The sequence below is a fragment of the Elephas maximus genome, chromosome 19 (genome assembly GCF_024166365.1).
Source record: "Elephas maximus indicus isolate mEleMax1 chromosome 19, mEleMax1 primary haplotype, whole genome shotgun sequence".
Taxonomy (NCBI): domain Eukaryota; kingdom Metazoa; phylum Chordata; class Mammalia; order Proboscidea; family Elephantidae; genus Elephas; species Elephas maximus.
In genome coordinates, this window is record NC_064837.1 from 50,708,231 (window position 1) to 50,775,491 (window position 67,261).

The 67,261-nt window shown below is 52.4% G+C and overlaps 4 protein-coding genes and 1 long non-coding RNA gene across 16 annotated transcripts in view; 2 read left to right on the plus strand and 3 right to left on the minus strand.

Moving 5' to 3' along the window:
* Window positions 1-5,553: 5,553 nt before the first annotated feature.
* On the plus strand, window positions 5,554-9,828 carry TMUB2 (transmembrane and ubiquitin like domain containing 2). Of its 2 annotated transcripts, XM_049859522.1 has the most exons (4): window positions 5,554-5,707; window positions 6,212-6,336; window positions 7,560-8,126; window positions 8,380-9,828. In XM_049859522.1, exons 2-4 carry the CDS (start codon window positions 6,302-6,304, stop codon window positions 8,744-8,746), a joined length of 969 nt encoding a protein of 322 aa, XP_049715479.1. In that variant the 5' UTR covers window positions 5,554-5,707; window positions 6,212-6,301; the 3' UTR covers window positions 8,747-9,828. The 2 variants fall into 2 exon arrangements, with proteins under 2 accessions (XP_049715479.1, XP_049715480.1); XM_049859523.1 differs by lacking the exon at window positions 6,212-6,336.
* Window positions 9,829-9,882: 54 nt separating this feature from the next.
* Window positions 9,883-17,262, minus strand: ATXN7L3 (ataxin 7 like 3). Of its 6 annotated transcripts, none has more exons than XM_049859519.1 (13): window positions 17,040-17,262; window positions 15,590-15,700; window positions 15,157-15,289; window positions 14,790-14,961; window positions 14,510-14,607; window positions 14,299-14,321; window positions 13,929-13,995; window positions 13,693-13,778; window positions 13,292-13,360; window positions 12,977-13,020; window positions 12,639-12,710; window positions 12,391-12,548; window positions 9,883-12,287 (listed from the first exon to the last, which is right to left on the minus strand). In XM_049859519.1, the coding sequence occupies exons 2-13, from the start codon at window positions 15,638-15,640 to the stop codon at window positions 12,139-12,141; spliced, it is 1,122 nt and encodes a 373-aa protein (XP_049715476.1). In that variant the 5' UTR covers window positions 15,641-15,700; window positions 17,040-17,262; the 3' UTR covers window positions 9,883-12,138. The 6 variants fall into 6 exon arrangements, with proteins under 6 accessions (XP_049715476.1, XP_049715478.1, XP_049715472.1 ...); XM_049859521.1 differs by lacking the exon at window positions 17,040-17,262 and adding an exon at window positions 16,125-17,010; XM_049859515.1 differs by lacking the exon at window positions 17,040-17,262 and having other exon boundaries at window positions 15,590-17,010.
* A 7,226-nt stretch (window positions 17,263-24,488) lies between these two features.
* Window positions 24,489-38,876, minus strand: UBTF (upstream binding transcription factor). 6 transcript variants are annotated; one of them, XM_049859511.1, is made up of 21 exons: window positions 38,468-38,876; window positions 35,462-35,586; window positions 33,779-33,954; window positions 33,165-33,248; window positions 32,919-33,074; window positions 30,382-30,446; window positions 29,973-30,093; window positions 29,509-29,619; window positions 29,045-29,178; window positions 28,750-28,891; window positions 28,221-28,262; window positions 27,979-28,092; window positions 27,731-27,886; window positions 27,228-27,383; window positions 27,011-27,121; window positions 26,531-26,619; window positions 26,233-26,422; window positions 25,276-25,323; window positions 25,118-25,189; window positions 24,873-25,016; window positions 24,489-24,771 (listed from the first exon to the last, which is right to left on the minus strand). In XM_049859511.1, exons 2-21 carry the CDS (start codon window positions 35,517-35,519, stop codon window positions 24,646-24,648), a joined length of 2,295 nt encoding a protein of 764 aa, XP_049715468.1. In that variant the 5' UTR covers window positions 35,520-35,586; window positions 38,468-38,876; the 3' UTR covers window positions 24,489-24,645. The 6 variants fall into 6 exon arrangements, with proteins under 6 accessions (XP_049715468.1, XP_049715467.1, XP_049715470.1 ...); XM_049859510.1 differs by lacking the exon at window positions 38,468-38,876 and adding an exon at window positions 38,012-38,101; XM_049859513.1 differs by lacking the exon at window positions 38,468-38,876 and adding an exon at window positions 37,635-37,724.
* Window positions 38,877-41,447: 2,571 nt separating this feature from the next.
* Window positions 41,448-48,153, plus strand: LOC126062234 (uncharacterized). The gene is made up of 4 exons (XR_007513999.1): window positions 41,448-43,730; window positions 45,716-45,870; window positions 46,279-46,404; window positions 47,519-48,153. It is a non-coding gene; the product is annotated as an uncharacterized LOC126062234 (long non-coding RNA).
* Window positions 48,154-56,738: 8,585 nt separating this feature from the next.
* Window positions 56,739-67,261, minus strand: part of SLC4A1 (solute carrier family 4 member 1 (Diego blood group)) — a 15,565-nt gene continuing 5,042 nt past the window's right edge. The window contains exons 4-20 of the mRNA XM_049859630.1: window positions 66,950-67,011; window positions 65,931-66,111; window positions 65,696-65,831; window positions 65,155-65,278; window positions 64,926-65,010; window positions 64,602-64,783; window positions 63,848-64,058; window positions 63,405-63,617; window positions 63,088-63,236; window positions 62,796-62,990; window positions 61,718-61,885; window positions 61,245-61,334; window positions 60,581-60,747; window positions 59,832-60,085; window positions 58,664-58,833; window positions 58,408-58,581; window positions 56,739-57,720 (exon numbers count right to left, since the gene is read on the minus strand). Coding sequence (XP_049715587.1) covers window positions 57,640-57,720; window positions 58,408-58,581; window positions 58,664-58,833; window positions 59,832-60,085; window positions 60,581-60,747; window positions 61,245-61,334; window positions 61,718-61,885; window positions 62,796-62,990; window positions 63,088-63,236; window positions 63,405-63,617; window positions 63,848-64,058; window positions 64,602-64,783; window positions 64,926-65,010; window positions 65,155-65,278; window positions 65,696-65,831; window positions 65,931-66,111; window positions 66,950-67,011 — 2,642 coding nt within the window. The 3' untranslated portion in view covers window positions 56,739-57,639. The remainder of the gene's footprint in view (window positions 57,721-58,407; window positions 58,582-58,663; window positions 58,834-59,831; window positions 60,086-60,580; window positions 60,748-61,244; window positions 61,335-61,717; window positions 61,886-62,795; window positions 62,991-63,087; window positions 63,237-63,404; window positions 63,618-63,847; window positions 64,059-64,601; window positions 64,784-64,925; window positions 65,011-65,154; window positions 65,279-65,695; window positions 65,832-65,930; window positions 66,112-66,949; window positions 67,012-67,261) is intronic.

The window sequence follows — 67,261 nt, forward strand, 5'->3', positions numbered from 1 at the left end:
GTCCCCAAAGTGATGCATGGTCTTTTAAAAAGTGGTCACCAGGCTCATGGTCCCTGAGAGCCCATAACAGGTGGACCAGACACTAGCCGTACCCTCTTTCTCTCACTTGCTTCTCTGGTTCCAGAGTTAAAAATACCACCATTCATCTTTAAAAAAAAAAAAAAAAATCTTTAGGAAGAAGCAAATAAATGATATGTGCACAGAACCAAGGTGTGGATGTTGTTGGATTTAAATGTGATGGAGACACCTACCACCCCATGGTTGTTTTTCTCCCTTTGTGCTCTTGCAAGTTCTCTGCACTGAGCAACTCTTAACTCTGGTAATAGGAAAAAGATTATAGGAACAACACAGATCCCTCACAGACCCAGAGCTGACAGTACCTACCGCAGGAGAGAACTGGGAAGGGGCTCCCAGCAGCCTCCTCTCCTGTCCTTTTGCTGGAGGACCCTGAGCTCTCACAAGGCGGAGATGATCAGGAGACCTGGGGTTTACCTCCTGCAGCCATTGCCCTGTCCTTTCTCTGTGGAGTCTCTATGGAGATTTCCTTTTACCTGTTTGTTTGTTTTTTGCACAAAGGCAGTCTTTTACGTTGTCTTGCAAGGCAGCAACTTCTCCTTTCTGGATAGGGTATTTGATTTAATTTCACAGAGCCAGGGGGCCTGAAAAAAGAAAGGAACTTCCCCAAATCCTAGGCCCTGGCTGGAAGCTTCCTGTGAAAGGAGGATGCCAGCTGTCCACACCTTGACAGCAGGCAGGCCCCAGCCAGCTGGGCCTTTTCCTTTGTATTTATGACTACAACAAGATACCTGTTTTAAAAAAACAAAAGTCACGTGTGATTATGTATATTATTTTAGGATAGGAGATCTTCCAGGGTAAAAGCATAAAAGAAAAAAGACTGGTGGATCCGGCTATAGAAGAAGTGTGAATTTGGTTATTAAAAAAAAAAATAAACACAAGTAAAAAAGGCAAAATGTTAGAAAAACCATGCGCAGCTAAAAGACTTCATTTCCTCCATCTGTGAGGACAGGATAGCCATCACACCTTCACACAAAGGTATAAAAATACCTAAGTTTAATAGTTTAGGAAAAATAAACATCGCATAAACTATATCATGAAAAATGTCCAGGGAGTTATGACCCATTAAAATACACTGTGTTGTTTGTTTTTAGTTATTATTATTACATTTAAATGAGACCAGAGTTGGGCAGTGATATAGTCCCTTTTCTCTTGTAATCTCTCCACCCTCAAAACTCACTCCTGAAAGCTTTTCAAAACGCCTTCGTTCACCATTGTGTTCACCATCGTGCCCCGTAGAGTGCCTCACAGAGTGTGGACTCTCAAATATTTGTCAAATCAATGAATGATGGCACCCAAACTCACCAGCCATGAGGAAAATGCAAACTAAAACAACAATCAGATATTATTCACCCACTAGATTGGAAAAACATTGAAAGATTGTTAATATTCAGTGCCAGATTGATAATATTCAGTGCCTGTAAGATATGGAGAAATAAGTACTTACAATTCCTGTTAGTGGGAAAGGAATTGCCTGTTTGGCAGGCAATCTGGCAGTCTCTTTAAAAATTGCTCACCAATTCACAACATGGGCGTTTTCATCACAGCATTGCTTGCAACAGTAGAAAACTGAGAACAACCCAAAATGTGGGAGGTGGTTAAACAAATCCACACTCACGGAATACAATTCAGCCCTTACAAAGGGCAGTACCCACAGCAGGAGAGAACTGAGGAAGGACTCCAAGTGGCCAGCACGTGTATTGACTTGAAAAGATCTCCAAGACTGTTGTCAAGGAGAAAAAAATAGGTTGGAATACAATACGTACAGCAACCAAAACTACATGAGTACAGATGAATAGAAAAAGGCCTGGAAGGCTGGTTTCCAAAAATTCCCCTCGGGGAAGGGGAGAAGGACTGGGCCTATAGAGCTGTATTTGAATATTTTTACAGAAGGGTTTCTGCGGATTCTTGTGAAATTAAAAAAAAAAAAAATTCTCAGGGAAGAAAGGGCAAAGGGCACATGAAAGTAATTTACAAAATGGTCAATGAAACATGAAAAATGTGTGAACTGAACTTACTAGTAATCAAACAAATGCAAATTAAAAGAACAATGACACCCTTGTGCCTGTCAAATCTGCAAACATCCTTTTGCCTATCAAATCTGCAAACGCAAAATGAAGAAAATCTAGTGGTTAGGAAAGAGGCACTTTTTAAATTTTATTTTACCAAATGGATTTACTATAGACATATTTAGTTAAGGCAGCATCTGAGATTTAGAAATGTATTCATTCACCATTCTGTAGCCATCACACCCTCACACAAAGTTATAAAAATACCTAAGTTCAATAGTTTAGGAAAAATAAACATCGCATAAACTATATCATGAAAAATGTCCAGGGAGTTACGATCCATTAAAATACACTGGGTTGTCTGGTTTTAGTTATTATTATTACCTTTAAATGAGACCAGAGTTGGGTAGTGATATAGTCCCTTTTCTCTTGTAATCCCTCCACCCTCAAAACTCACTCCTGAAAGCCGCTCTTTCAAAACGCCTTGAACTCCACTGCATCTTGTCCTTTTACTGGACACACTCAGCAAAGCTGCAGCCCTTGTCAGACTCCACATCCACCTTCTCCAACCCTTCATCCCAGCTGCTGAGCATTCCAAATCCATCTCCAACCCTAGCCAAGCCTTCCTTGTTCCCTTCAATCCATTTCACGAGTCTGTCATGACTATTTTAAAACCAGCAGATAAGAGAACTCTCAACCCCCTCCCCCCCAACAACTTATCTGAATCCATCCAACATTTCTTCAATAAATCTTTATCAAGTACCTGCTGCATGCATGCACTGGGATAGATTTAGGGGATACAGGAATAAAGTTTCAGCTCTCAAGGAATTCACTAAGACAGCAAAATGACAATGTAGTAAGATAAATATTAAAGCAGAAGTCAGTTTATGCAGCTTAAGGAACACAAAGCGTGTGTACCTAACCCTAAATGGGTTGGTCAGATACCTGGAGTAGAGGAGAAGCAGGCTGTCTCACCTTCAGTCCTGGGCAAGCCCAGCTACCTGCTCTGCCCTTCCCATCTCCAGGGCATCCTACTCAGTCAATTATTCCTTCTCAATTTGCCTTTATCATCAAGTTGTCTCTTCTCTGCTTCTTTCTTTTGGCATATAAACATTTTCAGGATTCTCTCATCTCTCAAAACTTCCTCCACCTAGCCTGTTCCCATCTAGCCTCTACCTATTGTTTTGTGGAAAGGAAAACACTCTTACAGGTGACACTCACACTGCTGGTGGGAATGGAAATAGGTACAACTTTTCTGGAGGTCAATTTGGCATCATAAATCAGAAACCTTAAAAAATGTGAACATCCTTTGACCCAATATTTCCAGTTTCAGGAATTTTTCCTAGGGAAAGAATCATGGATGTATACACAACAAAAAACAGGTCTGTCTAAAAACATGTTCATCAAAGCACTGCTGAAAAACAAAGTACTGAAAACATTCTAAATGTCCATCCAAACAAGATTACACAAACAAAAAACCTAGGTACGATTTGGAAGGTAACACATACTGTTAGGTGGCTGTTTAAAACTACGTTACAATGTTATAAAAATATTCAATGACATGGGGAAAGGTTCATGGTATCTAGTTAATACATTTTTTTCAAGTAAGGGATCAAATATCATCTATTATTAGGTGCTGTCCAGTCAATTTCAACTTACACTGACCCCATGCGACACAGCAGAACTGCCCCATAGGAAGTGGTGGTGCAGTGGTTAAGCACTCAGCTGCTAACTGAAGGGTCAATGGCCTGAACCCACCAGCCACTCCTCAGGAGAAAAGACCTGGTGACCTGCTCCTGTAAAGATGACAGCCTATGAAACCCTACGGGACAGTCCCCTCTGTCCTGTAGGTTCCCTATGAGTCAGAATCGACTCGACAGGACAACTATCTGAGAGACTGCTGGGTCTCTCTCCCCACGGGGCTACTAGGTGGGTTAAAACCGTTAAAGTTTAGGTTAGCAGTTGGGTGCTTAACCGCTGGGCCACCATACGTACATACATACGCACAAAAAAGACAGATCTGGGTGACTTTAGCTATACTACTAACTGTGGAATTTAGACAGTTTCTGTACTGTAAATGGGTATAATAATAGCTACCTCATGGGGCACCATGAGATAACAGTAAGCTCGTAATACACATGGTGGCTATTATTATACAAAAACATTAACAGTGGTTCAACTCAGTGGCTTATTTATGCACTCAATAAATATTTATTGAGTCTTTGGATCTGCTGTCCTCTCTGGAACTCTGCTTGGTAAATCTCTACTCATTCTTTAAAATTCTGTTTAACTGGACTATGATGTCCTGCCCCCTTCCCATGTTCTTCAAATAAAAACACTAAACCTCAGCACTCATAACGTATGCTGGAACTAAAACAGTACCTTTCCTCTCACAAACATACTGTTAATCAAAAGAAGCCAGACCAAAGAGAATACATTGTGTGATTCCATTTATAAAAAATACAAAAAGAGAGAAAATTAATCTCTGGTGACAGAAATCAAAACAGTGGTTATTCAGCGGAGGTTACTGGCTGGCAGGGGACAGGAAGGGAGCTTCTGGGGTAATTTTCGATTTCTTAATCTGGGTGCTGGTTCCACCAGTATGTTCAATTGGTGAAAACCATGGGTTGTTCACTTACATGTTTGCCCCATCTGCATTTTTACTTAAATCAAAAGCTCACCAGAAAACAAAATCAAATCCCGGTATGTTTTCAGGAATTTTTTTAATTGCAAAAATCTGAGTAAGTTTTTGGAAGCTAAACTTTCTTTCCCTGTCTTTTTGGGGCTCCCGTTCTCCCTCTGCACTAAGTCTGTGCTGAATCTATGCCTTGCGGGACCCGAGCGGGGGCTGAGGCGTTACTGCCCTCGTCAAAACCGTTTCTTGAAATGCTTTCCCGCCTAATTATCACGGTCCTATACTACCTGGGTTTGGTTTTTTTTTTTTCAAATACTACCTGGGGCCGCACTCTTGGAGCACTGAATTTTGGCTGCACTGTCTCCTTGTTCGTCTCCTCTACTAGCCCTGTACTCAGCTCTCTGGAGGTCAGAGAAACCAGTCCCTACAGATCCTGCTAACCTGGAGCTCAGTGCGCTTTGCAGAGGAGTAATAGACACATCAGTCCGGGAGGCTGGGAGCAAGGCCGGAAGAGCAAGGCTGGGAGGAAAGAATGATTGCTCCCGCTCGGCCCCGCAGCGTCAGCGGCGCAGCCTTCCCGGAGCGAAGCCTCGCCCCTTTCCCAAACACCTACCCCAACTCACTCCTCCCCTCCTGGCCACGCCTCTCACCGCTGGGCCCCTAAGGCACCGCCCACCAGGCGTGGTCCCGCCAAGGGAGGGCCAAGATCCCGCCAACAACGACTCCGTCCCTCCTTCCGCTCAGAAACCTGTCCCTTTTAAAGAATACGTTTACGTCAACCCGCCTTACGTATCTTTGCGTCATTAGTGCACGGCGTGAAGGCGGGACTTCCTGTCTCTGGTTCTGACAGCTTCCGGGATAAGCCGGAAGACCGGACCCTGGACAGAATCGGTGATTATCAGCCCCTCCCCCGGCCCCTGTCCGGCCCCTAAGGAAAGGCGAGTCCAGGAGCCGTCCTGGCGAACTCAAAACAGTCTGGCCGTTTCAGGTGAGGACCTCCTTCCCCACCCAGGCCAGGTATCGATCTAAGCCCCTTTAATTTCCCATGACACCCCGCGTCCTCAAGCCCCGCCCCAACCCACCAGCCCCGCCCCTGAAGCTTGAGGGGTGTGAATGGTTTGTAACCCCCCTCACCTGATCCTACTATACCCCTCACTCGCTGGGAGAGCTGGCCTTGGGCTTAGTTGCTGGGACCGGACAGCACTTCGGCCCGGGTGGCCTCACGGACCCCTCTGTAACGCCGCTGGAATAGGGCCACCCAAACGCGGAGCCGTCGCCGCAGAAAAAGGCCGGGGTCCCCTCCTCACTTCGCGGTCAGGGCCGCTCACAGGCTGCGGAGAGAGCAAAGGCCTCTGAGGCGGGAGAAGTGGGGTCCTGCCCGGCCCGTCCGCCCGAAATTGTACTGTGTCTGTGCCAGTTGTTTTCGCCTCTCTTCGCAGCAGTTCCCTTTTCTAAAAATCGGGGTTAATGACACTAACCTGTTTACCATCAGGGTTTATTTGTGGGAGTGATAAGTAATTGCTACTATTTATTTATTGAACAACTGCGATGTGCCAAGCACTGTGCTAAGTATTTTGCTTCGATGATTTCACGTTATCTTCAGAATAACCTTATGAGGTAGGTACTATTTTTTAACCCCATTTTATTGATGAAGAGGCCAAGACTCTAAGAAAGTTGTTCAAGGTTACGTAGCTAGTAAGAGACAAGACTAGGAGTTTAATTAGTTTTTTCTGACTCCAGGACCGATGTGCTAAAGGGTTTGGAAACTATTCAGATGTTGATTTGTTCCACAAATATTTCTTGAGCAATTACTATGGCATTATGCTGGGCAGTATGGTACAAAGAGGAAATACATGTCATCCTTGTCTTCCAGGAATCTAGTGAAGAGAGATGGACAGGTAGATAAGTATAGTGACGTTTTGTAGGTGCTGTGAGAATAGTCTGGTAATGATAATTACTAGGCTGGATTTGCTTAGGGACAGCTGTGAGAGCAGAACACTCTCCAAGGGAAAGAGTAGGTACTCCAAGGAGCAAGCTAAGATCCTTCCTGCCTTGCTAAGAACGTGCCAAGGGAGAGCCTTCACAGTACAAGAAGGTAGATTGAGATATGGATTGTGAGAGCTTGAGTAGTTCTACTTGAGTAGTGGTTTTTGTAGTTGTGAGCCCATGGTGACCCAGGAGGGTGGCATTTCTGGTGTCCATCCTGTTTGGCTCCTCCAGGCTTGCCAGAAGAGTTTCAGAGGAGGCAGACATAATGTCTGCTGATGACCTCTACAGAGTTGTTTCTTCCAGTGGTCTGACTCTGCTTTCGGTGATAGGTTAATTTTCTTTGGCTCTGTGACCATGAATGAGATAGGGTTCAAATGAGACAACCTTGCAAGGGTGGCTGCACCGTGCCTCCAACAAGGCTGCAAAATAAAATATTCCAGCCTTTTGGGTCTTTCTGAAGCCACCGTGGAGGCTGTTCAGGGGGCCTATTTGTTTGTGCAAGTGATAGAAATCCTAGAGAAACTCAGGGCTCCAAGAAATAAATGTTTTCTCCTACTCACCAAAAAAGCAACAAACAGTAGCAGCCGCAGCAACAAGGCTGTGAGGTTTTCCTGACTGTCCATGCTTGTTGGGGGGTTGGGATGTGAGAGAGGATGGGTGTGGAATCTGAAAGCTGGCGTTTCATAATAGAGGCAAAGCGTAAGACCTTAGCTTTAGGTTGGGAGTCTCCCCTTCTACAGGACACAACTCCCGTTTTCCTTCAGGGCTGGGTCAGTTAGAATCTAAACAAACTAGAAACCTGGTTGCAACCCCATAGACCCCACTGATGTTGTCCCCCTTTGTTCCTGCAGTGTGGACCCAGTCAGCAGCCAGACCATGGAGCTCTCTGACATCACTCTCATTGAGGGTGTGGGTAATGAGGTGACGGTGGTGGCAGGTGTGGTGGTACTGATTCTAGCCTTGGTCCTAGCTTGGCTTTCTACCTATGTAGCAGACAGCAGTAACAACCAGCTCTTGGGCACTATTGTGTCAGCAGGCGACACATCTGTCCTTCGCCTGGCGCATGTGGACCACCTGATGGCAGGCCAAGGCACCCCAGAGCCAACTGAACTCCCTCATCCATCAGAGGGTAATGATGAGAAGGCTGAAGAGGCTGTTGAAGGTGGAGGAGACTCCACAGGGGAGCCTGAAGCTGGGGGTGGTGTTGAGCCCAGCCTCGAGCATCTGCTGGACATTCAAGGCCTGCCCAAAAGACAAGCGGGCCCAGAGAGCAGCAGCCCAGAGGGCCTCCTGAGATCTGAGGATAGCACCTGCCTCCCTCACAGCCCCAGCCTCATCAATGTGCGGCTCAAATTCCTTAATGACACTGAGGAGCTGGCTGTGGCCAGGCCAGAGGATACTGTGGGTGCTCTGAAGAGGTGAGTGGACTGGAAAGCAGGAAGCCGTTGGTTGTACCTTGTCCCCCAACCCTTGGTCACCTCTGACGAAGCTGGTATAGATGTAGGAGCAGCGGGGAAGTGTCAGGTCCAGCTTCTACCAAGGGTGGGTGGGGTACTGCCTTGGAAATCTACTCTTCAGTTTTCCCCCACTGCCCTGCTTTGTTGGTCCAGGCTAGTTGGCCTTCTCATTCCTCGCCCTCTGTCTTTCCTCCTCTCTCTGTCATCCTCATAGCAAATACTTCCCTGGACAAGAGAGCCAGATGAAACTGATCTACCAGGGCCGCTTGCTGCAGGACCCAGCCCGTACACTGCGTTCTCTGAACATTACCGACAACTGTGTGATTCACTGCCACCGCTCACCCCCAGGGTCAGCTGTTCCGGGCCCCTCAGCCTCCCTGGCTGCCTCCTCCACTAGTGAGCCACCCAGCCTCGGCGTCAATGTGGGCAGTCTCATGGTGCCTGTGTTTGTGGTGCTGTTGGGTGTGGTCTGGTACTTCCGTATCAATTACCGCCAGTTCTTCACAGCACCTGCCACTGTCTCCCTTGTGGGAGTCACTGTCTTCTTCAGCTTCCTAGTATTTGGGATGTATGGACGATAAGGACATAGGGAGAAAATGAAAGGCATGGTCTTCCTCCTCTATGGCCTCCCCCCTTTCCTGGCCAGAGCTGGTCCCGAGGGCCTGGGAGTGGGGGGTGGAAAGGATGTGGGTGCCCCCTCCATAGGACACAGGAGGCAGGTGTGGTGCCTCTTCATGTCCACGAGGGTACAAGTATCCCCTCTGTGCAAGCACAACTCAGGTAGAAATGAGGATGACACCTTCCCTCACTTTTTAGGATCTTAAAGCAGTTCAGAGCTGGTGGCCCAGCTCAGTGGGGAGGCTGGGCTCTGAGGATTCCCTCCCAGCTGTGGCCCTGGCTTTCCCTGGTGTCCTGCATGTCTGCTCCCCAGCCCCCAGGGCCACCTGCCAGGGCAGCTCTGCATGGCTCCAGAATACTTCTGTAGGGAGCCTGGAGTATCCTTCAATTATTTAGTGACTGTCGATCTTTTGAGACTAAAATGACACAGGCAGGAATGAAGATTGTGCCAGCTTTCCCTGTAGGCACCTAGCTACCCCCACCTTCTTCCACCCTTATAGCAGGAATAGGGTGTTCTCCATGTTCTGGACAGTTTCCAGTGTTCTCCCTTTTTCTTAAAGCATTTTGCTTGCTTTTTTTTTTTTTTTAAATAGTCCTTTAAAGAGCCCAGTCAGGAAGGGGGTTGGGGCACAGAGCCAAGCCCCCAGCATTGGGAGAGGCCAGGCCACAGCTGCTGCTACCCTAGGCCTAAGGCTGTAAGCAAGACAGCACTGGCCCTCAGCCAGTGTCCTACCCTGCCCAGCTCCAAGGACGAGCTCCATATGGAGCACTGGGCCCCAGGCCCTTGCCTCTGGGGCTCTTGGATGGAGGGTCAGTGTCTGTGGTTGAATAAAGTTCCGTTCTGTGGCTGTGGAGCCTCCGTCTGTGACAGTAAGAAAATGGCTTTGCTCTCCCCCCAGCAACATGGTAATGAGGGTGGGTAGGCCGGGCTACCAACGGGAGATGCAGTTTATTTACACCAGCAGCCATGGGGGCAGGGGGAATACACAGCGTTTACAAAGTTAGCTACCTGTACAGGATGGATTACATATGCAAAAATAAAATTCTCAAGACCACAGGACAGTGTGAGCCCCACCCCCCCTCCCCCAATGACCCCAGCATGCGGTAATGCCAGGCGGGTGGCCCCTGGGCATGCGGGGGGGAGTGATGCATGGAAGGAAAAGCCACCGGCCATGGAAATCAGTACAGAACCCCCCCACACACACTTAGACACATGATAGGATACAGGGTGGACGACACCTAGCCGGGGGGTGGGAAGGATGGGCATTGAAACCCACACAGCCTGCTGTTAAGAGGGGAGTGGGGAGCTCCTAGCCCCAGTTCAACTACATGGTAGGGGGGCGCTCTCCCCAAAAGGAAAGGGGGTTCCCTCAGGGTCCCTGCTGGACCAAGCCCATCTCTTACCCAGCCTGGGCAGGGGGCTCTGCCCTGAGGGCGGACCAAGGAACAATGGGGAAGTTGATGTGGACAAACCAGTTCCCAAACTACTTCCCACTTCTCCCTCCTCCAGCCAGAAGGGGGAAAGGGAGAGGCCAGAGGGGAAAGGGTATATTAGGGCCTGAGCTGCAGCTGCCTCTCAGAAGGGAGAGTGGCCTGTGGCCTTCCTCCCTTCACCTTCAACCTACTCCCAAGACTTCCTTTGGAAGCAGGCTGGAGGCTTGCTGAGATCCTCCTTTCCCTCTGGCTTCCCCTTAGAGGGAGAAGGTTATGAAGGGTCAAGAGCAGGGGAGCCCAGGCCCCAGGATGTACCCTAACTCCTGCTAAAATTTGCTTGGCGTTTTAAAAAATAATCACAATTCTGGGGTTAAAAACCAATTTGTAACCAGGCATCAGCCACAATCAGAACAACCCCAGGGGGGAAAATGGGGTTCCAGACAGGGTATTCGGGCCCTATCTCTGTTGTTCCCTTAACTCTCTAGTCCAACCAGTCCTGGGTACTAGAATGGCTCCTCCTGGGAGGAGGGGCAGGGGACATTTCCAGCGAGTGCCAGCGAACATGGCTCAGGGTCACTAACTCCATCCCTGTCAGTCAGCTCTGCTCCCAGCCCAGACTACTGTCCTCTAGCTCGGCTCCTGAAGTGGCAGTGCCCACTGGAGGTGGGACAGTAAATCTCAGGATGTAGACCAGGCAGGTGGGCACACTGGCATGAGAGCCCCACAGAGGAGCAATACCTAGGCATGACACCCCTTCCTCCACTAACAACCCAGAGCACAGAGAATACCCTCTCTTCCCACCCTACTCCTAAGCAAAGGGGGGAGGCACAAGGTCAGGATTTCCTCAGAGCCCCAAACCACGAGTACAGAATAAATAACTTAAAAGCGGCCAAGGGAAGGGGAAAGAGGGCAGACTTCAGAGGCAGGAGCATAGAGAGAGGAACTGAAGCTGATCAAGGTGGAAGAGGGGGTAGCAAGCAGCAGCTGGGAACTTGGGCTGCCCCAGTAGGGCAATAGGGCAGGGTAGGCAGGAGGAACATGGGGCCACCCCAGGAGGGCGAGGCTGGGCCCCTTCCTGGGGCAGGGAATGAGGTAAGAAAACATTTCAAATAAAGCAGCACCGTTCCCTCTCACCTTGGGGCCCCACTCCTCACCAGCCCTGGGGCAGGGGAGAAAGGTAGGGTGGGGAGTAATTTTGATACACAGCTCCCTCTTCCTACCCTCCCCTTTCCCATTCCTTGAAGCTGCAGAGGCACAAGGACAGCTCCGGCTGCCAAGGAGGCCCATGGGGACTGAGGGGAAAGGGCTGCCCCTGTAAGGGGCAGGGAAGGTGGCGGCAGTTCTGGACGCCTACCTCAGCAGACAGCACTCTGTGCCTGCCTACCCCTAGGAATGGGGGCATCTGATAGGATTCTGCACACAGACAGGACACGGCCCAGCCCTGCCCCTCAGCTCCAAGCACCGGACCCATTCACATTGCTGAGGGCAGCTGGGGGAAGCCCCCTCCAGGCTCAGCTTCCAACCCACAGCCTCCCGGGCAGCCACAATGCCCCTCGGCAGGGCGTAGTCCAGTTCCTGGGGTGGGGGGCAGGCAGTGCCCTGGCACAGTGCCCAAGCCAGGCCCCTGGCCTGGCTGGACATCTAGTAACTCACAGAATAAATAGGAAAGCTGTCTCCCCACCAAACTTATGTCCAAGGCATAATATGTCCAGGTCTGAGTCCTGTACGCCGAGGGTTCGTGCTCCGTTGCAGAGGACCCTGCCACCCCCCAGGGGTGCATAATTGGATCCTCTGCCTGCCTGGCCCACCAAGCTTCCCATGCCCAAACCCCCAGCAGCCGTCCATTTGCCAGGCTCTGCCACCTGGGTGGGGGTTGGGAGAGAGGGCTCTGCTCAGCCAAAGGCTATCCCTTGCACCCAAGTCAGTTGATGTCATCATAGATGCTGGGCGTTGGGGGTGCCGGTGGCTTTGGCTTCTTTTTCTTGTTCGAGCCCAGGCTGGAGGCAGTCCCTACCAGGCTCAGATGGGATTTCTTTTTCTTGGTTTTCCGTGACTCAGAGCTGTTGGTACCTGAAGATAAAAAGAAATAAGAGATGAGCGTCAGAGGACAGGGCTGTGGCAGAAAAAGGGGTGCCCCTGCCCCTTCTGTCAGAGGCCCAGCTGTCTCACATACCTAGACCCCATCCCTGATTCTCACTCGTCTTGGAGGAGCCCGAATCAGAGGGTGAGAGGTCAGAGGAGCCGTCCCACTGAAGCCGGCTGATCAGGGCCTGGCTGTCCGTCATGTCAAAGCTGTCGTTATCCAGCGAGCTCTCGACCTCTGGAAGGACGCTAAAAATGGGAGAAGCCAAAGAATGGCTTCAGAGATCCTGATCAGCCTCCAAACCCACAACCCCCAGCCCTTCTTGGAGGGTCACTTACGCTGAGGACCCGAGGAAATAAATCCGCACAGCTCTCCGCTGCTCATCTGTGTGCTGGGGACAGCGTAGGGACCTGGAGAGGAGAGAATGGTCAGACCTTGGCAAGCGGGGGAATACCTGAGGAACTCAGGTGCAGTCCTTCCCCTCGGGAGAAGCAGAAGGAATGGCTGCAGGGAAGGGATGTATGATGAGCCCCTAGATTGTGGCCTGAGACCTAACTGGAAGAGGAGGGGAGGGGGAGAGGGAGTCCCACTGCTCAAGTCCAGGGGGACTCCCAGCACATGCCCAGGGTGAGTGTGCAGAGGGCCCCCTGGCCCCCTTTCTAGGTTCTGTGCTCACCTTGTGCACATCTTCTTGGTGTGTTCAGAAATCACCCCACATTGCTGGAAGAGGAATATAAGCTGAAAGGAGGGATGAGGCGGAACCTACTCTAGAAACTAGATATTCCCTTCTGTACAAATGCTAGATTGCACAAGCAGAAATGGCCCCCAGGTGTCCAGAGCAGATGGTCCCAGACCACTATTGGCCAGGAAACCTAATTCCAAAGAGGGAACACTATGGTCCTGACTGCTGTCACCCGCCTCCTTGAGGGCCTTGACCATTATCTGGGGCTCCAGCCCACTTCCAAGGGCCTCCCCTTCCCTGGACCCTCACCGTGGTGAGCAGGCTTCGCAGCTCCTCTGGCCCCAGGGTCTCATAGCTGATCCCAGTTGAGTTGTTATACTGAGAGAGAACCACAGACGTAGGTTAGACGGGCAGACAAAATAGGGGTGGGAGTGGAGAATCAGTCTCTCTCTTTCATTCCTTTCTAAATGAGAAGTCTTTAGGACTGCCTAGAAGTTTTTCAAGTAAATCCTTCCACCCTACCTGCATATGGGTGGGGGGTGGGCCCGTGAAGAACATAAATATATAAGGCTTAAATCATCCAACTAGTGCTTCTAACTGTCAGCATTCTGATTCCCTGACAAATAGCTCGCTTCCCCAATTGCCCAAATCTCAATCAACTTCCAACAAAGAGAATGAAAGGGAGCCTAAGAGGGGCAGCCTTTACTCACCTTAAAAGGATCCGAATTGCTAAGTTCCCCTGAAGAAGAAAAAAGAAGGGGAAGGGTGTTTGATGCAGAGGTACAGACAGAGAACCCTGAAAATAACCAGAGAGGAAGTGGGGGTGACAGAAGGATCATAGGCCCTCCCTCAATACCCTTGTTCCTCCAGGCCCCCACCTCCACCCCCCAGCAATGAGTCCCAGAAGATACAGCTTGAAGCACTCCCGTTTTTCTAGCCCACTTACCATTTTTGTGTTTTAAAGACTTGGATCTTCGAGGGGAATTGGGGTTCTGGAATGGGAGATACCATAGCTTTGGGGAAAGGGTAACGATAAGGGGAAGCCGAGAACCCAGGGAAGGAAAAAAGATTTGACAAAGAAACATCCTCAAATTCTTACTCTTCCTCCCCAGTAAGACCCACCTACCCATATTCCCTTCCGCTTCCCCGAGGCCTCTGCTGCCCTCCTGCCCACTACAGACACCCTCCTCCCGAACCCAGAAAGGCCCCCAGTGACCTTAGACTTGAGTCAAGATACCCTTGAGAGGACTCCCTGCCCAAAGGGGAGGGTATCTGTCCTTCGCCCCAATTTCCCTCATGTTTGCCCCAGCTCTCACCTTGTCTGATTTTCTCTTCTTGGCTGTACAGAACAAAATGATAAAGAATACCGTTATTTTCAGCTTCCAGTCTAAGACTACATAAAGAAAAGTGCAAAATTCACTCTTCCCCCCATTATTCAAGACAAAAACTTACTGCCGCCGTATACCCAATCACTGCCTGTCCACATCCCCCTCAAAGCCCACCAAGATTCCCCACATCCCCAAACACCTTTCTTCTCCGAGCCATAGGACCAGTCGTTGTCATTGATGTCATCGTTATCCTCTTGGTCACTCTCAGACTTGTTCATATTGTTGCTATTGGCAATCCTGCCAAGAGTGGGGAAGGGAAAAGGGTCAAGGCCCCTCTGCCCTCGCTTTCAGAGGTAGAGTAGAGCACGTAGGACCGAGTACAAACCACCCTCTGTAGCCTACAAATGCTGAGAACGACATCATAGTGCAGGCTGCACAAGGGGAGCAACTGTGGTTCGAGTAGGGAAAGTGACCCTCACCGGCGGTTGGCGATGCGGCTGCTGTTCCGACCCATTCCCAGGCACTTCTCCAGATGGGGAGCAAAGCGGGAGGCAGCAATGCTGCGGCTACAATTGGGGCAAACACACTCCTTGCTCTTCCACTGGTTGAAAACCTGTCCAAAGATGTCCAATCCCGGCTGGTCCACAATCTCTGGGGACAGGAGAGGCGTAGCGATCAGGGTGGGCAGGGTACCCTCCCCTCTTATCCCCACCCGTGGCCTTAAGGCCTCTTCAAATGCCCCGCCTCAGCTCCGGGGTGTACATCTAGTGCAGCAGCATCGGGAGAAGGAAGCTCCAGCACTCCCAGGGCAAAGCTAGACTGCTCTCCTTTGACCCGGAAGCTCACCAAAATCCTTCATGCTCTCAGGGTCCGTGTCATCCAGGAAGAAGTAGCCACACTTGACAGCCCGGTGTACCTCAAAGCAGAATCCCAAACAAGAATCCTCGACCAGGTCCGCATATATCTCCTGAGCGATGGCCTGGGTCCCAGGGGAGAACATCCACGGTCACAAGAGTCACAGCCCCCTGGACTAGTCGTGACTCTCACCAACTAAATCTCCTGCCACCTCACCCTGGCCAAAAATAATCCTTTCTTTGCCATTTTCCCCATCTTGACTTTGTGTTCTTTCTTCTTCCCGGATCCTTGGGCCTTTTCGGCTGGCTATTCCCTTTAAGAAACAAAGCTGACTACCCAAATTCCTCTTTGGTGTGGATGCCAGATATAGCGACGTAGAGACATCAAGAGAAAGAACTAGAGGCACACGTGGGGGAGCCCTCACCTCTAGTTTGCTGTTATCCAGGCCAGACAAAGACATTTCCTCCATTTTCATTTGTAAACTCTTGTGGAGACGGCACTCTGACTGTTCATAGCACAGCGGGCGGCAACACGGCTGTACACATGGGGGGGTGGGCGTTGGTATGAGTCCAAGGTACCTCTGAAGACTGCCACCTCCCCTCCCACCTAAGCCCATAGCTTAATCCTGGCACCAGGGTCTCTCCTACCCCAAGGCCCAGGCTCACTAATTCTGGATGGTCCTCCAGGGCTTGGAAACCCAAAGGTGGCCTAGTCCTTCCCAGGCCTGAGCTTAGGCTCTGGACTCTTTATCTACTGCCAATCAGATCTAGCTCTATAGGAGGCAGCAGCTCACCCCAGGTCCCCAAAACTCAAACCCCTCTTTGATACCCATGGTGCAATGCAGCAGGGGGAGGAGAAGGAACTCTAAGGCCTCAAAGCAAACCCACAGGGTGTGGCAAAGAACTGCACAGACTCCTAAATACACCCCCCCCTTCCCTAAAGGCTCTCCTCAGAGTCACCTCTGCTTTCAGCCGGGATGTCCACTTGGGGGGGTACTGCTACCAGAAGTAGAAATGGTCCTAGGCCCCTACAACCTTCACCCCACTCTGCCTTCTCTTAAAATAAGCCTACCACTAAGGGAGGGGAACAGAGCCCACAGAAGCCCAGTGCTAAGGGGCATTTCTAACCACTGTGAGCAAGAGGGGGGTGGCCCGGTGGGATGGCATGCCAGGAGTGGGCACTCCCCTTACCTGTTCTTCTTTTAGATAACCACCCTCCCTCCCTCAGGACCAGCCCGGAAGTCTCTCTAAGAGCCTCAAAGTCCAGGAACCCCCACCAAAGGATTCAGAAACAACGCCCCGAGTCCGGGGCCCCTCTCAGCGGAGGGTACGAGTTTGAGGAGCTGCTGGCCTAGAGTGGGGTGGGGATTGACAAATGAGCCAGGGGCACTGGGGAGGATAGGAGGCCGGGCCTCGGCTCTTCCCCCGTCCCTGCGGCACTGCTGCTGCATCATACCGACTGGGGGGAGGAGAGCCGAGCCGCCGGAGGCCAGCGCCGGTCCGGGACAGCCCGACCCCCAGAGAGTAGGCAGAGTGGGACGCGTCCCGGCCCCTCTCCTTCCCTGCCCGCCGACAGCTCCGGCCGGCCGGGGAGGGAGTCCGGGAGGGTGTCTCTATTGTCCGGGGGGCTGGGGCCTGGCTCCCTAACAAAGGCCCCGCGCCCCCTCCCCGGCTGGCCCTGCCCCGCCCAAGGGGGACCCAGACAGGGGGAAAGCAGGGGGCCCGGGCCGGGCCGGGAAGCCGGGCGTTTCCGCGTCGGCCCGGGGGGAGGGGAAGGGGCGCTGACCCAGACCTGGGGGGAGGGGGCCCAAGCCCCGCCTCGGGCCCCGCCCCCCGCAGGCCCCTCCCCCGTCCCCGTCTCCGTCCCGTACTCACCCCGCCCGGGGGGCCGCGCCGGGGCCCGGCGGCCTCTCAGGGCCGCGTCCTCCGGCGGCGGCGGCGGCGGCGGCTGCTCCGGAGCCCCATGTCCGTCGGTCCGTCCTCGCCTCTCCCCGGGGCCCAGGGCCCGGGGCCGGGGGGTCGGGCTGCCCCCCCGCCTCGCCGCCTCACCGGGCGGCCATGGCCCCTTCCCCTCCCTTCTCGTCCCGTCGCCGCCTCCTCCTCCTCACCTCACCCCGCCCGCGCGCAGTCCGCGCGCCGTCCGCGCGCCCCTCCCCCCGCCCCCCACTCCAGCCCGCCTCTCCCGGGCGGGGGGTGCGGCGCGAGCCCGGAGCGCGCGCGCGTGCCGCGACCGGAGGATGGATGGATGGAGCGAGCGAGAACGCGAACGTGCGCGCGCGCGCCCCTCTCCCCCTCCCTCCGCGCGGGCGCGAGGCCAAGCGCGAGCGCGCTCCAACCTCCTCCTCTTCCTCCTCCCGCCCCTCCTCAACACCCCGCCCCCGCCCTCCCTTCCTCTTCCTTCTTTCGCTTTCGCGCGCCCAGCGGCTGCTCGCGCCTGCTAGAAGGGCCCGAGCGCGTGCATCTGCCCCGCGGCCGCAGCTCGGCAGCATTTGCTCCAGGGGGCGGGGACCGGGCGGGGAGGAGGGGCGCCACGCCGCCGTCCAAAGTACCGGCGGACGGGGAGGGGGGCGGGGAGAGGGGCGGGGCCTTCGCTGGCCGTCCGGCCAATCGTCATGTCGCCTCGGCCCCGGCGGCCCAATAGGATGGCAGTGGGTGGAGCGGCGTTCAAGGTGAGGTGCGCGGTGCGCTGGAGGCGGAGACGTTGTGCCGTCCCGGCCGGCTCGGGGGCGGGGGCAGCGGGTGGCGTCGAAAGAGAGCGCCGGCTCCCAGCCGAGCCTGGGACGCCTTCCGGCCCAGGATTCCCCGCCCTTTCCTCGGGGCTCCCGGCCCTTTCCCCTCGCCGGCGTTTACCCTGAAGTGTGCAGCCACTACTCTGAAGGGGCCGAAGTTAAAGTGGAACGCATTAGGGCCTCAGGGCAGGAAACCCAGGAGACTGAAGCGGGGTCGTCCGAGCCTCCGCTCTCCGTTTCTGGGCAGCTCTACCCAGGCCTGCGACTCTACAAGCAGCCGAGATTAGGGTCCTCCGCGGAGGGCGGGGGCCGAGCTGAGCCCTTCTGAGCGGAGCGCCTCCCTGCCCTCATCCTAATTTAGATCCCACACCTGCTCGCCTTTCCTGCTCCCGGAACCCACGCTGGACCCCCACCTCTCACTCGGCCTGGCACTGGCCAGACCAATCCTCCCACCCAGTGCTACTCCCCTGGGCGTGTCCAAGTCCGCTGTCCGGGCACCTCACCGTCCCCCTTTACCTCCTGGACGAAAGGGCCCTTCACAGCTGCAGTAGATGTGTAGGGTGGCGCTTCCATCTCCGTTACTCTGTGTCTGGAGCCGGTGTCTGACAGTCCTCTCTCCTGGGGAGATAAGATTAAGGGAAGAAAGTTTTAAATCACATTATTTGGGAGCACCATTGGCTCTTTAGTCTTAAGCAAACATTTATTCCCAGATAGTTAAGACCAGGAGTCAGATCTGAATTTACATCTGCCTTTAGTGTGTGGACTTGGGCAGTTCTCTTTCTGTGCCAGACCTTCCTTCTTTGTCAGAGCATGTGATAATACCTAGTACCTATCTCATTAGTTTGTTGTGAGGACTAAAGTCGTACCTGTGAAATTCCTAGGTCAGTGTAAAATCTGTTGCGGTCTAGTGGATTCCGACTCACAGCCACCCTACAGGACAGAGTGGAACTGCCCCATAGGATTTCCAAGGAGCGGCTGACCCTTTGGTTAGCAGCCAAACTCTTAACCACCGTGCCACCAGGGCTCCGGCTCAGAGTAAGTGCTCAGTAAATCTTAACTTATTATCACCGTGCACCAGGTGCTGGGATACAAAGATGAAATAAGACAGTTGTATTTCCCAAGAAGTTCACAGCCTTGTAGGTAGACCTATAAAAAAAATAATTGCAAAATGGTGTGATAAGAAGAGGGGTACACACAGGGTACAGAAGTGGCCAGAAGAGATAGTGATTTAAGAGTAGTGTTGGTCAGGGAAGGCAAGATGATTGTGCTGGGGAGATGATTGAGCTGGCTCATTGAAACGGTTAAAGGCAAGCCAAGAAGGCTCTTGGGTACTATCAAGTCATTCCAACTTACAGCGACCCTGTAGGACAGAGTAGAGCTGCCCTATAGGGTTTCCAAGGCTGTAAATCTTTACAGGTACAGACCGCCACATCTTTCCCCCTGCAGAGCAGGTGGTGGTTTTGAACTGCTGACCTTTGAATTAGCAACTGAGTGCTCCACCACTGTACTACTAGGGCTCCTAAGAAGACACTAGGCATTCCAAATAGCAAGTTTCAAAAGTATGGATCAGGTCGGGGACTGGCTGGTACATTGGAGTGGGTGGGGGAGTAGCTGGAGATGAGCAGGCCAGATCACACAAGACTTGCGGTGTGCTGAGGAGTTTGTTGGTTTCAGCCCCATGGGCATTTGACCAGATTTGCACTTTAAGTGTATCACTCTGGCTGTGGTAATGGAGAATAGCTTAGAAGCAACAGGTTTTTGTGATTGAAGTATGTGGGGTAAAGAACAGGGAGGCCCTAAAACCTCTTTTAACCAGGATGGGAAATTCCAAGGAGTAGATACTAGGGTACAGAAGGATGACAAGTTCAATTTGGGTCATGTTGGGCTTACTGTGGGACCAGCTAGTGGAGAATCTCAAAAGGTGGTTGAACTTCGGTCTGGAGCAAAGGAGTGAAGTCAGGGCTTCTGGAACCTCCACAGGGTGGCCTCAACTTACCTTTCTAGTTGTGTTTCCCATCCTCCCCTTCAGGAATTCTCTACTCCAGTGATGTTCCTCTGTTTCTTAGTCCCTACATGTGCCCCCTATGTCCTATCCTAAGGATTATGCACCTCCCCAGGAAGCTTCCCTGATTCCTGCCTGTTTACCTAAATCCTTTCTCACATCCCCACTCATGGCCATTCTCACACCGAACTTCTCTATAACTGGACTATATTATTCATTCCGCCCTTGACCTGGGCTGCTCTGTGGTAGTGACCTTTTTGGGCATGTGTCTGGTCTCCACAGTTAGCATCAGACAATAAACACTAAAGACTGAGCCACACGCTGGCTCTGGTTGAGACTTTGAGGTTACAGCATGACCAAGAGAGACACATAGATCTCATCCTTGTGGAGCTTACGGCTCAGCAAAGCCTAACATGGAACAAACAAGCCTGAGTGTGAAGGCACCCGGGCTGCTAAGGAAACATGACATGGAGAACTTTTTAGTCAAGGGGATCAGGGAAGGTCCCACTGAAGTTGTTGTTTTGGTTCGGTGCTGTTGAGTCAGCAGCTACGTACCCTATGTACAATAGAACGAAACACTACCTGGTCCTGCACCATCCTCACGATCATTGCTGTGGTTAAGCCCATTCACTGTGTCAGTCCATCTCATTAAGAGTCTCTTTTTTGCTGACGCTCTACCAAGCGTGATGTCCTTCTCCAGGGACTGACCCTTCCTGATAACATGTGAAGAAGTAGAGCCCTGAATTAATCAGGCAGAGAGGTGATGAAGAATATTCCAGGCAAAGGGAACAGCATGTATGCTGGCTGTGGAAGAGAGTGTGTTGGGTCTGAGGCATGGAAGGCTGATATGGCTGGAGTTGGGGTAGAGAGGTCACTAGGGGCAGCAGATCTTCCAGGGACTTGTGGGCCATATTTATCCACTCCTTCAACAAATATTTCTTGGGTGACTACTGTATGCCAATTTTAGATGCTGGAATTACTGTTAACAAACAAGCTGATAAGGGAGATAGCCAATAAACAAATACATAAGCATTGAGATGTAGAAGGAGGTCGCTAGAGAAAGTTGTCAGGTAAGGCCTGTCTATACTGGTGACCTTTGAGCTGAGGCAAGGATGAGAAAACCAGCTATGTAGAGAGTCAGGAAAATGGCATTATGGGCAGAGATCAAGTGCAAAGGCCCTGTGGTAGGCATGTTTGAGGAACAGAAAAGTTATCACGCAGCTGGATCACTTGAGTGATAGGGAATATTGGAGTGGGAGAAAGGAGCAGGGGCCTGGCCTTGTAGGGTCATGGTAAGACTTTCTGATTTTTATTCTAAGTATAATGGGAATGGTTTGAAGAACAGCAGTAAAATAATCAAATTTGTTTTTTCAAAACTACTTTGGCTGCTGTATACAGAATGAACTGTAGGGGGCAAGTATGCAAGCAGGAATACCAGTTTTAGGAGACCTTTGCTGAAGATGAGCAATGCTGGTGACCTTGAATAGGGTGGGGATGGTAGCAGTGGAAAAGGATGGATAGATTTGAGAAAGATTTAGGAAGTAGAATGGATAAGTATAGGTGATTGGTTAAACGTGGAGGTGAGGGAGAGAGAGGAATCAAGGCTGACACCCTGGTTTTTAGATTGAATGACTAGATGGCTGGTGATCAGCTGAGGTCTTGGAATGCAAGGTACCAGGAAGATATCCCAGAGGACACACAGTTGTCTACACAAGTCTGGAGCTCAGAATAATAGCCTCTGTACATGCCACCTTTGGAGTGGTTGTATAGGGGTGATAATCAGAGGTTCCAGGGGAGACAGGAACACCTAGAATAGAATGAGTAGCCAACACCAGCAGAGCAGGCCGAGAAGGCGAGAGACAAGTGTCCACTGGATGTAGTGATGAACATGTTGATGAGCTTAGAAAGCTTCAGGTGAGTGGAAGATGAAGAAGCAGGAGACCCTGAGGAGCAAAGAGGTCTTGACAAGTTTGGCCAAGGATAGGAGAGGGGTATGGGGTTGAAGGTGAACTCTGAGACAGGGCCTGGGTCTTTCGCCCTTGGTGATTCCAGGAACACAGCCAAGACCTGTGCAGGAAAGCCCTTAACCACAGAGAGTGAGTCATCCCAGCCCAGCCAGCTTCCCATCGGAGGCCTGGGGGAGTTTAGGAGTCATCCCTAACCTAGGGTGGGGGTGAGGGTTCAAGGTTGGAGAGTTCAACCCCCCTATTATAAGCCCTACACCCCAACTTCTCAAGGCAAGACACCCTGAGGAAAAGAATGTATTTGTTCTCCAACTTCTCAGAATCCTTAGTGTTCTGATAATCCAGGGTGAACACACTAAATTGACAAAGTGCAAGAATAGCATGGAACTTTCTGAAGGTAGGTTGCCTATAGGAAAGAGGAGTTAATCCAAAGGGAAAGATGGTTCTAAAGAGAAGGCAGGCAAGCTGGCTTCAAGAGCCTTTCCACGTGGGATCTGTTGGCCACATCTGTCCTCAACCCTCATTCATCCCAGTGACCAGGCAGCAGCCAAACCTTTGTTTTTCACTTTATTGTACAAAAAAGGGAAAACAAAACTTCCACAGTTGGCCTTAAGCTTAGGCAGACACCTCTAAGCCACTCCCTCCCACCTCCCAAGATACAAATTCAAGTTGTGATTGTTGTTGAAACCTACAAAACACTTATTTAAATATTAGAAAAAAAGGGGGGGGAGGGGGGTCCTCTCACCCCAGCCATCCCATTTCCAGTGCCAAAATGCACTCAGAGTGACCTCTTACAGCACCAAACCCCACCCCACGGCCCTGTTTGTACTGTAAGAATTTTTCAATTTTTAAAACAGGAAAAAAAAAAAAGCGCCCTGGTAAAAGTTGTTTCTAAATGAAAACACATTTCACTAAAGCACAACAACGCAAGGGCATTCAATCAGGGAAACTGGGTTCCTTGAGGGGCTTGCAGTAAGAAATAGAGCCTACAGACCCCTATACCCGATTCCAGTATCAGGACAAAGAAAGGGCAGTGGGGAATGTCCCCCCCTAGCTGCCCCCCCATCCCCAGCACCACATTCTGAGGTGAAGCAGAGATTGTCTCTGGCTACCTTTGGGAGAGGAACCCACCAGGTGCTGTGGGGCCAGGGCCCCTCACTTTCCCTACCCGACTCCCTCCCCAGAGTTCCCACTCTTTCTCCACCCCTGGCGTTCATGGGGAGGGGGGCGGAAAAGCAAAAAGCCCCTATTAAATAGGTCACCGACATGATTGTTAAAAAAAAAAAAAAAATGTAGTCAAAACAAGAAAATTAGACCCACAGAGACAAGGTGGCTTGGCTTATTAAGATTCAAGGAATCAGGGCACCAAAAACTTTGGGATGGCTGGGAAAGGAAAGGGACAGCTGCAGAAGCAGCTGTTGCAGACCTCTTCCCCAGCTGTGGGTTGAAGGTAGGGGGCAGACCTGAGAAATCAAAGGAAATGGGAGAGGGGGAGCTGAGGATATGGGGAAGGCAAGAGGGATGTGTAAGTTAAGAGTTTCCAGCACATTCTTCAAGCCCAGATTCTGAGCCTAGGGTGGCCAGACTGATCCCTCAGATGTGCAGGGGAGAGGCCTCTTCCACCAAGAATCACTTTAAGGTTCACACATCTGTTCCCCTCCCTGCCTCCTACCAGAGGACAGAGACCAGCAGCAGCTCGGATTCATAGGGCTCTGGCAGAGGGAAAACCAGTAAGGAAGCTTGAGAGTGGCTTGAGCACACCCCCCAAAATCGAATCAGAGACTAGGCAGAGCAGAGGATGTGGAGAAGCGGGCAGCCCAGCCTGCTCCCACCAGGATCAATGTCTCCCTGGCCTTCAACATCACCAACCCTTTTTCCAGATTCACCAACAGAGACTGAGGTGGGCTCCAGGACAGACCCCCTTCTTTCTCACACACACACTCACACACGTGCACTCACACACCCACAAGTGCACCCATGCTATGTACAGGCCACGCACACACACACACTTCCACACGCATCAAGACCATTTTAAAAAAGTCCCAAACCTACCCCCTAAACCCTCCCTTTCCCAGAAATGACAACAGAGACGGCAGCCGAGATCGGTAGGAAACGTCTCGTTGACAGCTCAGAGCTTAAAAAAAAAAATATATACACATATATAAAAAACACTTCTGCCCCTTCCCCCCTCCCCATGAGTGGGTTCAGGCAGCTCCTTCCTGCAGGGGGCAGGGGAGAGAGACATGAGGGCAATGCCTATTTTCTCCAAGGCACCTGCTGCCCTCCTCTCCCCACAGGTTCCCTGCCTCCAGTTCCAATGTGGGGGTCTGGGCGGCAAGCGTCCGGGAAGGAAGGGGTCCTTCCCCAGCTTCCACCTGCCCCACCTTGGGTTGGGCTGCAGGTGTGGAGGGCCTCAATGAACTCTTTGGGACCCCCACCCCTGCTCCCTGGTCCATTGTCCATGCCGGAACCACAAGTATAGTGGGCTCTGCAAAGGGGTGGGCCGCCATCCAGTGCTGGCTCAGTCTGATGGTTGCTCTCCCTGGAGGCCCCAGGGCTGATGTCTCTGAGGCTGCAGAGTCCTGGCCTGGGCTCCTCCAGCCCCCCTCTCCCCACCATATTTTGTTTTAAAAAAAAAAAAAAAAGAAAGAAAGAAAGTGGGGGAGGCCAGGGGCCAGGGGCCAGAACATGGGGGAGAAACAAAGGTGGTCAGTTGGGGAGGGGAGCCCCTGGGCTCTCACGGGAGGCTTGTCCTCTCCCTGGCAGCCCTGGGGTGGGGCCAGTCCTCAGTTGGAGTCAGAGTCCGAGGAGTCCCCAGAGGAGGAGGAACTGGAGCTGCTGCCCTCAGACTCATTGTCCTCATCCTCATCGTCATCCTCATCATCATCCTCGTCCTCATCATCCTCTTCATTCTGCGGGGGTGGGGTAAGGAGGGACGGGCAAAGAATGCACAGTCACCAGGTAGCCCCCTTGCAGGACCCAGCCCCAGCCCCAGTGTGCCGGCCTGCCCCACCTCATCCCCGTCCTCGCTCTCATCCTCGCTGCTCGACTCCGAGGAGTCCCCACCGTCTTCAGAGGAATCCCCATTCTCATCATCCTCCTCTTCTTCATCCTCATCCTCGTCATCCTCGTCTTCCTCGTCATCCTCCTCTGACTCCTGGGAGGGATGGAGGCCGATCAGTGATCTTTGCTGAGCCATTCTAAGCCTCGAGGACCCCCCCGCCCCCCGCCACCCTGGGGCTGGAGGTGGCTCCTTACCGACTTGGACTGCAGAGTAGTCCGGCTGGACTTGGGGTTTGGGCCTCGCAGCTTGGTCATGCTCTTACGTTTCTGCAGGGGAGGACAGAGGGGGCAGCCGTGAGTGCCAGCCTGAGCCCCATGCCTCTACCCCACCACCACCCTGCCCCCAGACTCACATTGGAGATGTACTCTTTGTATGCTGCGCGGTCCTGGGGAGACAGGCTCTGGGAAGAGAGAGAAGGAGGTGCAGGTTGGAACCCCACCCAAACTACTGCTGACTGAGCACATTTACCAAGCGCCTGGCCATGGGCCAAGCATTTTACACATCACCATTCACTGTTTAACCCTAGCAACTACCCTATAGTTGTCATTCCCGTTTTACAGATGAGAAAATGGAGGTTCAGAAACCTCAAGTGACTTGCCTACATTACACAGCTAAGAAGTGGAAGTACTGGGGATGTGAACCAGGTGTGGCTGGCTCCACCGCTTAAGTTTCCCACCCCCATTTACCCCTCCCCATCTTTACTGAGGTCACCCCTATACCTTGGATCTCTGAAGAGAGCCCCTGGGACCTGAGAACACAGCTCCAGTGTTGCTTTCTGCTTATGATCCTGAATCCCCTCCTATTGCCCCACCCAAATGCAGGCTCCAGAGAGGCCCCTCATGACAACTCCTATAGTCTGGCATCACCCCCTGTTCTAAGCCTTGAGCCACTGAGGAGGCCGTCCAGGGCTCACCAAGTTTCTAGAACACCTAACCCCTACCATCTCCCTGGGTGCTTGGCTGGCCGGCCCAGAGGCCTGGGGAGGTCACTTATTACTCTCCCCACTTTACAGGTCAGACTGCTCAACTGAGGCTCAGAGGGGAAGTTTAGAGGCTGGGGCCAAGCCAGGGTCTACGAGAGGTCTCCTGGTCCCAGCTGGAGGGAAGAAAAGGCAGTCTGATTTGAGTTGTCTACTTACTTACTAGCCATGTGACCTTAGACAAGTTACTTAACCTTTCGAGACCATAGTCTCCTTATCTTTGAAAGAATGATGATGATCCTCAGGACTGCCAGGACACTAAATGACATCATGAGTGCAAACCAAACAGCGTGATGCTTCCTTCCTTTCCTGAGTCCCCTACCCTCTTACCTTGACCCAGAGGTCCAGGTGCACCTTGTACTGCTTCTGCTGCTCCTCAGCCAGCTTCTTGTAGTGCTCCTTCTGGCTCTGGGAGATGCGCTGCCAGCGGCTGCCGATCTCCACCATGCGCTCCTTCAGAGGCAGGTGATTCAGTTCCCCGTTGGACAGCAGCTCCTGGGAGAACTTCTGGTAACCGTTCCTGGAAGCCAGGGATGGTACAGGGAAGGTTAAGATCCCAACAGAGCAGCCTCCAGCCTTGAGCCTCCCCACCCCTAGCCCCAGGACAAGCCCCAGCCCTCAGACTCACATGGGAGGCTTCTTGGGTTCTCCCTGGAACTTCATCTTCTTGGAAGAGTTTGCAGCAGCTGGAGGGGCCCGCATCTCGCTCAGCTCTCTCTGTGAGGAAACCCAGAAAGGTCATGCTAATCCCCCACCCCTAAAATATTCTACTTCCTTCCATAAGGCATCAGTGCCTTATGTGCCAAGAATGAGAAACTGAGGAACAGTAAAGGAGCAATTCCTAATAACTCACACATCACATACTCCAATTTAAAGGTGCTTTTATGTCTGCACTGTCCTAGCAATGATTACGGATGAAAAACTAACACTCAAAGAACTAAGTTAAGAGGCTTGTTCAGAGTCACATAACCAAGGCTGGGACTTCTGGCTCTAAGTCCCACAGCATGAGAAGAGATGCCCACCCAAAAGAGAGCTTTAGAGTTTTAGGTGGAGGGGGTGGCCTGACCCTATGCCACCCCACTGTGCTAACCAGCAGCCCCTTTCCCACCTCGTATCTCTTTTGGTCTTCAGCTGCCTTCTTAATCCACATCAGTTTCTCTTTCTTTTCCATGTTGTTCCAGGTCATCTCCATGGCCTTCAAGGCCTTCACCCGGTCATTCTGGGGACAGAGAGGGGTATCAGCTGTGCGAAGGGTCACCTGGGGCCAGAGAAGGCCTGTGTAGGCAGGCTACAGAAGAACAAGCCCTTTCCCACTCCCCTGCCACCTTAAAGCGGGCCAGGTAGTCGCCGATAACACTCTGCTGCCAGATCTCCTCTGCCCTCTTGGGCGACTCCGGCAGCTTGCCCCGTTCCTCACGCTCCCCAGCTGGTTTCCTCTCTGACTGGGCTTTCAGGGCTGCCTCCCGAGCCTTGTACTTGGCCTACGGAGATATAGCAGTGAGTGTCAGCCTCCCAGCCACCCCCAGGGGGCGTGCGTTCCACATCCAGCAGTTGAAGGCCCTTGAAAGGGTGGGGCAAGCAGAGGCCTGGGCTGGTGCAGATGTTTCCTGCGCAAGAGGGCTCAGCCCCCACCAACTGTCCCTGTTCCCCAGGGAGCCACCAGCCTCAGCTAGTGGCTCCCAGCCTTGCCATCTGAGCCCAGGTATGGGTGTGGCCCAGAGGGGAAAGGGTGAGGAAGTGCTGCTAGCCCCATGAGGAAAAAATGACTCTCGGCCCAGCAGCCTTTCTGGGGACACCGGTGCCCAGGAGTCTCTGGGAAAAGCCTAACCTTCTTCTTCTCCGACAGGTCATTCCACATGCGAGCCAGCAGGCGGGTCAGCTCACTTTCAGACAGCTCAGGCCGTTCCTCCTGTAGCTGCCGCCGCTTCTCCTCAGAAAAAATAAACATGGCCGACACAGGCCGCTTGGGTTTCTCCGAACCACCCTGTAGATGTGCAGAGAGGGTAGGGTCCACAGGATATAACAGAGAGCCCCGCCCTTCCCCGCTTTTCCTGTCTGGTTGTGCCCCCTGCTCACCTTGCTCCCTTCCTGGGAGGGCTTCTTGGAGGCTGGGCTGGTGGCTTGTTTCTTGTTGATGTTCAACATCTTTTCCTCCCCCAGGACCCGCTGCTGCTCCTCTTCAGGCAGGCTCTGGTCGAGGAGAAGAGGCTGCATGAGACTGCACGCCTGGCTCCCAATCTGCTCCCAGACCCCTGCTTCCCTCTCTCTCCAGGTTGTCCTGGAGGCTTCCCCATTGCCCCACTTGGACGAACACTTACCTCTAGAAAGCGGAGCAGCTCCACTTCATAATCCTTCTTTTTCTGGGAAAGTGAACGGAGTCAGGATCGGTATATGGGCAGCCTCACTAGAGACCCTCCAGTACTCAGGGGACAGTAGCCCTCAGAGAGCACTCCTGAGCCTAAAGTTTGGCTGGTCTCCCTCCGCAGACGGTAAGCATAACAAGGACTGAGATTGTCTGCCTCAATAAGCCCAGAGGCTTAATCCAGCACAGCACCAAATTCAAAGCAGCTACCCAATGTACGGAAACCCTGGTGGCATAGTGGTTAAGTGCTACGGCTGCTAACCAAAGGGTCGGCAGTTCGAATCCGCCAGGTGCTCCTTGGAAACTCTGTGGGGCAGTTCTACCCTGTCCTATAGGATCACTATGAGTCGGAATCGACTCGATGGCACTGGGTTTGGTTTTTTTTGGTACCCAACATACATCTGACCAATGACTGACCCAGTTGAAATCAGATCTCATATTTCAACCCCTCAAGAGTCTCCAGGGGGGTTCACACCACAGCTCACCTGGTCGCACTTCTTGTGGTAGGCATCCTTCTCCTTCTGGGAGAGCAGCTTCCACTGCTGGCTACATAGCACCATGCGCTCTGTGCTGGGCACATCCTTCATGTTGGCCATCAGCTCTGCACAGTACAGCGAGTAGCTGTTCCTATCAGGGTGGGCAGAGAAAGGAGTATCTCTGTGAGCCACTGGTCTGTCCAGGGGACAAGGCCTGTTCTCTTTCAGAGCCCTGATCTGAGATCTTTCATTGGCCCAGCTCCCTAGCTGCCCACTCACCCACCCACCCCAGGGCGGCGCTCACGGAGGTGGCTTGGTGGGTCGCCCATCAAACTTGTCTTTGAGCTGGCGTTCGGCCTTGGTGAGGGTGGACTTGGTGATGCCCTCCTCACTGATGTTCAGCTCGGGGTGCTTCTGGATGTAGTCACGCATAATCTCCTGCAGAGCGAGGTAGGGGGATGGAGGGCAACCGGGTGCGGGGTTAGCAGGGGCGAGGGAAGGGGGAGAGCCGCTGGGAGGGGAGGCAGGGAGCAAAGCTGGGGGGTGGCCGTGTGTCTGCCGTGTCACACGAGACATGGAGCCCTGCCCTGCCCTAGCCTGAGATCTGATGGGGGGCGGGGAAGGTAGGGACAGAGGCAAGGGGCCCAGAAGGCCCCTCCCTCGATGGAGAGATGGGGGTGACTGCCTCCCGCAGATTGCGGTGGCCAGGAGTCAGAGGGCGGAGGCTCGTGAAGAGCCGGACGGGGAGGAGCGCAGCGGAAGCCTAACCTCGTACTCCTTCCGCTGCTCCAGGGCCTTATGAATCCATTTCAGCCTCTTTTTGTCCGAGAGCTGAGACCACTGCTTCCCCAGGGAGTCCTTCACCTCCTTCGTAGTGGCCTGCAAACCAAAAGCCGTCAGACACGCACAGGCAGCCAGGGGCAGGGGAGGGGGGTGGGGGGCACAGAGGCCCCCGCCCCCTCAGGCCACAGGAGGTCACACCAGTGTCCCCCACAGGCCAGGAGGGGAAGGTAGCGAGGCAGGGGTCCCGCCTGGGTGCAAGGGGACAGGCTCACGCACACACACACACACACACATTTGCACGCCAGCTGGCCCAGGCCCTGTCCATGCAGCCCACCCCTGGGGAGGGGGCTCCTCTCCTGCTCCCCTGTACCATGCCCAGCCGACCTGGCGCGGCTCCCCCCTTGCCACCGCCGTGAGCCCTCCACTCCACCCCTCGGCCGGACACTCACATCTGGCCGCACTTTGAGGTACACCTTCTTCTCATGGGTGTACCACAGCTGCTGGGGGGTTTTGGGTTTCTCGGGGATGTCCGACTTCTTGGCATTCTGGATTAGGTCAGGGTGATCCTCCCTAACCAGGGCATGGGGAGCAATGATCAGTGGGGGCCAGGATGGGGTGCTCCAGGGCAGACCCAAACCAGCAGCCACCCACCCAGGGTCCTAGACCTTTCACCTAGAGCTCTGTGGGACAGCGCTGTCTGTCTGTCCCTGCCCCAAAGCATAACCCACTGGGGTCTACATGTGACCCGTCCATTCACCATGTCTCACAGATGGCCAGCTCAAGGCTCTGGCTGGGGTCAACCTATTCTTCAAACCCAGTGAGTGCCCTGTGGGCCTCCTCCGGACCCTACTGCCTTACCTGAATCTGGCCAGGTTTCGCTCGAACTCCTGTTTCTCCCTCTGGAAGTCCTGAATATATTTCATCTGGGGGGAGGAGGGGACCAGGTCATCCAGGACCCAAGGCCTACCTCACCCTGAGCTACAAAAGCCACCCACCCAAGCCTTTTTCATTCGCCCTTTTGCCTCCTGCTCAGCAAAGGGGAGAGACTGAATGGAAGACAGCATGAGTAGGCAGAAGGTGGTGGCCTGCCTTCCAGTGGGAGCTACAGCCTCCTAGAACACTGAATTCTACATCCCATCCCATCCTTTCAAGAAAAGGAAAGAGGCTTGGAAGGGGAATGTGGCATTATCCAGTAATACAGTGGGCAGAGGAAGGCCTGGGGCTCATTCCCACCCCAACTTTCTCCCCAGCATCACAGTCAGGTGTAGGCCTTGCCCCCATCACCCCCTCTTCCCCATCCCTGTCCTCTCTGCTCACCTGCCCACCTTGCCTGCTAAGCAGCCAATACTAGTCTGCCCCCATAGAGGTGGCCCCAGGGCCAGCCTGACCCCAGTTCATGAAACGGGATCATGTTGAAGAGAATCCAGTGACTTCTTGCAACATAAATTATATCCTAATCGTCTTTTTCCCCCATCCACAGCCTCTAGGTCCATGGCTACCCATGTTCTTTCCTGGTTCTGGTATCAGCACCCCTTCTCCTTTCCTTCCGCAACCATCCCCTCCTTCCCAGCCTTGGATCCCTTCCTCCTGCCTCAGCCGTTCCCCCAGGCTCCTGGCTGTCTGGCTTCTCAAGCTCTCCCTCCTCCAGCCCACTCATTCTCCTCTGCCACTTGGCTTCCCTTCCTTCTCCTCCCCCCTCTTATACCAGCCTGCCCTCTCCTCCCCATCACCTATCTCCTTGCATCTTTCCTTCCACCTCTCTGAACTCCTCCATTACTGCCTTTCAGATGTCTTTCTCCCTTCCCCCTCATCTATCTCGTGTCCTAGCTCTCATTCAATTTCTATCTTTACTCCCTTTCTTCCAAGAGTCATGAGGTCAGCAGCAGATGGGGCCACAGGGTTCATGGCAATAGAGCCCAAGCCCTGCCTCTTACATAAGAGGCACAGGGTACAGAGACAAATCCAGTTTCCCCTGGGTTCTGAGAAAACCACGAGCAGAGCCCAGCCTTCTCTTTCCTTCTTGCCCCCAATCTCAGTCCTCTTCAGGCAAAAGTTCCTAGAGCTTAAAGATGCCACACAGATCTTTTATCCTCCACGTCGCAGATATAGACGAGGCCCAGAGAAGTGAAGCGACTTACCAAAGGCCTCACAGCAATTCACTGCAAGTCAGAGGAACTGGCCCAAGTCTCATGTCCCCCAGGCCAGCACCCTGTCCACTCTACCACGTAGTTTCTTCTGTCCTCCCTGGTTCTCACACCCTTTGCCTCTTGGCCTCTCCCTCCCATCCCATAAGTGTTTGGGGTCAAGTGTACAGTCAGCTCTCAACATCTCCACTGAAACGGTCAATAACAGCTCCAACAATTCAAACTCTTGCCTGGCTTGGGCAGTGGTTGCAGACAGAGTTTTTACCCAGCCGTGCTGACTCACCTTCTTCTTTGGGCATGTGAATGAAGGGTATGTGAGCCTGCAGTCGGGGTGCACAAACCAGGGGAAGGACTACTCACAGCACGGCGGCTGGTCCCATCTGATGAGAGCTAGCTGTATACAACTTTGTTGCCTCTCCCAGCAAATGTACCTTTCTGTCTCCCAGGGGCCCTTGCCAACATCTCTCTCCCAGGCTCCCTCCTTGCTGCTCCTGTCTCCTTTTTTGGTCTGGCCCTTTCCCCACCCGACTCTGTGTCCCGTCTGTGGGGCTCCTCCACTGTTTTGCTACCTGATCTCCATGCTGGCCTGTGTGTCTGCCCTTGCCTGGGAGGCTGGGGCAAGCTCTGCCCAAGGTTAACGTTCTCTCACAGTCCAGGAGAGCACCCCACCTCTGCGGGGGACCAACATGTTCCCCAGAACATGTGTGCTTGGGGAGGGAACACGTCTAGCATGTGTATGCAGCAGTGGGAAGTGCACTGAACGGGGAGTCTCGAGTGCTAAACCCAAGTCCATCACGAGTTGTGGGAGCTGGAGTACTTAACCCTCCTGCACCTCAGTTCTTTAACCATAAACTCAGGATAACCCCTTCTCCTGGGGTTCCCTTTATGAGAATACTATAAGCACCAGCTAAGACCATGGTGGGGAAAGTGAGATAGGATGGCACTGATGGGCAGTGTGGCAACCATGTGGGAGAAGAGCCACACAAGAACAGAACACTGGGGACTGCCTATGGGATCAAGGGTTTGTCCAAGCACCCATCCCATCTGGGTTGTCTGCAGTGGTGCCTGAGCCCGACCGTGTGCAGGCCTGTGAGGCAGTGATCCGGTGTGGTTGCCCAAGACCCTACTCTGCTGACCTGCCCAGGTCCCCAGTGCCACGTCACTCTAATGCCCATTCCTCCCTCCAATGCTGACCCCCACCAGCTGCTCCCAGCCTTTTCCCTCCCCTCACCTCAACCCCCCTCCCCCCACCTTCTTCTTCTCAGGAAGCTCCTTGTATTTCTTGGACAGAATCTTGGTCAGGTCCAGGTTGCTCATTTCAGGGTGGAGTTTCGCATACTTAGCCCGCTTCTCCATGAAGAAACGGAAATAAGGAGTCAGGGGCTTCTTTGGGAAGTCTGGGTGTTTCTGGAAGAAGGGACAAGAACATGCTGAAGATCAGACATCATCATTCTTTGGGCCATTCCTCCTTCTATACACTTCTTCCTGGAAACTCACCTTGAGTTTTTTGCCTTTGTAAGGATTTTTAACATGTTCCTGAGCATCAAGGATCAATTCTGTCAATGTGCGGAACTTTCTCACCTGAAGGAGGTGGATGGGAGGGAAAGTTCAGAAGGGGGAAACACCACCTAGCAGCACGCCCCCCATTTTCCATCATGTTCTCTCCACTACACAGGATGTATCAAAGGAGGAAGGGCAGAGCCCAACAGCCACACAACTCATGCAGCTCCTGAAACCCAGTCACCAGGCACTGGCCAGGCCTACTGCAGAGGCCCAGGTAGTCGGGTGCACTCGAAAAGACAGTGACAGTGTGACCACCCGACCTTGGTGTGGTCTTGGATGCCAGCCCAGGAGACAGAAGCTCCAAGATGGTAAGTATTCAAGGCCACAAGTCCAGAAAGTAGAAGAACTGAGAGCCCTAGGCCAATACTGCCAACTGTGCCACCCCCAAAAACGCACAAGGGCACAGAGAGCTAACAGGTGACCACATGAGTTCCTCTCTTGGTCTCTTTTCTCATTTACAGCTTCTGCTTCATCTCCCCCAGCACGAAGGAAGATTGAGATAGAGATATATACGTATGTGCATGTGTGTCAGCAAAAGCGGCAGTTACCTCATTAGATATCTCCACCCATTTTAGCTTGCACATGTCTCCAGAAAAGTCTTTAAATGCTACTTTTTCCCAGTCCATGTGTGACTCGGTGGTTTTGAACTTGGAGCTGTCATTGGATGGAAGATTGTTCTTCATACATTCCAGCAAAGTCAGCATGTCTTCCTGGGACCAGCGGTCTGGTGAGGAGTGAGAGGGGCCATCACACCTGGCTCACGCTATCCCCTGCATCTGTTCCCCAGTCCTTGAGTGCTCAACCCCTCCATGCCGGAGTACCTCCCATTGGAAGATACAGACAAGACATGATCCAGCCCTAAGGAAAAACTATGGCCATGATGAATTAAGACAGGAAGCATCCCTATTTAGGGATAGACTCCAATCCAGAAAGTATCACGTCTAGAAAGGTATACTTGAACCCAGGTCTGGCTTACTTCAATTTAAGCGACTATCATCTTTAACATGCCATGGAACAGCTGTTCGTCGTAGGGAAAGGGGGAATGGAAATATAGCTACGGTGATCTGAGCTCCAATAGGAAAACAACTAGTTTATCAGAGAGGGGAGGAAAGCAGGGAGACAACACATTTAAATGTATTGCCAAATTCAAATCCAAGTTCTGCATGGATACCCGAAGCCTACAAAGACTGCAAATGGGGTGTGGGCAGCAAGGAAAACCCATGCAGATGTTTCTCTGGCTAGCACAACTGGAAACTAATATCAGAGACACGGGTATTCCATCATCCCCCCTCCCTCCAGCATCTCAAGGAAGACCAAAGTAGAATTTCTGTCAAGTAAAAAAAACTTAGGATGGAGATGGACAACCATACAGGGCAGTTCTGACAAGAGGCTGACAGCTGGTCAAAAACTCTCAGAGCCCTGCTCCAGGGAAAATCTCCAGAATTCTGCATTGCCTTCTCAGTTCAACCCCCCAGAGAAGCAAAAAAAGGGCTTGGACCAGCCATTTCCAGCCACTGAAAAGCAACCCCTATAAAAGCTCTGACCCATCTCTGGAGGGGGGCTACCCTGGCAGGGAGTGAGCTGGGAGAAAAGCTGTCCAAGGCCAAGAGTCAAAAGGGTTCTTCATTTTCTTTTGCATCTGGTAACATGGGCCAGAGTTTCCCAGAGCAGGTCACATGGACCCTAATCCTTCCTCCACCCCCACAGACATTGCCAGGCGCTCAGCTTCATCCTACCCCCGCCCATACAGACTAGGTTCCTACTGAATAGCACAGAGTTTGGTCATGTATGGAACTCCCAAAGCTGGGGCTCTCAAATTACCAAAACACGGTGGCCCTCTCCAAAACCTTACCTTCATAAGAACGAAAAGCTTGAAATGCCTTCCTCCACACATCCTTACCATGTTTCTCCCTGCTCCTCCCTCACCTTTCCTCCCAATCCAAAAACTGGACAGGGACACACTCCAGGCTGGCTGGGCCCCCCCAGAAAGAAGACTTGCACAGCTTGAGAAAGGGGAGCGTGAAGAATACAATTTATAGGCTTGAGACCAAATAATTTTTATGTAGCCAAACCGCTAAAATGAGTGCTTTTTGGTTCTTATATTCAAGACAGCCCTCTACCTCAATTCAGAGAACACATGAGAGGAACACTGTATAAGTGGAGTGGGCCCTGCAGACAATCATGTGGGATGAGGCTTTAGGTTGTAGAGGCCTGGGGGTGGGGACTCCTACCTTGGCCTTTGGGGGCGGCCATTTCCAGGTCTGTGGGGCAATCGGCTTCTCCGTTCATTCTCCAGCCGTCCAGCCACCTCCTCGGTTGTGCTGGCGGGACAAGCCGGGGTCAAAGACACCTCACCCTGAAGAAGAAATACCAGTCCCCCCATTCAAGCAGGCTGAGAGTTGAGAGACTTTCTATCCCTAGCCCCTCTCTCTCAAAGGGGCAAGTCCACAGTCACAGGGAGGCCCTACCAAGACCCTAGTAGACTTTAATGAGTGGGTGGGTGTGTGAGTATTTAAGAGACCCAGCAGTTCCTTCTCTTTCTCCTAACTCCCTCCCCCAGGCCCTGCAGCCCGGCTCCGCGGCGTGCGCCCGCCCCTGCCCACGCGAGAGACTGCTCGCTGCTCCCGCGTGCAGCAAGCGCCCGCCCTCCACCCTCCTTCCCCCACCCCGGCCAAAAAAAAAAAAAAAAAAACTCCTCCTCCTCTGTCTGCCCGCCCCGGGGAGGCCCCAGGCTGAAGGGCGGGGGAGGAGGAAGGGCGGGTAAAGGGCGCGCGCGGCCGCGGGAGCGGGCACGCGCCCCAGTCTCCTCCTCCCGCCTCCCCCCCGGCCGGTTCCCCCCGCCTCCGCAACCCGGCGGGGACCCGGACGCAGCGCAGCCGCCGCCAGCCCCGGAGCGCAGCGGCCGCAACGCCCCCGGGGACCGGATCCGGATTCCGCCGCCCCCCCTCCTGGGGTCCCGCCGCTGTCCTCGCCCGCCCGGGCAGGCGAGCAGCCGGAGAGAAGCGGCCTAGCCTGCCCCCCGCCCCCGAGCCACCCACCCCGGCCAGAAGCGCTGCCACCGCCCAGCCACCCGACGCGCACGGAGGAGCCCAGCGCAGAGGCGCGACCGCGGCGGGAACCGCCGCCTCCTCCCCCGAGCCTGCGGCCCAGCCCCGCCGGCGCCCCCGCCCCGGCCTCCGGGGAGCCGAGCCAAGGAGAGGGCGGGAGGACGGCGGCCGGGAGGCGGGGGCGCAGCGCTCACCGGCCCAGCCGCCCCCTCCGGCGGCCGGCGAGAACTGCGCCTGCCGGCCCGGAGAAGCGCGGGCTTCTCCGCCCGCGGCCCGGGCTCGGCTCGGGCCTCGCTTCCTGTCCTCCCCTCCTTCTGCTCTCGGCGTCCTCCCCAGTGCCCTGGTCTGCTCTCGCCCAGTCCTCTGTCCGGAGGTCGCCCCGGGTCCCCGCCGGACGTCCCCCGCGCCCGCGGCTCGCTCCCCGGCCCCGACCCTGGCGCGCGTCCTCGGCCCGCTTCGGTTACCCGGCGCAGCGCGGCCTCCAGGCTTCCCGCTCCCGCGGCTCCCTCCCCGGCTCTGAGCAGCGGCGCCTCCCCCGCTCGGCCGGGCACAGCCGCAGCTCCCTCCCGCGGCGGCAGCGGCTCCTCCTCCGGGCGCGGCGGCGGCGCTGGGGCGGCGGCTGCTGCTGCTGTGGCGGCGGCGGCTGTGGCTGCTGCCTGCTGCTCCTCGCGGCGAAAAGCACAAAGCACAGCGCCCTCCGCCTGCAGGCAGCCCGCCCGCCGCCCGCCCGCCGCCCGCCCGCCGGCCCCGGCCTCAGCTCGCACACCCCCCGCCGCCGCCGCAGCCTCCGCCGCCGGAGCGGGGAGGAGGAGGGAGAAGGGAGGAGGAGGAGCGGGAGGGGGCGGGCGAAGCGGGGCAGCGAGCGCGTCCTTCCCCGTAGAGCGCACACCGACCCCCGGGGAGCGAGCGCCAGCCCGCCCGCCTCGCCGGCTCCGCTCCCTCCCACAGCCTGCCCGGGCGGGCTCCGCGGGGGGCAGCTGGGAGGAGGGGCGGGAGCTGGGGGGACCCGGGCGGCCGAGGCGGAGGGAAGGAAGGAGGGGAGGGGGGTGGCGGCGGCGGCGGCTACTGCTGCCGCCGGGGAGGGGGGGCCGGGCAGGGAGACACGCAGCCGCCCGGATGGCGGCGGGGCTCGGAGCCGAGGCGGGCGGGCGGGCGGGCGCCGAGAGCGACCTCGCCAGACTCGCGGGGAAACTAGCAGGCTCAGCAGGCGCGGAAGGGAGGGCGCGAGGCGCGCCGCGGTGAGAGTGCCCGGAGGGCCCCCCGGCGGCCAGGGAGGCTCGGGGTGCCCGTGGCCCCGCTCCGGAGCGCTCCCGCCAATCCTCCCAGCGCCAACCCGGGCTCCCAAGCCAGCTCTCACCCGCTTCCGTCTCCCGGAGCGGGCGATCAGCGCCCACCCTTATCCCCGGAGCGTGGCCGCCGGCTTGGGACGCACGCACGGCGATCGCGGCGCCTGGCTCCGGCACTCGCCTACCTCGCGGTCCCCACGCTGCCGAACGACACACACGAAACTTAAAAAAAGCCCACAAAACACCCTCCCCGCAAAAAAATCCCCTTTTGGTTCTTACACCCCGGAAACGGCGAGGGGGCGACGGGCTCCGGCGGAGGAACCGCTCTGGGAGCCGGTTCAATCCAGCCCGGCATGGCTTCCCCAGGCCTGCTCCGGCGCATGGAGATTGGCAGCCGCTCGCGGCAACCCTTCTCCCCCGAAATCCCGCGGCGCCAGGGCTCACTCACCGGGCGTGTGGGTGCGAGCGCCGACCGGGGGCACCTGGGGGCGCGGCGGGCCGAGGAGCGGAGCCGCAGCTCCGCTGCAGCCGACGCTGGGGCAGCGAGTCGCCAGACAAAGCCCGCGATGGCGAAGCGGAGCGACGGCTAATGGCGAGCCCCACGCGCCGCGCTCCGCCCGCCCCGCTCCGCCCGCCCGCCCGCCTCGGCGCAGCGCAGCGCCGCTCGGAGCGCTTGCCCGTCAGAGCCGCCTCGGCGCCGCCGCCTCCCGGGCCACCCCGGCCTCGCCTGGCCCCTCCGCCTCCTCGGGCGGCTCAGCCTCACCCCTTCCCTCCCACCGCGCTGGGGGCTGCACGAAAATAGAAAAAGAAAAATGCTTTTTTTTTTTTTGCTTTTTTTTTTTTTTTTTCCAGGGCGGGCGTGCGGAGACTGTTCCGGGTCTTTCTGCCCCCAGCTCGCACTCACCTGCGGAGCCGCCGGGAGGACTGGGGTGGGGGCGCGTGGGGCTGGAGCCGGCGAGCGCGGTTTGAAAGCTAGCCAAGCTCTGCAGCGCCCGACCCGGGCGTGTACGCCGCCGCCAGTCCCCGCAGAGAAATCGTCCTCCTACCCCCGCCTCCATCGCGCTGCGTTTCTCTTCCAATCAGCCGGTCGCTTGGCGGCTCCTCCATTCTCCGGCCAAGCCCGCTGCCTAGAGCGAGCTCCACTTCTCCATCTGCTCGCCCGGCTCCTCGCTCCCCTGCCGGAGCCGGCGAGGCGGCCGGCGTAGGGCCGGAGGGGGATTTGCGAGGGAACTTGCCTGCTTCCCGCTCCCATTGCTCCCTCCCCGGCTGCCTCCTGCTTCTCTCCTGCGTCTTCCCAACTCTCCCCTGTCGCCACTGGTGTGTGTCTGAGTGTGTGCGCGGTTTTTTTTTTTTTTTTTTTTTATTGCTCTTTGCTTTTGCAACCCTGAAGCCAAAGCGAGGGGTGGGGGGGAGGGAAGCGAAGAGGGGTTGTTACAAAAAAAAGAAAAGACGCTTTTCTTAGATTTGCAACACATCGAAAAACCGGGGAAACACCCCGTGTCGTCCGATTGCTTTAAAACCCGCGAGGGCCTTCCGGGTTTTAAAGCGAGCCTCTCGTTTTCAACGTCCTCCACCTCCGCCGAGCTAGGATTCGAGGAGTCCGAGCAAAAAGTTCTCCCCCTGGGTCGTATCGAGGGGTGTCAGGATGGGAGTGGGGGAATTTTTCGAGCAGTAGCAGCCACCACTCCTACCCCGGCTTCGATCGCTGGGCCGGGGTAGAGGTAGAGAGCAAAATCCTGGCCGGCTGGCGCCGAAGGGCTTCCGGGGGGAAGTCGGAGCAGGAAGACCGCGCTTCGCGCTTCTCCCCTCGGTCTTTTCCTCCCGTCCCCTGCCAGCTCCCCCTTTAATTTTTTTTCTCTCCTTTAATCTAATTTCTTCCAACTCCACCTTTGTTGTTACCGGCGTCACTCCGGGACCAGCCAATCCCCGTCACGCAATCAGCTTGTCAAAAAGGCTTGGCCAGCCCTGGGAAAGCAGGCCGCGGGCGCTGCCCCCCCCAACCCCGGCGGCTGGGAACCGCGAGGGGATCCCGGCGCCCCGGCCTCGCCGCCGGAGCCGCAGCGGGGAAGGTCCCTCGCAGGCCGCCCGCACTCCACCCTCCTGCGGGCGGGGGATGGAAGGGCCTGGGCGCCGACCACCATCCATCCCCCACTGCCGCCGGCTGTCGTTGTCGGTCTCGGCCTTCCCTGCTCCGAGGAAGGGTTATCTGGACGCAGGGAGCCAGAAAACAGTCTGAAGAACGCCTGCTTCCCACAGGCCAGCCTAGGGGTTGTGCTTTCGCTGCACGGGCAGCGCCATCGCTCCTGGCTCCCAGTTGCCAGTGGCCCTCTCCAAAGCTGCTACTGCCACATCGACTCGCCAGTTGGGTCACCAGCCCCTTTGGATTCTCCCCTGGCACACAGCCTACTCCAGCCTCACACAGGGCCTCGATGCTGCTGTAATTCCTCTTGTCTCCTGGGAGAAACGAGATCCTCTTCCCAGGGTTTCCACATCCACATCTGCCACGTTTCACAAATAGGGAGGAAAATCCTTGTCAAGATCTGGTGTGTCCAGAGCTTTTAGTGGGCAGGGCATGCAGGGAAGGCACTTTGTTCTTGTTGTTAGGCGCCATGGAGTCAATTTCAACTCATAGCGACCCCATATGACGCAGTAGAACTGCTCCATAGAGTTTTCTTGGCTGTACTCTTTAGGGAGCCCACCGTGAAGGCTTTTCTCCCGTGGAACAGCAAGGTGGGTTAGAACTGGCAAACTTTTGGTTAACAACCAAATGCTTCACCATTGCCACACCATGCTAATGAAGCTTAAGCTTCAAGGCCTCTCCCTGGCAGAGCCGGGCCAAAAGCCCTGTACTTAATTTTGTGTTTAACATTTGGTATTTTCCTGAAAGAGCGCCTACCTCAAATTGTCTAAGCTTCAGGCTCCACAGACCCAGATCTGCCCCGGAACACAGGCAGGGCATTCATTTTGTGTCTGATCAAGACACCTCTCCTGTGCTAAAGAGTGAAGCACGGACTAACTTCTGTTTAGACTGAGAAAGAGCAAAGAGTTAGTTTGAACTCAAAAGTCCCAGCTTCACCACCCTCTTAAGAATTCCAATTTCCACATCTGCAAAATTAGACTAGCCATCCTATTTACTCTGCTAAAATTTTGTAAAACTGTAAAATAGACTACAGATGTCACTTGCCACAAAGACATTGGGAAAAACTTAGACCCCCCAAAAATTCCAACTATTTCACACACGGATTTGGAGTCCAGGTGTCCTGGGTCCTGGTCCTGAACTTCTTGGCTGGGCCAAGGGACCTTTCGGTAAAGTGCTTTGGAACAAAACAGGATAGACATGAATCATAAGAATGATTATTATTGATTTTTCGTTCCTTGGGTAGCAAAAATCATGGCTGGCACTCTTCCTACTTGGAAACCCATTGGCTTGTTTTACATCCATTGCATCTCTGATGAGGTCAGGAGTTTAGGACTTGGGCTATGGGCCAAGTCTAGGACTTGGGCTATGGGCCAGAGCTGAGAGAATTTGCCCTTGGCCCTTTTTCTTTGTCCTCTTTCCCAACCCTCCAACCCCCTCTAGTTTCTGGCATAAGCCTTGAAGCAGATCCTCAGCATTCCATGACCCAGCCCAGGCTGGTGAGGAGGCATAAGCCTTAGCTACACCTTTGCCACTTGGCCCCAGCTCTTCCCTGGTTGCCAGCATCCCAGCACTAGCCCACATAAAAACCTCGTAGTGTGTTCACAAAGTCTGGTGTTTGAGTTCCTGGTGTGCGTGAATAATTTCAGTGGCACATAGATTAACGTATTTTCGGGGTTGCATGTACTAACGTGTATTGAAATGTGTTTTATTTTTATTTAAGATAGTTGTAAAGTCTTCCCCCCTCACCTGTTTTGGAACCATTGTTCCTTTATTATTCTTTTTATTTATTTTTTTCTTTTTTAGGAAGGTATAGTTTACAGACAGTAATGAGTCGGAATCAACTTAAAGGCCATGTTTTTTTGTTTTTGGTATGCATAGTATGGAGTCCCTGAGTAGTGCAAACGGTTAGTGAGCTTGGCTACTAACCAAAAAGTTGGTGGTTCGAGTCCACCCAGAGGCACCTCAGGAGAAAAGCCTTGCAATCTATTTCTAAAAAAACAGCCATTGAAAACCCTGTGGAATACAGTTCAACTCTGACACACGTGGAGATGCTATGAGTCAGAATTGACTTGAGGGCAACTGGTGGTGGTATCTATAGTATCCATGTTACATATGTATCTACCGTGTAACTGCCACCCAGGTCAAGATATTGAACACTTATAGCACCTGCAAGCTTACTCAAAGTCAATATCCCCCTCCAGATGTCACCAATATTCTGAGCTCTATCATATAGCTAAGTTTTACCCATTTTTTAATTTCATGCACGTGGAATTATACAGTGTATACTCTTTATGGAAACCCTGGTGGCGTAGTGGTTAAGTGCTATGGCTGCTAACCAAAGGGATGGCAGTTTGAATCCGCCAGGCGCTCCTTGGAAACTCTATGGGGCACTTCTATTCTGTCCTATAGGGTCGCTATGAGTCGGAATCAACTCGAAGGCACTGGGTTTGGTTATACTCCTTTACCTCTGGCCTCTTTCACCCAACATGATGTCTGAGATCGATTTACGATATTGCATGTAGCCATAGTTCGTTCCTTTTCCTTGCTATATAGTATTCCATTGCATGAATGCACCACAATCTATCCATTCTATTTCTAATGGAATTTGGGTTGCTTCCAATTGTATGGCTATAAAGCTACCTTGAACATTCCTGTGGATATCTTTTGAGGACTATATGCATTCATTCCTCTTGGATATATTTCCAGAAGTGGAATTCCTGCATCTTTTTTCCTAAATGGTTGTAACAATTTACCCTCCACCACCAGTGTATGAGAATGCCTGGTGCTCCACATCTTCACCAACACCTAATATTGTCAGTCCTTTTTATTGTAGTCACTCTAGTGGGCATGTAGTGGTACCTCATTTTGGTTTTAATTTCTCTGGTAACTAATGATGTTGAGCACCTTTTCACATATAAAATCATCTTTTTAAATATGTTTATTTGAGTTTTAAAGCTGAGTCAGTGAAAAGAACAATAGTAAGGAAAGAATAGTATTAGTGGCTCAAAGATCTGGCAAAGATAATTAAGGTGATGTGTGAATGACTTAAGTTCAGAAAACCCTATAGCTGCACTGTCTAATAGGGTAGCCACTAGCCACATGTGGCTATTTAAGTTTAAATTAATTGAAATGAAATAGAATTGAATATTCAGTTCCTCAGTCACACTGGCCACACTTCAGGTGCTCCATAGCCATATGTGGCTAGTGGTGAACCTATGGACAATATAGATATAGAATATTCCCATCGTCAAGTAAAGGGCTATGTCTTTGTTATCTAGTGCTGCTATAACAGAAAGACCCCAAGCAGATGGCTTTAACAAAGATAAATTTATTCTCTTACAGTCTAGGAGGCTAGAAGTCGGAATTTAGGGTGCCAGCTCCAGGGAAAGGCTTTCTCTGTCGGCTCTGAGGGAAGGTCGTTGTCATCAATCTTCCCTGGTCGAAAATCTCAATGCAGGGACCCTGAGTCCAAAGGATGTGATCTTCTCCTGGCTCTTGTTTCTTGCTGGTATGAGGTCCCCTGTCTCTCTGCTTCTCTTTTATATCTCAAAAGAGACTGACTTAAGAGATGACCTAATCTTGTAGACTGAGTTCTGCCTCATTAACATAAACTGCCCCTAATCCTGCCTCATTAGTTTCACAGAAGTATGTGATGGTTAAGATTGTGAGCCTTGATTCTCAGTGTTTATATGTGATCACTCCCATGATGGAATCTGTTGTGAGTAGGGGATCAGTGGAAGGGGTGTTTCCTTGGGGGTGTGGCCTGCATCAGAATATAAGCAGATATTCTGGCTTTTTGCTGGCTGTGGATCTGCAGCTGCCTCCAGTTCGTCTGACCTCTGGTTCTTGGGACTTGAGCTATCAGCTTATTTTCCGATCTTGGGATTCCTGATCTTCACAGCCTGTGACCAGGAGCCCTGCTCTCTGACCTGCTAATCTTGGGTTCACTGCCCCTGCAGCTACGTGAATGGAGAGACGACTTCTATCCTGATCCACGGACTTGGGACGTTCCAGCCTCTACAATTGTGTGAGCCGTTTCCTTGATATAAATCTCTGTAAATTTATGTGCTTTACTGGTTTTTGCTTCTCTAGACAACCCAGCCTAAGACAAGGTAGGATTTACAACACATAGGAAAATCACATCAGGTGACAACATGGTGGACAATCAATCACACAATACTGGGAATCATGGCTTAGCCAAGTTGTCACATATTTTAGGGGGGACACAATCCAATCCATAACAGGCTGTTATTGGGCAATGGTGATCTATGGAGAATCCTTAAAGGTAGCGATTTCCAGATTTGGTCTATTGTAGGCCTTGAAACCCAGTCACTCTCAGTGTCAGGATCAATATCCTCACCTGTGGCTTTAGCCTTGGATTTGGCGATGATATTGGTGTACTGTTGTGCAGAAAGGAGTACTGAAGTGGGAGTCGGAAAACCTGGGTTCTAGAATTCACTTTGCTTCTTTCTTGCCTCAATGGGCACCTGACGGCCCTAGGCCCAGAAACGTGGGAAGACAGCCTGTTGAGAACTAAGCTTCGCACCAGATCTACAGACCCTCTCCTGGATACGATGCCTTTATGAGATATATCATTTGCAAATATTTTCTCCCAGTTTGTGGCTTGTCTTTGTATTCTCTTAACAGTATCTCTGGAAGGACATAAATTCTTAATTTTGATAAAGCCCAATTTAGCACATTTTCTTTTATGGATCATGCTTTTGGTGTTGTATCTAAGAACTATTTTCTCAACCCAGGTCACAAAGATTTCCTTCTGCAAGTTTTATAGTTTAGGTTTTACGTTTAAGACTATTATCCATTTTGAATTGATTTTCATGTATGGTGTGAGGTATAGAAGGAAGCTGATTTCTTTGCATATGGGTAGTAGCATCAGTACCATTTGTTAAAAAAGACTTCCCTTTCTTCATTGAATTGCCTTTGCAACTTTGTTAAGAATCAATTAACCATATGAGTGGGTCTGTTTCTGGAATCTCTATTTGTTTCATTGATCTATATGTCTATACTTTCTCCCATAACACACTATGATTACTGTACTGTCTTACTGTATTAAGTCTTACTGTACTTCCTTACTATCAGGTATGATGAGTCTTTCAACTTTGTTTCTCTCTTTCAAACTTGTTTTAGCTATTCTCTTTCCTTTGCTTTTCCATAGACATTTTAGAACCCACTCACCAAAAAGCCTGCTGGGATTTTAATTGGAATTACATTAACTCTAGAGATAGTTGGGGTAAAATTGACATCTTAACAATATGGAATCTTTCAGTCCATAAACACAGTGTATCTTTCCTCTGGTTTAGGTCCTCTTTGGTTTCTTTCATCAGTGTTTTAGAGTTTTTACCATACAGATCTTGCATATATATTTTGTTAGACTTATACATGAGTAATTTTTGGTGCTAATGTAAGTAGTAATTTTTAATATTTATTTCAACTTGTTCATTGCTAGTATATAGAAACAGAATTATTTTTGTACATCTTTCTCTGCTATTGACTTATCTTGCAACGTGGCTAAACTCATTTATTCGCTCTTTGTAGACTCTTTAGGATTTTCTGTGTGAAATATTATGTCTTCTGCAAAGAGAGACAGTTTTATTTCTTTCTTTCCAATCTTTATGCTTTTTATTTCTTTTTCTTATTTTTCTGTACTCTAGTATGTTGAACAGGAGGGATGAGAATGGATATCTTGCCTTGTTTCTAATCTTAGGGAAAAGTATTCAGTTTTTCCCAGCCAATATGATGTTAACTGTGGGTTTTTGCCAGTGCCCTTTACCAGGCTGAGGAAGTTTCCTTGTGAAATTTTTTGTCACAAATAAATTAATATTGAATGTTGCCAAATGCTTTTTCTGCACATATTCAGACGATCGTGTGATTTTTATTCTTTATTCTGTTGATATGATGAATGACATTGATCAATTTAAAATGTCCTGTTAGCCTTGCATTCCCAAGATAAACCCCACTTTAGTCATAATGTTTTGTATTTTTATATATTGCTAGGCTCAACTTCCCGTTGCTGTCGAGCTGATGCCGACTCAGGACCAGGAGGCCGTGTTTCGTTCTGTTGTATGTAGAGTTGCTATGATTCAGAACCGACTCACCAGCACCTAACAACAGACTCAATTTGCTGATATTTTTGGGTCTATGCTTATGAGGTATATTTGTAGTTTTCTTGTAATGTCTTTGTCTGGGTTTTGGTATCAGGGTAATGCTAGCTTCTACTGTATTCTGTGAGCAATTGTTATTATTTCTCATTAAAAGTTGATAGGATTCACCAAAGCAGCCTCTAGGCCTGAGTTTTCTTTGTGGGAAGGATTTTAACTACATATTCAATTTCTTTAATAGATATAGGACTATTCAGGTTATCTCTTTTTAAGGGAGTTTTGGCAGTTTGTCTTTTTGAAGGAATTTGTTCATTTCATCTAAGCAGTTGAATTTATGTTCACAGTTTTCCTTCATTATCCTTTTACTATCTTCAGGATCTGTAGTGATGGCCTTTCTTTCATTTCTGTTTTTTGGAATTTACATCTCTTCTCTTCATTTTGGGACCCCTGGTGATGCAGTGGTTAAGCATGCTAACCAAAAGGCTGGCAGTTTGAATTCACCAGCTACTCCTTGGAAATCCTGTGGGGCAGTTCTGCTTTGTCCTGTAGGGTGGCTATGAATTGGAATCAACTCAACGGTAACAGGTTTGGTTTTGGTTTTTCTTCATTTTCTTGATCAGTCTGGCTAGAAGTTTGTCAATTTTATTTTGATTTTTTTTTTTCCCAAAGAACTAGCTTTTGGTTTCTTTGATTTTCTCTATTGTTGGTTCTCAATTTCATTGATTTCTGTTCTTTTTTATTTCCTTCCTTCTGTTTGCTTTGGGTTTAATTTGACCTTTTTTTTCTAGTTTCTGAAGGTGAAAACCTAGATCATTGACTTGAGATCTTTCTTATCTTCTAATTTAAGTACTTAGGGCTTAACTGCATCCCACAAATTTTGAGACGTTATATTTTCATTTTCATTCAGTTCAAAATATTTTCTAACTTCCCCTATGACTTCAGCTTTGATCTATGGGTTATTCAGAAGCCTACTGTTTCATTTCCAAATATTTGAGGGTTTTCCAGTTATCCTTCTGTTACTGATTTCTAATTTAATTCTGTTATGGGCATGGATTATACTATGATTTCAGTCCTTTTAAATTCGTTAAGGTTTATTTTATGGCCCAGAATATGGTCTGTTTTGGTGAATGATGCATGTACAGTTCAAGAGAATGTAAATTTTGCTATCGTTGGGTGGAGTGCACCATAAATGCAAATTAGGTCAAGCTGGTTAATAGTGTTATTCAGGTGTCCTATATCCTTAATGATTTTCTGTCTACGTGTTCTATCGATTATTGAGAGAGTGGTTAGAGTTCCCTACAATAATTGTGGATTTATCTATTTTTCCTTTTAGTTCAGTTCTATCGGCTTTTCTTCATGTATTTTGATTCTGTGTGTGTGTGTGTATATATAAATGTATATATATAGGATTGACACAGTGCCTGCAACAATGGGCTCAAATATACCTACTATTGTGAGGCTGAGGATGGTGCAGGACCAGGAAACGTTTTGTTTGGTTATACATAGGATCACTACTAGTTGGAGCCAATTTGATGGCACCTAACAGTAACAACAAGTGTGTGTGTGTGTATATATATATTTATATATACCTACATACATATGTGTATATATATACATATACATATTCTCTGTTTAATGTATAGCTGTATAAAACATAGATAAAATAAAGATAGATAAAAATGAGTGTTCATCACAACAGAGAACCCCTGAGGGAGCAGAAGAGCAGTGGGATGCAGACCTCAAATTCTCATAAGACCAGACTTAATGGTCTGACTGAGACTGGAAGGACCCCAGTGATCATGGCCCCCAGACCTTCTGTTACCCCAGGACAGGAACCATTCCCGAAGCCAACTCTTCAGACATGGATTGGACTGGACAATGGGTTGGAGAGGGATGCTGGTGAGGAGTGAGCTTCTTGGATCAGGTGGACACTTGAGACTATGTTGGCATCTCCTGCCTGGAGGGGAGATGAGAGGGTAGAGGGGGTTAGAAGCTGGTGAAATGGACACGAAGAGAGTAGAGGGAGAGAGCAGACTGTCTCATTAGGGGGAGAGAAATTGGGAGTGTGTAGCAAGGTGTATATGGGTTTTTGTGTGAGAGACTGACTTGATTTGTAAACTTTCACTTAAAGCACAATAAAAATTATTTTTTTTTAAATGAGTGTTCATGTATAAATGAATCTGGAGAAATATACTCTAAATTGCTAATAGTGGTTATTGGGGTGGGGGGAGAGGATTATTGGAGGCTTTCATTCTCTATGTTAGATCTATAATTTTAAGTGTTTTAAAACAGTTTAAATGTACATGTGTTATTTTTGAAATCTGAATAAATAAAGCTGTGTTTTAAAGGAAAGAGAGAGGTGATTGAATGTTTCTGTCCCCCAGCCTGCGACATGTTCTCTGGTCCCTCTTGGATACAGGTCAGCTGGCTGCTCTATCTGCCCCATGCCTGCCAAGCTCCCATGGCCCCTACCTCCTGCTTCTGCTTCCTCACGAGCGCTTCCTTCCTCACCTTGTGTCATCTGGCTTTGGGCCCAGGTGCCTGGGAAAGAAACAACTCTCTGAGGACATCACATGGCCTCCAACCCAGTGTGACTTCCACAATGTCACTTGACTCTGCTGAGCAATTTCACCCATTTTATCTTTAGGAAGTTTCTCAGATGCATCTTATTTTCCAGACCCTTATTCCCTCAGGGAAATCCTGATGGCATAGTGGTTAAGTGCTACAGCTGCTAACCAAAAGGTTGGCAGTTTGAATCCACGAGGCACTCCTTGGAAACTCTTTGGGGCAGTTCTACTCTGTCCTATAGGGTCACTATAAGTCAGAATCCACTTGATGGCAACAGGTTTTTTTTTTTATTATTATTATTCCTTCAAGACATACCCCTGCTCTCATCATTGGGCCAACTTTTACTTTTCCCTCAGGAGTCAGCTCAAAGGCCTCTGCCTCCGGAAGCCCCGCCTAATCCCAGCCTCTCTCTGCTCCTGCCACTACCTGCACAAGACTCACCACTCTTGTTGAATGCCTGGCTCCCATGTCGACTGTAGGCACTGTGAGGGCAGGAGCTATGTCCATCTCTCCCTGCTGTTGATTGACTCACATGCAGAGATTCCCAATTTGCCTCCTTACATCCAATCCCTCCTGTATATAGCTCCCAGGTGAATCACTTTAATCATATCACTTACCGGTTCAAGAACCTCCAATGACTCCCTAGTGCCTACTGAGTCAAGTCCAAGCTCTTCCTCTTGGCATTTATGGTCCTTGAAACCTGATCTTGTTCTCCCTATTTATATTAACCTGTTCTCCAAGAAGGAACCCTGGTGGCACAGTGTTTAAGTGTTTGTCTGCTATCCAAAAGGTCAGCTGTTCAAATCCACCAGCTACTCTTGGAAACCTTATGGGGCAGTTGTACCCTGTCTTATCATTATGAGTAGGAATGGACTTCAGTCTCTCATCCAAAAATTTATGTACACCGCGGTATGTACTTGCGGTTGCTCTGCGCCTAACAAGACAGCACACTCCCTCCCTCTGCTATTTTCATGTCCATTCTGCCAGCTTTTGACCCCCTCTGCCCTCTCATCTCCACTCCAGACAGGAGCTGCCCACATAGTCTCATGTGTCTACTTGATCTGAGAAGCTCACTCTTCACCAGTATCATTTTCTAACCCATAGTCCAGTCCAATCCCTGCCTGAAGAGTTGGCGTTGGAATGGTTCCTATCTTGGGCTAACAGAAGGTCTGGGGACCACAACCTCCGGGGTCCTTCTAGTCTCAGTCAGACCATTAAGTCTGGTCTTTTTACGAGAATTTGAGGTCTGCATCCCACTGCTCTCCTGCTCCCTCAAGGGTTCTCTGTTGTGTTGCAATGGGTCACTTTTATATGACCTTTCTCTCCATGGTCTTGTAACTCCCACCTAAGTGATTGAGTGGAACTATACAAATAAGGTAATGGTGGCCCACCAAGGCAATTGGATATCTTGCTAATAATGCAAATAAAGTTCATGGCACCATGCAAATAAGGTCTATGAAACTCTAATGAAGGGATTGGCCAGTTTTGCCATCCCAATAGGCTTAAAATGACTATCCCAGAGGTGGGAGGATAAGATCTCATCAGCACCAAGAAAGAAGAGCCAGGAATGGAGTCTGTTCTTTGGACCTAGCATCCCTGTGCTGGGAAGCTCCTGGGACTAGAAGACTGAGAGAGAGAGCTGTAACACTGAGGACAGTGAGAAGCAGTGGCAGAGAAATGGCGGCAGGAGAGGCCAGCAGGAGATGCTGCAGGAGACAGTGCATTGGGCTTTCCGGCCCAGGGAGCAAGAAAGCTAAGCACCTTTGGGTAGGAGTTTTGCTGGTAGGGTAGGGTGCCTCTGGGCACTTGGTGGAGCTAGGTTTGGGCACTTATTGGCAGAACTAAAAGAGCTTTGTAACACTCGCCTCAGTGGGCAGAGGCTGAAGGCCAGAGAGGTGTGCCTTCCAGCACAGTTGAAAATAGCCTGTCCTGATGGAAGAACTGTGTCCTGAAGGCTCCTGAACCTGGATTGTAACTTGTTAACTTTCCTAATAAACCTCATAATGCAAGTATGGTCTGTGAGTTCTGTGTGGCCATTGCAACAAATTATCAAACCCAGCAGAGAAGTAGAGAGTACTGTGAGAGGGACAGATGGTGTCAGAATTGGCAAAAAGGTTTGGCGAGAGGAAGTATGTCTGACCTCTGCCTCATAGGAAATCAGCCTTGGCCTGTTGATCTTGATTCTCTTTCACCCTTGTGAAGTTAGACAAGGCAGTCAGAAGGACCCATCTCTTCAGTCAAGGCTGTTTCCTTCCTGTGCCTTCCACACACTATTCCCACCTCCCTGCCCTTGGCCAAACCATTCATCCACCTACCAGAAAGGTACCTGTGGACAAAGAACTAAGTTTGGCTTTCTGTCTTTGGCTTTTGAAAATACACTGAGCAATTTAGGTGCTCTTTGTTTTCCAAAATAGCCAGGCAAGTAGGGGCTATCCAGGCCCACATATGGCAAACTAACTTCAGGAAGGGGGGAGGGGATGATACAGTAATGCATATTCATTTATTGGATCAATTGTAACTATATGTTAAGGCCCCTTCACGGGTATTCATTGAGATCTAAATGACTAGAGGACCCTGGACCTTAGAGCTCTCTTTTTCGGGCTTCCAGGATTGGTGAGAACATCCATGCAGGAGAGAGAGTGCAGCAGGTCCCCGGGGACAATGGAGGCCTCATGCTGGGACCTCTCCCAGACCTTGCCTGATTCGTCTCTTTACTTGAATCCTTTATAATAAATATAGGTAACAGCCTATGTGAATTTTGTGAGCTGTTCTAGAAAATTAATGAGCCCATAGGGGCAATGAGCCAGCAGGGGCTGGCAGTACAGTTGATTTGTCTAGAGCTAGCTCTGGGTGGCTAGGTGACAGAGAAAGGCTGCACGGGCAGTTGATGAAGGATAGAGTCCTTCTAGCTTGTGGCCTAGCCCCAGGGGACTAGAGGGTCAGAGAAGGGCCAGCTGGTCTGAAGTGCGGGGAGTTGCGCAGACTTCTGAGCCTATGGCTGTTCCTGAAGGACCTGGCCCCAGGTGGCCAGGGACGTTTTGACCCAGCTCAAGATAGTCAGGCTTGAGGTCTGATCTAACTCTGGGTGGTTAGGTTCAGAGAGAGAGGAATTGCCTTGGAACGGCTGGCTGCCAAGGGCTGGAAATGTGAGAAGATGAAGCCTAGATCCAGTTATAGCTGGGAATTGGACTCATGAGGATTCTTGCCACGCAGTTAGTGATAAAGGTGGGGTTTGCCCACCTTGCCTCTTTTATAGTGCAGTTGGAGTTTGTAGCCTCGCAGTACCCCACCCTCTACTCTCCTGACCCTCAAAGCTAACTTGAATTTTATTCACTGTCCGTAGTCTAGTTCCTCTCCTCCAGGAAGCCTGTCTCAGGGCCACACGTGAAGCCCAGGCTCTGCCGTTAGGTAGATGTGTGTTTTAATGCCCGCACTGCCTCAGTTCCTTAACTTCTCTGTGCTTCAGTTTTCTCATAGGTAAAGTAAGCCTAGAATCTACTTCATAGGGTTATTGTGAGGATTAAAAGAGCAAGAAAATGGAAAGCACCTGGAAGCACGCCTGGCATATTGTAAGTGCTCAGAAAAAATTAAGAACTGTTCCTTTAGTCCATACTGATCTCTACCCGCTCAGCTTCCCAGACCTCGTGTCCCTGCAGCCTGCTAGCCCTGGGGTATGCCTTGCCATATTGCCCTGGAATTGTTCCATAGGATCAACAAACATGAGAGCCCAGCCCCTTCCTTTTACAAAGGAAGCGAATGGCAAGCCAGAGACAGAAATGAATCTCCTGAAGCTCACACGCCTTGTTAGCAGTAGGACCAGAGGAGAAAGGGGTTTATTACTCAGCCCTGGAGTCCCATCCCACCACCAACACCAAGTCCATAGGGCCCAAAGGGCAGGGGGCCTGGAAGAATGGAGAGCAAAATACTGTTCCCCAAATTCCAGGCTCTGCTTCCCCCTACCAAAGATACGCCCCAGGGCTCGGCTAGTTCCTACTTCACAGGCAATCCCACCCTGGCCTCTCAATAAAGTCAAAGACACATTCTCTGAAACAAAAATGGTGCTAGGAACAGGGACTTGGGTCGTAGGTAGGAAGAGGAAAGAAATGCTCAAGCTAAAGTCTCTGCTTCCAAGGTCTTCCACCTGACTGGGAGAAGTTGTAGTTGCCATCGATCTGACTATGATTTGACATGCACAAACAAGATTAAAAATGGAGAATGACGTTCAATGATAAGGATGAATATCAACCTAGCACCCAGGAGCTCAGTAGTGGGAGCCTTTGGAGACAGAAGGGAGGGCTTCATGGAAAAGGCAGAATTTCAACCTCAGCATTTGGGCCTTGATGGGCAGGTGGTCTTCCTCATTAAAATAAAAAGATGCACCAACAGCATTAAGAAATCTTAAGCAAAATAAAGCAAAAGAAAACTTTAAGCAATCTCAATCAAACCAGGGAGCACCAGGCAGCAGTTAAAGGAATGGACTAGATATCCACAGAGCAGCACTGATGAATCTTAAAACCACAGTGCTGCATACAGAGAGGAGCCAACAGAACGAGACATGGGATTGATTATGTATGGAAATACACATGCAACAAACCAATTGTAAGGAGATGTTTTTAAGCAACTTGGGAAATTTGATTGTGGTTCGGGTATTAGACGAGATCAGGGTATTCTTGATAATATTGTTGGGTGCAATGATGGCATTGTGCTTGGGGAAGAAAACGTTCATTTCGGTCGGGGGATGCATAGCTGAAGAATATAGAGGTGAAATAACATAATAGCTGGGGTTTACTCTGAAGTATTTCATTCTGCAAAGGGAAACTTTTTTTTTTTTAATCTAGGAGTTGAGTATATTGAAATTCTCATATTAAAATTCAAAACAATACCAACAATACATATCTTCAACAATACATTCTAACAAAAAAGATACACACCAAACATGTTAGATTGTCAATGATTGTCTACGGAGGGGGAAGAAAATAGGAGTAGGCAATGCGGACCAAAGAGAATGAAAGGATGAGACAAACAAGAATGGTCAATGAAAGTCTAAGAAGAAGAGAAAAAAAAAATTTATATCCCATAACTCTGCCACCCTGGCATTTTACTTTTTTTCTAAGCCTCTAATCCTGGTTCATGTGTTCACTGTTTCTGAGTGGCTGTCACCTTGGTGGATACATCTCTTTGTGCCTTGCTTGATGAAGAAACAGGAATGAATTTTTGCCTACTAAATGCCAGCACTGGGCTAGGACCTCTAGGTATGTGATCGTATTTTGCCCTAAGTGTCATTATCTCCATTTTACTTAATGTGGAAAACTGGGATTGCAGACAACCCCAGTCTCGAAGGCCCAGAATCATGTGACGGCACCAAGCTGATCCAACTTCTTGATCCACCATATCGATGCTGGGTAATTTACTAACCACGCTCTTATTTCTGAGCATTTATTTGGACTGTTTCTAGTTTTTTGCTTTCATAGACAGCCCTACGAAGAATATCTTCAGGTACTAAGGTTCCTGATCCTATTGAATTATTCCCTTACTAGGCACGGGGTTTATTTGTGTTCACAGAAAGATGTGGGGCTTATTATGATGGTCCTTCCTGTTGAGGTAGTTTCCAGAAGGGGTTTGAAATCACACAGATTGTGTGTGTGTGTGTGAGAGAGAGAGAGAGTGTGTATGTGCGTGTAAGAAAGAGAGTGCATGTGTGTGTGTTGGGGGTGGGGTGGGACAGAAGGAAAGCCCTGAGGGGAAACACAGGGAGGGGGTAGGCACCTTGGAGGGGCAGGAAATGCAGGAAGGGTGAGCTCTCAGTCCAGGCCAGAAGTTGGATCCTGGTTAGCTTCTGTGGCCTTCACATTTTCCTAATGTCCTCCTGGCTCAAGCTTCTTGGGCTTTGGGGTTCTAGGCTGAGGCCAAAAGGGATTAGACCGGCTGTGGTCTAGCTGCCTCCTCTTCTCCCTGATACTCCTCACCCCTGGGTCCCCCACCACTCATTCAAGAAGGGCTTGGGAAACAATGCACACCCTCTGAATCTCTTCTAAGAGAGTTGGAGGAGTGGGGTGAGGCAGGCAGAGATCTGAGATTTATGCTCTGGGCCCTACCCCTGTTCCTCTCAGTCCCTAAGGCCAGCCTCCCACACTTGGTCATACATGCAGATCACCTAGGATAATATTAAAATGCAGATTTTCATTCAGCTGATCTGGGTTGTTTACAAGCCTTCCCCGCCCACTCCTCATACCAGAGCTCAGAACTGAGATAAAACACTTGGGGAGAGGGGCCTCAGGACTTGGTAGGGTAAGAAAGTTGTCCCCAAATCAAGGCAGCACTCGTTCTTCTAACTCCAGATATTGGTGAGCTGGTTCGTCCCTCTGCGGATGGGAAGGGTCTGCAAAACAAGATCTGCCTGGCAGGAAACAAGCTCAGGTGAGAGCTTTCCAGCCTCCTTTCTTTTCGTCATACACTGGTCCTGAGTTTTTGCCATCTCGCACCACTTCCAGTTCTTTCAACTCTTTTTATGTTTTTTTTTTTTTTTTAAATAGATTTCCGCTCACGTCCTGGAGAGCCACTGTCTCCTACCCTAATTGGTCAAATTTGAGTTTGCCCCAAAATTCACCTTGGAATGGGTTTGGGGACAGTGGGTCTCTAATTATGGGGGAGCCTGTGCGCGTATGTAAGGGGACTGGAAACACCCTAGACCTGAGCCTTGCACACAGGTCTCACAGCCTGGCTTCCAGGTAAGGTTCACGGGGGCAGGGAATGGGGGTCTGGCAAGCCCTGGGGACAGGGCCAATGGCAGGGCTTCAGGGACATGCAGCTGCTGTGTGTAGGAGGTGGGCGGCTACAACCATTCTCCCTGGGGCGGTGTCAACTCTCAGGCCCCTTGGCGGCTGCCCTGGCCAGCCTGGGAGGGGTCAAGTGGGGATAGGCAGCAAGTAAATATAGACCCAGGGAAGGAAGCCAGGAGGCCCAGCCCTGTGCTGATCTCTTGCTGGAGGGCTGAGGAGGGTGGAGAGGAATTACACCCCTGTACCTCCTCTCAGGGTGGATGACACCTGGCCCAGCAGCCCCCTAAAGGGGACTGGAGTGGGAGCAAGTAGAAAGTTGGTGAGGAGATGCTGTTGCTGGGTGACCTACAGCAAGCTGCCTTCCCTCTCTGGGCCTCGTGTTTTTTTCTTCTCTAGTGATCCCCCTCAAAGGTGCTGCCCAGCTGGATGACTCCAGGGTAAGGGACTGATCAGTCCAAAGGGACACAGAGTCCACAAGTACAAGGGGAAATAAATGGCAAGGTCCCATCACTGCCCCTCTCATACCCCATGGGTCTTGCTTATTGCTGAGAGGAAGGGTGCCCAGGTGTAAATTCATCTCCCTCTACTTTCCTACCCACTCACTGGGTGCTGGCCCTCTCCACCCTGGGGCCTCAGGGCCACCAGACCTGGTCCTCCCCCAGTCTCAGTGCCACCCCCTGCTGGGCTCTCCTTGCCCCTCATGGCTGCAGCCCTGCACTGACCCCACACCACACACACCATGTCCACCAGGTCCGGCTAAGATGCCCCAGACCACCGCCCCCCGCAACCCCCCCGCCCCTGCTCTGGGAAGGGAAATTTGAACAAGGCAGCAACTTCACCACAGATGCATTTATTGTCAAAACATATTCCCAAGCATTGACAGGAAAGGAGCTAGCCAAGTGGGTGACTTTTTTTCCCCATCTTCAAGGAAAAAAAAAAAAATTTTTTTTTTTTCAAGGAGCTGGGGTGGGGCAGGGGGAAGGGACATCAAAATAACAATACCAGCAGCTAACATTTGTTGAGCTCTTCTTAGGGGAACTCTGCTAAACAAGCCTTTACATGCATTATCTCATTTAATCCTTACAACAACCCTACAAGGTAGGTACCATTATTGTCCCCATTTTACAGATGAGGAAACTGAGGCAAAAAGTGGCGAAGCAGTGGGTGATGGCATCAGCTTTCAGGGATGCAGGTGAGAGCCTTCCAGCCTCCTTTCTTTTCATCACACACTCGTGCTGCGTTTTCCCCATCTTGCGCCACTTCCAGTTCTTTCAACTCTTTTTATGTTTTTGTTTTTTTAAAAAATAGATTCTCCTCGTGTCCTGGAGAGCCACTGTCTCTCCAGGTCAAATAGGACTTTGCCCCAAGATTCACCTTGGAATGGGCTTGGGGGAGCGTGTGCGTGTGTGTTAAGCTCTTAGATGGTGAAAGCTCTTAGAAAATACATTATTAATAAATTACAACCCCAGCTCCCCAGCCTATCTCCCCATCTTTCCCCTATCTTCCCCTCCCCTCCCCCACGCCCATCCAAATCTAGATGTGACTGAGTCTCCCCTCCCCCCACAGGGCAGGGTCTCCCTCACACCTCTATGTCCACCAGGGCCCAGGGCCCTCAGTAAATGTTGGTAGAATGAATGAATGCAAGATCCTTTGCAGAGCAAGGGGGAGGGATCAGGAGCTCAGGAGTCCTGAGTTCTAGCCCTGATTGTCTTCTCACCTGTACTCCACCCTCTGGGTGGAGCCAAGCTTCTGGGCACTATTTGCTGGGTTATCCTCTCTGGCCCCAGGGGGTCACGGGGTGGGGGCTGGGTGTAGGAAGGGAGTCAGCAGGGCATCTCTGAGCGTGGGAAGGTGTATTGTTCAAGTAGAGGACAGAGGTCTAGCTTGGGAGTCAGGAGCCCTGGTTTAAGCCCTGGCTGTGGGGCTCAGGAGCTGTGTGAACTTGGGCAGCCTTGAAGAACAATACTGACTAAAGTATAATAGTCGTTTCAGATATTTTTTGGTCCTTGATAACCATGCTGTAACCTGGGTACTATTATCAATATACTCATTTTACAGAATGGATGCAGAGGCTGGAGAAGTCAAGGTGCTTGCCCAAGGTCACATAGCAAGCTGGAACTTGAACCCCAGTCCATCCCCTGACCTTCCTACTGCCCCTCTCTGTGCCATGAGGAGGTAGGCTCAGATCCGAGCCCTCCAGCACGGGATGCCCATGTGGCAGTGTGGCAGCAGGAGGCACTATCGGGTGAATCCCCTAATGTAACGTGGGCCTCTCTGGCCATCTCCAGCCAGAAAAGCCAGTCTAACCTTGTGGAAGGTTTCCTAGGCACCCCCCCCACCCCAGTCCCAGGGCCTCAGCTGCTGTCCCAGGAGAAGGGCTAGGATTCCATGAGATGCCCTTGAACTTCTGTTTTTCCTGGGATAGGGGGAGTGGGATGGCGGGGTAGGGGGGGCCCAAGGCCTGAGCCCCCCCTCACACGGGCATGGGCACCTCATCATACTCATCCTGACCTTCCTTCTCATCAGATATCACCTTGGCATCATCGGCATCCAGCTGCAGGGGTGGGGCAGGAAGGAGAGAGGGTGAGAGACCGCTGGGCCAGGGGAGCCCTGCTCTGCACTTAACTTAGAGATAGCTCACTCTCTTGGAGCCTCGGACATGTCCTGTCCTGTCCCCGAGCCTCTGGACAATACAAGGGTGGTCTAGATAAGAGGTTTTCAAAGGGTGAGGAGCCCTGGGAATCCAGTGTCCCAGTAGGGGAGATCTGCAGAAGGTGGGCAGGGGCCCCACCTCACCAGGGCAGCCCCACAGCAACCTGTGTCACATTGTGGAAGAATTCTACTGGAGGAGCAACTCTGTTCAAAATGAGTCAGAAGGCCACAGAACTAGCCACTCAATGGTGCTAACAGCTCACTTGGAGCACACCTGTGGGCCTCTTAACCCTCTCAACAACCATCATCATCCCCCTTTTACAGGTTATGAAAACCAAGATACAAAGAAATGAAGCCACTTGCTCCATCCAGGTCAGGCAACTTATAAGTGGCAGGGTCAGGATTTGGACCCAGGTCCTAGACTCAAACCTTGAACTTGATGCTCTTTGCCTTCCCCAGTGCTGAGACTCACCCCTTCCATTCTCCCAGGGCCTCTGATGCCGCCTCCCCGCCCCTGGCTCTGGAGGCCCTGCCTCCCAACCTTTGCCCTCCCCAAGATGCCCTCTCTGGTGGGCGGGCAGGTACTCACACACTGAAGCTCAAGTTTCCGGAAGATGAGCGGCAGCAGAAAGCGCCGCAGGGGCACAGTGAGGATGAGGACAAAGGGCAGAGCCAGTGAGGCAGGTGTGGACTTCACCACCCAGAGCACTACCAGGCAGATGATCTGGGTGCCCGTGAACAGGTGCATGCGCCAGGTCTTCACCTACGGGCAGAGGCTGGGGTCAGTGCCTGCCCTACCCCAGCACCCCCCTACCCTGGGCTAGGCAGCCAGGAGGGCCCTATACCCGCTTGACGTAGGGCACATCCGGGTGGTACTTGGGCGGCTTGAACAGGAGCAAGATGCGATCGAAGAGCTGGATGCCACTGAGGGATGTGACCCCCATGTAGAGGAAGATGCCAAACAGCACAGCCAGGGGGATGAGGGACAGGATAGGCTCCATGAGGATGGACAGGCCTGTGGGAAGAACCGCACACTCTTAGCCCCAGGCCACCCAGAGGACTGGCGCCAGCGGGGGCCAGGCCCAGGCTTGGAGCTGGGAAATAAAACCACGGGTACCACATAGAGCCCTTACTGTGGGCCTTTTTAATCCTCAAACAACCCCAGAGAGTTGGTATTAGCCCCATTTTACAGATGAGAAAACTGAAGCTCAGAGAGGTGAAGCAACCTAAGGCTACACAGCTAGGAAGTGGCAGAGCTGTAGTCAAACTCCTGCCTGCCTTACTTCAAACTCCGCTCTCCCAGCCTAGTGGGGGTTACAGAGATTAAGAAAGTGCACCTTCCCCCCACACCCCATTCCCAGCCCAGAATGCCTCCGTTGCCTTCCACCTACCCAAATCCTACCCTCCTCCAGCTAACAGCAACTTCGCCTCCTCCATGGCGCTGCCCACACTGAGCCCAGCTAGACTCTCAGCTGCTCCAGAGCTCACCGCAACCCCAGTGGCCCTTCTGTCTTTCTACCCTCCCTCTCCATTATGTCTGGAGTCTTGCCACTTGCATCAGCCATAGGGCAGCTGAGTGGGAAGAGACCTCGAGTGCATCTAATGAACCCCCTTACTGTGCTGATGGGGAAACTGAGGCCCAGAGACAAGGTGGGCCACCGAGTTAGCAGCAGGGCAGGGCTGAAACCCACCGTTCACTGAACATCTGACTAGAGATGGTCTGGCCTAGAGAAGGCCTCAGTCATGGAGGCCCCCTTCTCCCGTGCTCAGATGCCCATCCCAGGGCCTCAGGGATTTCCTCTAGGCTGCCCCCGTGTGGTGGATGCCAGTGAATCATTGATGCTGGGGAGGTGTGGGCAGCAGTGTGTGCAGAGACCTGGCTCCAGGGTGGGCAAGGCTGGAGGGGCACTGGAGCCTAAGGTGTAGGGGCTGGAGGGCTGGGGCAGGAGGCGGGCGTGGGGGCTGGCAGGAGCGGGCTGGGCACAAGCAGTTGGGAGTGTGGCCCTCACTCACCCACAAGCATAGCAACCAAGAGCCCACTGATCCGCTGCTCCTTGACCCCCTGGATCTGGGCTGCAGCCCCAGGGGTTTTGGCCTTGCTCATGACGGTGAGGGCGTTGGCGTGGGTGACTGAACGCACGGTGGTGGCACTGAGCCAGGGCATCCCAAAGAGGGCGGCTGCTCCGCCCATGCCCATGACCAGCAGCAGGTCGAGGTGGAAGCCAGAGCCCTTGACCATCTTGCGCTCTGGTTTGCTGATAATCAGCCTGGGAGAGTGGGGGGTCCGGGGTAAGAGGGTCTCTCCCCCACCTAAATACCCTCTGCTCCTTTCTTCCTTCCCAAACCTCTGTACCACAGCTTTTCCTTCGGTGCTCATCACCTTTGAATTCTCTGTTCTCCCTTCCCCCTCATCTTGGGAATCACAGACTCTAAGAGTGGAAGAATCGTCAGAATCACATAGAATCTCCACGGGAAGATCTACCCTGAAACTGATGAAGTTTGTATAGACCTGTTCCAAGGTCCAGCACCTAATTCTGTAGTTCTCGTTTTTGTATCCTTTCTCTTTAGAAGGGCTCCACGAATTATAAAACACAGGTCTCACAAAATCTGGACCTGCTCTTGCCTTCCATCATCCCAGCTGCTCAGTAGGGTTGCATGCCCAGCAGAGCCTAGTGCTCCATCCTCTGTCTCCTGCCTGCCTCGAGCTGGCCCTGTTCCCTGCCTCTGACCCTCCCAGGCCCAGCTGCTCCCCTGGCTCTTACGTGGTGATCTGGGACTCAAGGAAGATGAGGATGAAGACCAGCAGGGCAGGCACGGCAGAGGCGAACATCATCCAGATGGGGAAGGGGGAATTCAAGCCCAGCGGGTGGATGACCCAGCCCCGAGTTGTAGGGTCGGATACCGTGAGGCCTTTGGGCACTTTGAGTTTCTGTGGAAGTGAGCAGCTGGTGAGAACACTAGGGGGAGACTCAGGGTCCTGGGAATCAGGCAATTGGGTTGGGAGCACTTGGGAACTTGTGTATATTGAGCACCTACTATGGGCCCAGTTACTACACTAAGCCCTTTGCATACATCTTCTCATTCGCAATTTTATAGACGAGGAAACAGAATCAGAGAGCGTATGTAACTTGCCCGGCATCACACAGCTGTTTAGTAGCAGAGCTGAGATTCACACCCTGATCTGCCCGACTCCAAAGCAGACTCTTTCCTTGGATTAAGAAGTTAAGTGCAGAACCTGACCAAACCCCTTGCTTTGGCCAGAAGGGTCCTGTGGGCTGTGGGAAGAGCATGGGGCTCCGAGGGGAGGCAGAGAAGGGGTAGGGGTAGTTTGAGTTGGCTTGGTTGGGGGAAGCTGTTCTGGAAAGGGGGAATGAAGTGAAAAGCGGGGTCAGGGTCCTGGGGTTTGAGGGCTGGGGGAAGGGTCACCTGCGTGTAGGTGTCCTTGATGAAGAAATCCACCATGACCATGATTAAGATGGAGATGGGGACCCCAAAGTCTCCGATGACTCTGCGCAACTAGGGGTGGGTGGAAGGACCGGTGGTCAGTGCCCAGTTGCTACTCACCTCCAGCCTCCCACCTGCCCTCCGTCTAGCCTCACCTTCACTGAGGAGGCCCTGTTTTTCCGAGGGGATCCATCATCATCTCATGCCCTCAAATGTAACTGCTTCCTCTCTTCCTCCCTTGCCCTTGCCCCAACCCCTCCCGAGATCTATCCCTAACTCCCTGCTGAGTTCTCAGCCAAGGGACCAGGGAGGCTTGGAATTAGGAGGAGGCAAGCACAAGACATAGATGTGGGAATCTAGGGTAAGAACTGGAACTAAGGACACTGGGGAAGCTGGGAGGTTTGGGACTGGGATTGGGTGGGGGAGGCAAGGGCAGGTGAGGAGGGTATGCTGACCTTTCCAGGGAAGTAGGAGCTGTTCTTGAACTTGCGCAGCATCATGGCAAAGAAGAAGGTGCCAGCCATAAGCACAAGGGAGAGGAGGGCTGTATTAGGCAGGGGAACCTTGAGTTGGGGGTCCACTGTCACATTGTAGTGCTTCTGCAGTGGGTGGTCCTGGAATATCTGTAGCAGAAAACCAAGGCACACTGTTCTCCCCCAGCCTTGGTCTGGGCTAGAAAGTATCAGCTAAATCCATCCAGCACCATCATCCATCTATCCATCCATTCATCCATCCATCTTTCTCAGTTGTCATGAGTACAGAGGGGCAATGGGATTCCTCAGCTTGGTTTTCAAGGATGAGAATCAGGCTAGATTTGGGTGGGGTGGGCCCTGGGGGCAATGACTATATGTGTGTGCACACGTGCCTATGTGCAACCAGGGCCTGAGAGACATGACAAGGCTGAAGGGCAGGAAATAAGTGAAGAGGAGGTCTCTAGAAGGGGCTTAAGAGATCTGGAACAGAAAGACCCACCAAGCAACAGAATCAGGGGCAGACATAGTGTCCACCCTTTCTCCAGGCATAGCTTGAGGTGACAGAGCTAGGGAGGCAGGGCATTCTGATCACAGGTCTTGTCTTTCTTGAAGGCAAGCGCAGGTGAGGGAGTGGAGGGACTCCAGAGCCCCCATGCTCCTTTCCCTGCATGCAGCTTCCCATGGTCATACTCACACATGCACAGGTATGCACACTGTCACACCTGCCCACTAGTCATACCATGATGTGGTCGTCAACATGACCAGGTACACAGAGGGTACCCTCTCACGCACAGCCACTGTGCAGTCATGTCAAGAACACAGTCATGGCAGTAGGTGTCAACGTGATCACAGTCACACACAGTCACAGGTGCAGACATGTGAACAATGCAGACATATGTGTTCCCACAGTTATATGTCATATGCACAGTCACACACAGGTGAGACAACATGGGCGTACGAATGCTCTGCAGACATGGACACAAAGACACCCACAGGCACGTAACCTTATCCGCAGTCTCCCACATATGTGCATACATGCTGTTCCGTCCACGGCCCCCACCTTGATCAGCTTGGAGAAGGTCTCATAGATGAAGATGAGGGAGATGAGGAAGGAGAAGATCTCCTGGGTGTAGCGCGAGATGAAGCGGACCAGGAAGCTGCCCTCGAAGGCCACCACCAGCACCACCAGCAGGATGAGCCAGAAGCCGATCCACACACGGCCCACAATGTACTCCAGGCCATTGTCCACACAGAACTGCAGTCAGAGGCAGAGGGCGTCAGACACTGCATGGGCAGGAGGGGTCAGGGGTCAGGGGTCAGGCACAGGGTCAGAGGGGGCAGGACTGAGCTACCGAGAAGAAGGCTTCCTCAAACACAAGCAGGGGTCCTGAGAAGCCAACCACAAGCAGAGGCTGAGCCCCCAGCAGGGAGAAGAGAACGCCCTGCACCGCAGTGGAGATGAGCAGCTCTGAAACACCCATCTGGTTTCCGGTCTTTTCTCCTGTTGGCAGAGATCACAATGGCATCAAGGTCATTTCCAGGGCCCAATAAAGGAAGTCATGGGCTGGCTGATGCAGGGTCTGGAGGGTCAGATGAGCTCAGAAGTCAGGGCTGAGGCAGAGGCCAGAGGGTCGGAGGTGAAGGGCAGGGGGCAGGCGGCGACACTGACCCAGGAGTCCGCCAAAGGTGATGGCAGGTGACAGGGCAGCAAAGTAGATGAAAATGACGGCAGCCAGGACCTGGGGGCTGAAAGCATCTGTGATGTCACTCAGGTACCAGGGGTAGCGGCGCCGGACGTCCCGCACCAGGCCCCCGAAGAAACGGCCTGTCCGCTGCAGAGGGTCCTCTGGACCACCAGGTCCCCCTGGGCCCCCATTCAGGTCTGTGGAGGGCAGAACCACGGTTGGAGGGGGTGATGGTGTGATGGGAGTCATTGTCTGATGGGAAGGGGTGGTCAAGGAGGCTGGGAGGCGTGGGGTTGGGAAGAGGTGGTAGAGGAGTACTTGACGGGAAGTAGGGCTGTTCAGGGGAGGCAGGAGTTCACAGGGCTGTGCGGGGTATCCGAGGATCTGTAGGGGCTCAGGAAGCCTTGGGCTGGGCTGGGGCAGGTACCTAGACCCTTGTAGAAGTCGGGTTCTGTCCTCGCGGAGTGGGGCAGATAGCGCCTCCGCAGCAGCTCCTTCTGCACGGGCACCAGACCAAGCAGGGCCTGCTCAGAGGGGGCGTCCGTCGGGGGCAGCACCAGGCTGCAATCCAGAAAGCCTTCCAGGGAGCGCACCAGCTCCTCCCGGTTCTGGGCTAGGTACGCATCTGTGCGGAACACCTGGGGGCAGAGGAGAGGGTCAGGGCTGCCAGGACCTGCTGAGCGAAAGGACCCAGGAGTCCACAGCTAGCGCCTCCAGAGACCAGAACCCTCTCACCCAGATCTTACTTGCTGTGGAACTGCTTTTCCTGCCCCCTCCCACCCCTACTCCCCACTAAGAAAGGACTTCAGGAGGACACACAAGGGCCTTCAGTAGGGAAAAGAGAAGCTAAAGCAAACCAGATAGGTTACAGCAGACCAGGTGGAACCAGGCTAGACCAAGCCAGTCCTAACCGGGCAGAGCCAGGTCAGAGTGAGCCGGACTAGATCAGGCCAGGCCGGAGTAAACCAGACCAGATCAGAACAGAGCTAGACCCGACTTCATAGCCAGGACTGCCCCTGGCCTGATGGGACAGAAGCAATTGAATTGGGTCAAAGGAACCCCGACCAGTAGAGTCCAGAGAATGAACCTCTGCCACCCCAACTCCTCCACTCCCCCTCCTATCTCTCCTAGGGCCGCCTCCAGCACCCCCTACTTCCTGGCTTTCCCCTCCCCAGCCTCACCCTCTCTGACATGAGGGTCGCAGTGGCCCGGCCAAGCTGGATGTAGTCAGTGTGGGGGTTCTTGGGGCCCAGCAACACAAAGAGGAAGCGCACAGGCACTGGCAGCTTCAGGGCCTCCAGCTCTGAGGCCTCCTGCAGCCGCACGAAACCCAGCACAGGCCGCTCTAGGAAGGAGGTGCAGCCTACGGGGACAGAGTCATCAGGCCAGGCTGGGGCTCAGGGTGGGTGGACTTGAGGGAAGGGCCTGCTGGGTCCCAGCTTAGGCTAGGCCAGGTCAGGGGGTGGGAGCAGTGGGGTGTCCGAGTGAGGGATGGAGCTGCTTACCCACTAGCACGAGGGTGGCCTCTGAGCCTGGGGTTATCTTTTCCAGAATTCCAGATGACAATTGCTCTTCTGTGCCCCTGTCTCCCTGTTTGAAGGAAGATGGTGAGGGGAGCCCTCAGCCCACTCAATCCCCAGAGAACTGAGCCTCCGGCCCTTCCTGCCCTGCCCATTCTCACGTTCTGGCTGAGGGCTTTTCAGCTCTCCCCGTGCACACCTGGCACAGTCTCACCTTCACACAGAAGAGCTGTGTCTCCAGTGACGGGTACTGGGGGAGCAGAGGCTCGAGGGGGTCCCCAGAGCGTGTCAGAACCACGGGCTTCACACTTCCCAGGTCCTCCAGGTCTTTGGCATGGCTGCAGGAAACAAAACAGGGGACATGGGCTGAGTAAGCTGTCCAGGCTGGGCTGTGGAGTTTTGTGGCAGGAGGGATCAAGGGTAGACACCAAGTGGGACTTCCCAGTGACCAGACCAGAGAGACCCTGGAGCAGGAGAATCAGAGCAGCCTCTTACAGGATGGATGTAAGTGATGGCCTCTGTTTAGAATGGCTCAGTGGAGCCAGAAAACTGGATGGAGGAAAGGGCCTTGAGGGTCTGCCCTCTCAGGGACTGGTAGCCTCAGAGGGCTTAGGTCCCCAGACTTCTGTCCCCAGCTCTGAGCATGGAGACATGGTCACCTCTTGAGGACAGCAGCAATAGTGGAAAAAGAGTGGGCCCTAGCCAGGTGGGGGATGGGAGGTAGGCCCCGTGGAATGCCCTGGTGGCAGGGGCACCTGTGTTTGAGCAGCAAGGTCCGAAGCAGCTCATCTCGGTCCCGAGGCCGGATCTGCTCCTCATAGATAAACACATCCAGCAGCTGGTTGGCCACGCCGACCAGAGAGGTCTCTGGCAGATCCAGAAGGATGGTCCCTGCAGGGAAGGGAGAAGTGAGCTGGGCAGTGGGACTTGGACCTTCCTTCACCCCCAGGCCTCAAGTGTAGGGGCCGCAGAGGGTCCCAGGGAGCTCACCCTTGGTGAAGGCGCTCTGCAGCTCCAGGAGGCTCCAGAAGGTAAGATAAGACAGGTGTGGTCGGCCCCAGGCTCCGTCCTCCCCCAGGTTCTCCTCCAGTTGCACCCAGTGTGCTGCCTCTATCCATTGCAGCTCCTTGTTCTTCTCGTCCATCACCAGTTGGCGCAGCTCCACGTAGACCTGCAGCCCCACAGACCAGAGTTAGCCTACCAGGCCCAGGGCTGGGCATGGGGAGGCTGGAACCCCAGGGTATAGCAGACACCCAGATCCTGCACTCAACAGGCTCTCGAGAAATGCTTGTGGGAGGCTCAGGGCCCTGAGGCTTAAGGCCAGACCTTGGGCTCTGATGGGACAGTCAGGAGCTCCAGCCTGGCCTGGGAGTGTTGGGTGAGGCGGGACACTCAGGGAGATGTCTGAGGGTCCCATGTGGAGCACTTTGGGGGACAGTCCACACCTTGGCTCTATTCCCCAACCCCATACCAGAGGTGTTTGAAGAACTTCTAGACCAAAAGGAGTTATGTGGTGGCCACTTGGAAAGGAAAGGTGAGGGAAGTCGAGTCCAGGAGGCTCAGGCTAAAGGGGACTTTGGAGTCACTAGGTCAGTCTTTTGCCCCCAAGATTGTTGAGGGATTGTATGACTCAGCATGTCCTTGAGTTTCCTTGGGGTCAGCTGCCTAGCTGAGAGGAGGCATAAGTCTCTAACCAGCTAGACAGGATGGGGACCTCTGGGGGGCCTAGGCAGATGGAGCAGTGTTTTAATTCTGCGCTTCCCCAGTGAGGTAGCCTAGCCTAGGCCTGGGACTCAGACCACCAGCAGTCAGTTTATCTCTGCCCTGGAGGCCCAGGTCTCCCCTGCCTCAGTAGAAGTTGTCCTCTTCCCTTCTCCCAACTTCCTGGGATCCTTACTCCTTTTTTGCCTGTTTACGGGGTCCCCCTGCCCTGAGCCTACCTTCCCTGGCAGAATGGTAGCTCCCAAGGGCAGCACAGGGAAGGGAACAGGGCAAGCTGGGGTCCTTACCTCGTGGGTGCCTGGGTGCGATGTGGTGTGGTAGTCTGTGTCTGTTGGCTCTGTGAGGGGAGCTGAAAACCAGAGTCCGGTTACTGTTTTCCCCAGACAATTCCCCAAAGCTTAGGGGCCCTCGAAACCCCCGTACCACCCACCATGAGTCTCAGAGACCCAGCCATGGGATGGCGTCCCATTCCCTCCCATTGCCCCTGGGTTGGGACCCTGGGAATCCCATCCTACCATTGCCACTCAGTGGGCTGTGTCCCCCATGCCTGTTCTTGGTCCTGTCCTGCCCTGTCACTCCCCATATGAGCATTGTCGAGG

What these genes read in the sequence shown, in the direction of transcription:
- TMUB2 (XM_049859522.1), top strand. Translation starts at nt 6,302, where the DNA reads ATGATTTCACGTTATCTTCAGAATAACCTTATGAG. An exon ending in CTTCAGAATAACCTTATGAG is followed by an intron (nt 6,337 to 7,559) that starts GTAGGTACTATT and finishes TTGTTCCTGCAG; the next exon opens with TGTGGACCCAGTCAGCAGCC. An exon ending in ACTGTGGGTGCTCTGAAGAG is followed by an intron (nt 8,127 to 8,379) that starts GTGAGTGGACTG and finishes TCATCCTCATAG; the next exon opens with CAAATACTTCCCTGGACAAG.
- UBTF (XM_049859511.1), bottom strand. Translation starts at nt 35,519, where the DNA reads ATGAACGGAGAAGCCGATTGCCCCACAGACCTGGAAATGGCCGCCCCC. An exon ending in ACAAAGGCAAAAAACTCAAG is followed by an intron (nt 33,075 to 33,164) that starts GTGAGTTTCCAG and finishes CCCTTCTTCCAG; the next exon opens with AAACACCCAGACTTCCCAAA. An exon ending in AGAGCGAGGACGGGGATGAG is followed by an intron (nt 24,772 to 24,872) that starts GTGGGGCAGGCC and finishes CCACCCCCGCAG; the next exon opens with AATGAAGAGGATGATGAGGA.
- ATXN7L3 (XM_049859515.1), bottom strand. Translation starts at nt 15,781, where the DNA reads ATGGGCTTAGGTGGGAGGGGAGGTGGCAGTCTTCAGAGGTACCTTGGA. An exon ending in TGCGAAGCCTGCTCACCACG is followed by an intron (nt 13,021 to 13,291) that starts GTGAGGGTCCAG and finishes TTCCTCTTCCAG; the next exon opens with CAATGTGGGGTGATTTCTGA. An exon ending in TATTTCCTCGGGTCCTCAGC is followed by an intron (nt 12,549 to 12,638) that starts GTAAGTGACCCT and finishes TCCCATTTTTAG; the next exon opens with CGTCCTTCCAGAGGTCGAGA.